Source organism: Nuphar pumila, chromosome 11, assembly GCF_984573655.1.
Source record: "Nuphar pumila chromosome 11, dmNupPumi1.hap1.1, whole genome shotgun sequence".
In the NCBI taxonomy this organism is placed as follows: Eukaryota; Viridiplantae; Streptophyta; class Magnoliopsida; order Nymphaeales; family Nymphaeaceae; genus Nuphar; species Nuphar pumila.
The window spans coordinates 33,614,634-33,675,753 of record NC_143259.1 but is presented as its reverse complement, the minus strand read 5'-3'; the positions used below and the strand labels follow the sequence as shown (position 1 = coordinate 33,675,753).

The 61,120-nt window shown below is 37.3% G+C and overlaps 1 protein-coding gene across 2 annotated transcripts; it reads right to left on the bottom strand.

The window, feature by feature from the left end:
• Window positions 1–2,503: 2,503 nt before the first annotated feature.
• LOC149822237 (uncharacterized) lies at window positions 2,504–46,425 on the bottom strand. Of its 2 annotated transcripts, none has more exons than XM_089980580.1 (5): window positions 46,210–46,425; window positions 36,447–36,714; window positions 35,734–35,933; window positions 35,355–35,542; window positions 2,504–3,408 (listed from the first exon to the last, which is right to left on the bottom strand). In XM_089980580.1, the coding sequence occupies exons 1-5, from the start codon at window positions 46,311–46,313 to the stop codon at window positions 3,095–3,097; spliced, it is 1,074 nt and encodes a 357-aa protein (XP_089836706.1). In that variant the 5' UTR covers window positions 46,314–46,425; the 3' UTR covers window positions 2,504–3,094. The 2 variants fall into 2 exon arrangements, with proteins under 2 accessions (XP_089836706.1, XP_089836707.1); XM_089980581.1 differs by having other exon boundaries at window positions 46,232–46,389.
• Window positions 46,426–61,120: the final 14,695 nt, after the last annotated feature.

Below are 61,120 nucleotides of genomic sequence, written 5' to 3'. Positions count from 1 at the left end.
ATGATTTTACTCCATTATTTGCAAAGTTATGATTAAAGGAGGTTCCCATAAGTTATATTTGCATGCTTAGTATTTGCAATTTGGTATAAAATATGCAATTTTACTAGGATATTTGCAAAGTTATATTTATCATTAATCATCACTTAAATATATATTCACACCTAGTTTTTTGCAGTCTTCATTAAGTACACAAAAATAAGTTTTGCAAACCTCCTAGAAATTGTTCTATAAATATACTTTAAATTATTTTTACAGTTTTAATGTTCTGTATATATTATATGTTTAATTTCATACCGTGAAAGATGTGCAACTATTGCATTTTAATGCTAGTATGGACATTCGCAAAAATATGTTATGCTCATACATTGCATTCATTTCATTCATTAAAAAATAAACCTACTCATACAATTGCATTCATTCTATTCATTCAAAAAATGATATTGCTCATACATTGCATTCATTAAAAAATTGAACCTACTCATACATTGCATTCATTACACAATGAACATGCTCATCAATTGCATTTATTTCATTTATTAAAAAATGAATATGCTTATACATTACGTTCATTTCATTCATTAAAAAATGAACTTGCTCATACAATTACATGCATTTCATTCATTCAAAAAATGAGTCTGCTCATACATTGCATTCATTAAAAAATGAATATGCCCATACATTGCATTTATTTCATTCATTAAAAAATGAATCTGCTCATATATTGCATTCATTAAAAAATTAAACTTGCTCATACATTTTATTCATTCCAAAATATATCTTGTTCATACATTGCATTCATTTTATTCATTCAAATAATTAACCTGTTCATACATTACATTCATTTTGTTCATTAAAAAATATGTTTTTCTCATACATTACATTCATTTTATCTATTCATTAAAAAATAAATATGTTAATCCAATTATTTATTTATTCAAAATACATTACATTCATTTCATTTATTCAAAAAATGAATCTGCTCGTATAATTGCAATTGTTAACTTATCAACTACAATTGCTAACTGTCCATTGTTTTTCTATCCCACCCATACCATATAATCAAATTCTGACTTAACAGAAGTCTTGTTAACCCTTCACTACTTGTTTAACTTCACAACCAGCAATTTCTTCATTAGCTTTAAAGCAAACAATTAAGTATATTCTACCATTAAATAACATCAATTTTACATCATCATCATCCAAAACATCTATCCAACTATCTATGTTTGAAGAATAGCCATACTGAAGGCTCAATAATTCTTTCGCATAACCGATTTTATGAAATATCAAAGTCATAAATTTGTTAAAGCTAATACTTTTGAAGACCAATATGGATCTCCAATTAGTGTGATATGTATGGTAGTGTACTTTAACCCTCTTAGAGACCATCATTAACTGTCGTCAGAAAATAGTTGCATAAACAAGGCCAAAAATTTTGACCACAAATTATAAAAAATGTTGCATAGTATAAGATACACAACATATAATCACATAAAACTCACACACAAATGATTTAATCAAAGAAAAAAATAGATTAGGCTATTGAACATGCAAGGTTAACTTGAAAATCATGCAATTCTTTTACAAAATAAGTAACTCATGCCAATGTTTCAAAAAAAAAAAACTGATTCATGCCGTTGTTTAAACCACAAAAAACTCTAGTTTGTGCAAAAATTGCCTTGGGGTACAAAAAAACCTTAGTTTTATACAATAAATGTCACATTTAATGCTTATTAAAAAATCTGCTAATAAAAATTTTTTTGTTGCATTCATCTCCAATATTTACGATTGTCAAGAAATCCACGTATAAAAAAAGCATATTCACAATTACATAATATACAAAGTTAATACATAGTTTGCAGGCTTATTTTTAATGCGAACTTCCCAAAAAGTGAAGGTTACACAAATGACAAAGGATGTTCACACGATATCCAACAATTTATTTCGTTATTTGAGAAGTTATGATAAAAGTGGTTCACATAAGCTATATTTATGCACCCCGTGAAAACTAAAAAAAAGCGTGAACATACATTTATGCACCCCGTGAAAACTAAAAAAAAAGCGTGAACATACATTTAAGTAATTAAAAAAGGAGAAAAGTTCTCACAGTTTCCCATGATTGGTATGAAATATATAATTTTACTAAAGTATTTACGATTTTACGATTTACATATAAGGCAGCATAAATAAAATAATTTTTTGCATGCTTCTTGGGAACCACAAAAAACACGTGTGAATACACATTTTAAGTGAGGTTTTGATTTAACTGACAGGTTAAAAAGTTTTTTATTTACGCTTTTAGACAGCTGACGGATTTCAGAAATGTTAGGATACTTGCAAAAACTATATTTATCATACAGTTTAAACAGGTTTGTTATTTTTTAGGTGAACTAAGCACCTTTAACATGCTTTTCTTTGTACAAAAGAAACAAGTCCGTCTCTTTCGGTGCCTTAACATATCTCGTGGTAACAGCAACAAACCCCCAACCAACGATGACAATAGCCTATTTGTCAGACGGCACACATATTACAGGCTAGTAGCAGATAAATTTGTAACCTAAAAAAACATTATAGTTTTCCCTTACAACACAGTGAAAATATTACCTTGACCCGGAATTGAGTTTGAAAAACAAGTCCTAACAACTTACTGCTGCCAACAATAAAAAGTTGTCACAATTTTCTTCCCAAAATCTCTGGCAACCACTTTGCTAGCTACAAATACATTCTTAACTTCGCCCGATTGGTAACAAGACGTGATGGGGACTTTAGCTCTCTGTCCTTATCACGGTCAAGGTATCACCATTACAGCATAAAATAGGCACGCTTCACAACATATCTCTTTGCACGCACTAATGCAGTAGTAGAGACCCACGCTTCATTCATATTTCTTTCCAGGACACAAAGTGGTACTCTCTCTCTCTCTCTCTCTCTCTCTCTCTCTCTCTCTCTCTCTCTCTCTGAAGACACATAACAAGACAAGAAGTTTCAAAACTTTGGTAAGAAGGTTGAACAAAAGATCATTCAGCAGAACGGTGGATCTGAGACACTTTTTTTAATTCCTTGCTCCTTTGATAGGACTGAAACAACCCCTGAGCTACTCCACCTTCTTCGCGACACCCTTCTCTGCTTGTTTACTGAGGAGCTTTAAGGTAGAGAACTCGGCATCATCCTTGATAAAACTCCACCAAAGATACGTGAGCGGGATAGTTGTTGCATGCCAAAGTGCATGGGCATCAACATATCCTTTGTATGGGGGGAAATCGTAAATCTCCAGAAGCATAGCTAGGCCACCACCAAAAACCACTGTCCACAATTTGAGACGCGAAAGATGGCAGGTTATACCAGCCCACACAGCCCACAGCAGCAGCTGTGCAATGGCAATGACGACACATACCTTCATATTCAGGCCTACAAAAGTTGATGAATTAAACATGTATAGTAAAATTAGGAGAACATATGTTGCAGATGCAATAAAAGCTAAGGAGGTCATTGACTAAAAGGAAATATATAAAAGGAAGCTAAGTTTGAAGTGAGTTTCAAAAACCATTTCTATCTTAATTGGTATGTCCATCTAAAACTGGTTGAATAAAGAGAAGAATCTAGACAACTCGCACAATTCAGTAGGGTTCCTAACTGCATAATTATGTTTGATGGGCTCAACGAAGTTCCACACCAATGGATGTTGGGATTCCCAAGTTCCGCTGAGACTCAATGGCTCAAGTAGCAGTCAGAATTGCTTCAGTTCCTAATAACCAGAAGCTACATGAACCAATGGACCCGCCAATGCAAACAAATTTCCCTCAAGAATCTGTGTTCAATAACTTACGTGTCTCTGTGTGTGTGTGTGCATGCGAAAATATCCCCTGCTTCTGGTGTAGACTAAAAAGTTTACTATTCTGACCCTAATTCATAAAAGTTCTAAGTTGGTATCCCTTATCGGTTGGCATTTTACAAGCATTACAAACAAAATATGCAAAATGCAGATCTGTTCCAAACAATGCACAGATACACAAATACAAAAATGAAAAGGAAATGCATTTTTTATAAACATTGAATATCATTAGTAATACCCACCAATGCAGTGAGCCGCTATGGCACTTTTTGAGTTGTTAAGGTTGCAAAGCATGATAAACTTGTTAATGTCCAGTCGGTGATCTCTCTCTCTCTCCAGACATGACAAACCTTTTATGATGTACATGTGCAAGTGAACGTGTACATACATGGAAGCTTACAAGTACATCAACATAGGAAAGCATGCATGATACACTACTAGCACATGACCTACTTATAAAGATGCCTATGCATAAAAGCAATAAAATACAAATCCACGTGCAAATCAGATGGAAAAAAAATCACTAACAATTGTCGCTATTAAAAAAAGGAAGAAAGTCATGTAAATACAACTGAAAGGGAAAGAAGCTACATACAAAAACCGAAAAGGAAAAAAAATAGGTGGATGTGTAGCGGAATTTGCACCTATGTTTAGACTTGTTAGATTCTTTTGCACGACTCTCTTCATTCTTTTAAGAAGATGATGCAGACCGCCTTTCCTGCTGCTTCATATTGTCTGATACAACTCCATGTGCTTAAGTTATGTTGAACTTCCTTGGAGTTAATTTTAGTGGGCGCTGATGTTTCATCCATCATAACTATGGATGTTAAGTAGAACTAGTATTACTGAAGGCCAATTTAAGTTTGATAACACCTCCAAGAACCTTCCATGGCCTTACCCGTGAAATGGGGCTTCTGGTGTGCTACATTGTTTTCAAATTATGCATCCCACTGAAATTTAGGTGGTCTACTGTCCCCCTATCAGTACTCTGATAAATCAGCATTTTGATGGATGCCACTTCATATGCCCTGGTCTCAGAAGTTAATATTGCATGACTATAAAATGAGCATCATCTACATTATATACTAGTAAAATTGTCCTTTCGGAAGGACCCTAAGGCCTCCCGTTGATCAAAACTTGGCATGGAGTTTGGGAGATCTAGTTTATGATCGGTATAACACTGCAAAAGTTGGGTAACCAAGTGGTCTAGTTGGGCTATTTCGGCTTTAGTTTGTTCGGTGACTTTTGCATTTATGTTTGAGGATGTGTGACTAGCATTTTTGTCCAGGAATGTGGCACTGTTTGTATGGGGTGTTTTTTATATTAAAAAAAAAAGGAAAAAAACCCATGTTTCACATTGTGTGTTATGTAGTATAAAACTAGTAATATTAGCATTTGTGTGTGGTCATTGTGAAAAAATCACGGTTGAGAAATTTAGGAGTGGTTTAGATAGTAGCTAACTTACTGTTATTTAGAACAAATTTCTATTTTTATAACATTTACTGGACATGTTTGAAGTTGACGTGCTGTCCGCGAATTAGGTTACTAATGGGTACGTGGATTTAATAATTGTTTACGTTGCTTGCTTTTTTAATTTATTGAACAATGAATTTATGGCTCAACTGGTTTGAAAACCTTTTTCATCTTCATTACTGAAGTGGATATTGAAGCTCCATCATTTTTCAGTAGTCATTCCCAAGGAAACTTTGTGTTATTTCTTGTCTCTCTTGGGCATCAAGTTTTTTGTGGATTTAGAAATCCACTTTAAAGGGCACATCTTTTCCATTTTATGCTCTCAAAAGGTATGCACACTGTTTAGCTTGTATAATTTCTCAGGATTACATATTTCTATTTCTTGAGGTATAGAAACAGGAAGATAGAAAATATAACTGGAACATGGTTTAGTATCAAGAAACTCATTCTGCCTCTTAAAGGCAAAGGTTGGAAGAGGGACAACAACAGGTTTGCGCTAAACTCTTGTAAAGCAAAACCCTCTTTGCCCTGGATGCACACAATACTTAAGAATGTGGTGCCCTTTAAGAGATGACGTCAAAAATTTGAGTCATACCACATGGCCTTTTTCCTTTTTTGAAATTCATGAACGGAGACGGAGCCAAGGGGAGGCAGACAGGGACTTTGGCACCCTCAAGAATTTTGAAAAAAAAACTCTTAAAGCTTATGTAGGCTCGATCCCACATAACTTATATGGCTTCAAGCCTCCACAAAATACTAAAATACCCTTGAAAATCCTTTTTTTCCTACTTTCCTTGTTTCCCACCCATAACTCACGGCTATTCAACTTCTAGCAGTTGCCTAGTAGGGACTCCACCTCTTTCCATCTCCCATCTGTACATCCGCAGCTACCATATTGGCTAGAAGTAGCAGGGATGCCTCAACCCTTTCTATCCCTCATCCGTACTTGCCAAGAAAGATTTCTCTCTCTCATATGATAGTTGGGATTTACATTTTTCTTTTCTTCTTTGTCAAATTCACATATTCTTTAGCAATTTTAAACCCTATAGAATGAGCTACAATCTCAAACTTTTTTTTTAATGCTTAATGGATCTTATGCAAGCGTAGGCCGAGGGTTCGGACACGGGAAGGAACTAGTCTAAAATGAGTCAACTTGGGTAGACAGGGTGGCTGGGTTCAGATAGGGTCTGGGAGAAAATTTGGTTCTCCCTAATGGCACAACAGAAAAATCTGAAATTTGGTGAGTTGTTCCAGACACCCTAAGGTAGGTACAATCCAATTTTAAGGGCCAGAGGACATGGGAATAAGGAGTTACAGATTTTTGAAGTGACCGGATTATTCGAGTCAGGACAAGGGCAAACAAGCTAAGGTTTAGGCAGACCGGATTGTAAAAATTGGTTTTCTGCACTGGAGACTCAATTGACTCTGAAATTTGAAGGGTTGGCTAAGGACACTCAGAAGTACCTTAGTTCCAAAAATTAGGACCAGTCGCTTTATGATTTGGGATAGGGGAATTTTGGAAGTCTTATGGGTTTTATAAGGACTGCAGGATTAAGGTAAACCTAACTGGGTCACAAGAGGTTCAATCAAGGTTGGATAATGAGGGAAGGGTATTCAAACCTACTACTCATACAAGGACCAAGTGAGGGACGTCCCAAGAAGGTTGAACTCGCTGGATGAGGTCAACTTTACCGGAAAAGGCTGGGGACGACTGGATCACACCGACACTACAAGCTTGGCTGCACGTAGACTTGGCTGGACCTTGGGCAGCACCCGAAGACCTGACCAAAGCTTCACACGACCTACAAGACGTCGAGTAACCCGAGAGGAAAAGAGAGAAGAGGGCAAAATTTAGAGATGAGAGAAAAATAGAGGTAGAGAGAGATGTGAGAATTAGAGGGAGAGGAACTTGTGAGATAGAGAGAACTTCAAATTTTCATTTATTCTCAACAAGGAAAATACAAGGCCTTTATATAGGCATAGGAGGCCCTCATAAGTTCTTTACACAAGTTTTATAAAATATTAAAATTCTCTTAATTTTGGTTAAGCCTCCTTGGACTCCAAGTTGATGTTACGAATCAACCCAAATCTTGTTCCTTTCCTTTAGAATCGATCAGATCTACATCTTTGTGTTTGAGACTTGAGTCCTTGAGTATCTGAGCTAAGTATTTGGTTGTATTTTGGACTTATTTGGTTTGGTTTGGTTTGTTTGTGTGAGATCGTATCCATGTTGAACTGATCTGTATTTGCTTTGGTTTGGATCTATTTGTATTGGATCAGATCCACACGACATGATTTGCCTCAAGACTATATATTGGGAACTTAGCCCCATAATGAAGCATCTTGAACGTTTTTTGAGAAATTCCCTCCTCTGAGATCACCCTTCCCTTTTCTGTTTTCTGAGGATATAATCATCGGGATTGAGGATCTCTCTTTGGTTGAACCCACCACCTCCGATCGTCAGGAACATGTCCCTCCCTTCGATCATGACATTTGTGATTTCTCAAGCTTCACGATCACATCAATGAGTGCCCAAGCCCTTCACGATTTATGAGAAATCTGATAGGGCACCAATCCCAAGATCAAAGCCCTATCAATGATATCAAAACCATCGGCAACCACCAAGGAGAGAGAAAGAGAACCCCGTTGGAGATCGAGCCACTGCGCTCTCCTTCTCCTGTTCACTTCTCTCTATCTTCGCATGATCCACGTTGCAGAGGTTGCTGTCGGATTTAACATCTTCCTCTCGACCCCGCCGCCCGACCCTGCAGGGGATGTCTCACCTCCTTGGACACATCCGAATATTGGAGGACAAGGATCGGATGCCGAAGGACAACATCACCTTGGCGCGCGCTGGAAGGACGCTGCTTGAGACAAGCCCCGTTGGAGATCTTTCTCCCGCTCTGCCGCATCTCTCTCATCTCAGATCATCATCGGGGATTGGGTCCCGTTCTGGAAGGAGGATGGTGCGATGCTCCTGTTCACCCGGATCCCTTTCGACCACCACTATTTCCAGCCTCTCTCTCTCTCTCTCTTATCTTCTCCCTGCACACCACATGCTCTCCCTCTCGGCACTCTCGTTTACCCCGCTCCTTTGGTCGGTCGACTTCAAACTTCCATCCCATCAGCATGACCTCTCCAGGATCGAACAAGTCCAGATGCCTCCAGTTCTTGGATTTTCTTGTTTTAAGTAGTATGAGCAACTTAATTGCATAGATAGATATATTTTTTGTCATTCTGGACACATCGTCAGTCCAGGTGTCTCCATGTCTGCCATTGTGGGTATATCAAAGCGCGGTTGGCGAGAGGAATTCACACGAACTTCCACTAATTTTCTCGCGTGCAGGGACTGTCAGTTGTGGTGGGTGTTATTGGCCTTGTAGTTTGGTGATTGTTTATTTTTTTTTACAGGTGTTAGTTGGATCAGGTAGTGTTAGCATAGTAGAGCAGACTGGCCAAGTTCGGCCCTTCACCAATGAGAGAGCGTACTGAGAGGACCATGACCTGAGCACTGGAAATGGTCACAGAGCTCAGGACAGACATGGAGGAGTGCATGTCCTGTATCGAGCAAACCCTTAGCGAGTTTGCAAACCTCAAAGATTTGATAGTAGATATGAACCATAGGATGGTGGCCATCGATACATGACTGGTGACTGGTGATGAGCGAATAGAGGGGCTGAATGCCAAGACTGACGAGAGGCATAAACAATTCCTGCAAGGGATGAACCAGCTGAAGAGGGCGTCACACCAAGACATAACTAGATTAGAGATGGTAGGGTATAATCAGGACAATGGGCTCTACCAGACTCGTTACTTGAGGTTGGAGTTCCCAAAATTTAAAAAAAAACGACCTGATGAGTTGATTGTTTCGTGCAAAGCAGTACTTTCGAGTGGTTTAGACCCCAGAGGACAAAGTATAGGTGGCCTCTATTCACAAGAGGAGGCGATACGCTGGTACCAATGGCTTGAGAGGACGCACGAGACACTAGACTGGAGGATGTTCTCGAGGCCCTTGACAATGCGCTTTGGACCATCCACCTTCGTGAACCATGACGTGACCCTCTCGAAGCTGAGGTAGACAAGGACAATAGTACAAAATCAGGCAGAGTTTGATAGGCTCAGTTCGTTGGTGATGGACTGGCCGAAAACTCCACTGATAGGTACTTTCATAGGTAGCCTAAAGTGGGAGATTCAAACCAAGGTGCAGGCAGGAGGGTCGGTTAGCCTACAACTGGTATTCGAGTTGTCTTGTTTGGCAGAGGAGAAGCTAGAGGATGGTATCCGGACTAGTCGTCATGCCTTGATATCAACTCCTTAGCTTCTTTATAACATCTAATCTGCATTCTTCAAGCCCATTTTTCCACATTGAAACCGATGCTATAGACTGATCCAAAAATCATTGGATTTCCGATTCACACTCTGAAATTGTTCCCAACGATTCAGAAGGGGATAGGGTAAAAAAAGAATCTATTTTCGCAAGTAGCAAATGGTCACAACCAACCACAACGGAAGGCAATCAGATAGAGGGTAGGCTGTGCTGGACAGATAGACGAGACAAGTCGGTAGGACTCACATCGACAACCGAGTCAGGGAAGGCTTCTGCGAGGTTGGAGCAAAAGAAGCGATGGGAGACTCACACGATCTCCCGTGAGCATGGCAGAGAGTAGGGATGCACATGAGTCGGGTTCGAGTCAAGCTTAGGCCGACTCGAGAAGAAAAAATGGTTATTCAAGCTCGATTTGAGCTCGAGCTGAGCTTGAACGGCCTATGCCCGGGATCGGCTTGAGTCGAGCTCGAGCAAAGCATTCAGAAGGGGATAGGGTAAAAAAAGAATCTATTTTCGCAAGTAGCAAATGGTCACAACCAACCACAACGGAAGGCAATCAGATAGAGGGTAGGCTATGCTGGACAGATAGACGAGACAAGTCGGTAGGACTCACATCGACAACCGAGTCAGGGAAGGCTTCTGCGAGGTTGGAGCAAAAGAAGCGATGGGAGACTCACACGATCTCTCGGGAGCATGGCAGAGAGTAGGGATGCACATGAGCCGGGTTCGAGTCAAGCTTAGGCCGACTCGAGAAGAAAAAATGGTTATTCAAGCTCGATTTGAGCTCGAGCTGAGCTTGAACGGCCTATGCCCGGGATCGGCTTGAGTCGAGCTCGAGCAAAGCTCAGCTTGAGCTGAACACATTTATAAAAAAAATTCAAAGTTTTTTTTTAAAATGTGTCAAAAGCACTTTTTGAAAGAAACGTAAGTGGTGGGATTTGAACACAGACCACTTTCAAAAGAGTCCAAAGACTTACCCACTAAGGTAACACCTCTTTTTGTGTTTATGTAAAGAAAAATAATATAGATATATAAAATCTAATTTTTTTTATATAACTATGTGAACTAAGATTAATCGGGTTTATCGAGCCTAACCGAGCTGGACTACCTATTCAAGCACGGCTCATTTATGTGTACCGAGCCTAAACCTTTGTAATGTGCTAAGTCTGCTCATGAAACTCTGGATTATTTGCAATATGAATAGCACTCATATTGTCACAATATAGTTAAGTTTTTTTTTCACTGAAATTCTCAATTCCCTTAATAGCCATCAAATCCAAATAATCTCAGCCACAACTTAAGCCATTGCTCTATATTCAGCTTCTGCAGTGGATACAACAACCCTTTGTTGTTTGTTGCTCTTCCACAAGATAAGGGAGTTTTCAAGAAAAATACAAAACCTTGTAGTGGAAAGTCGATTCCTAGTGGAGCCTCCAAAATCAGCATCACAGAAAGCTCTCAACTCTTTGCCCGACGAAGACGAGAAAAACATGTCATACTGCATAAAATATTTGACATAACTAATGATCTTGAGTATTGCTGCCAAGTGAACTGATCGGAGTTCACTCATAAATTGACTTACTACATGAACTGCATGAGTTATATCTGGTCTGATTATAATCAAATATATACGGCTCCCAACTAACTGCCTGTATACTACAAGATCCTCTAGATCAACACCATCAGTCGTTCTCATCTTCAAGGGTTGAGCCCGAGCTAGCTCGGCTTGTTGTGCATCCCTAGCAGAGAGGCAGAAGAAGGGCCTCTGCTATAGTTGGTGTGGTGTCCAGGGCATAAGTGCATGTTAAAGTATATATATATATATATATATATATATATATATATATATATATATATATTTCTTTTGATGTAATAGAAAATACCCATTAGGAGTATTTTACTCATTTCATTTATTGTAATAGGTTGTCAGTCTTTTTTCTTTATTTAACATAATGCCCTTTAGCTAAAAGCTAAGGACATTATGTCTAGATCCCATAGAGTCGTTGAGACCTCCTCAATGGCTCTATTTCTAGCCATTGGGGGTGGTCCCAATGGCATCTATGCATGAATGTGGTGTATATATAGGGGGGCAAACCCCTCTTGTATTTTAAGCTTGTTCTTGGGCACTCTAAAAAATGTATATATTTTTAATGCTTTCTTTTTCATAAGTGGCACTGTGATTGTGTTTGTATCTTGACCCATGAGTAGTCTTTGTTTGTGTGTTGTACTTGCCCATAAGAGGCATTTGTTTGTGTTATTTATATTCCATTACATGGTATCAAAGCAATAAGTGAAGGAGCATTCATTCAAGAGTACGTGAAGGACGAACAAGTGATCGTGAACTTTATTACCTCAAAGAGCTCATCATCAACTTCTACCTTCTCTATGTATTTTCTCTACCTCTTCTCTCTTCTCTTGGTGTGATGGCCGAAAAACAAGTTGTTATGGTTGTTCCCATCAAATTTGATGGCAAAAACTATAATATGTGGGCTACCGCCATTAGAAGGATTTTGATTGGCAAGGATTTGTGGGAATATGTTGATGGTTCCTTATCGGAACCTCAACCTATTCTCACCAAATCTACTTGTGGTGAAGATGGAGTAATCAAAGAAGAAACTCTCAAGGGCAACGAGAGAGAAAAGACTCTTTTTAATATAAAAAAGCTTTTAAATCATGGAAAGTTGGACATGCCAGGGTTTTATCCTTTTTTATGAGAAATATGTGTGAAGAACCTTGTGAGAATATTTTAGAGTTTGAAAGGGCCGACAAAGCATGGGTTTTTATTAAACAAACCTACACTCAAAATGATGTCGCCCATAAATGGGAGTTGCAAGGTAAGATACACAATTGTAAACAAGGAGAAAAAAGCGTGAGAGAGTATTATGGTATTCTCAACAGACTATGGGACTAAATGGCTAAAATAGAGCCAATTTGGGATACTCCTAATGATCCTCGCCAAAGGAAAAACAAAATACTTGGAGAGTAATTTTTTCAATTCATGAGAGGGCTTAAGCCCGAGTTTCAACATGTTCGGGGATCTATTATCCACTGCAATAAAGAGGAGTTTCTCCCTTTACATGAGATTTTAGCTCAAGTTTGCATGAAAGAAACTAGGCTAAAATCTATAACCAAATCTAAGAAGCCTAAAGACAACGTATTGGCGGTTTCTAGACCCGGTGCCAACACTTATTCCTACAAGTCTCCTCACTTTTTCAGAAATAACTTTGGGAGGCAATGCAACAATGATGGAAGAAATGATGAGAGAAGGGAAAATTATTTATCATAAGTGTGGAGATCTGGGGCACATCAAGCCATATTGCCTAGAATTCAAAGTAAAGGATGAGAAAAGAGTGGCAACCCTGGAGGCTTCTCAAGAAAATAATAATGCAACTAATATAGATCCATGATCATTTGGAGGCATGTCATTGTCCCAATTTTCAGAAGTTCTATAATCGCACCTCAAAAACTCATCCTCTTTAATCGGTGTCATGGTATCTTCCTCCTCACCTCCCAGTAAGATTTTTTGGCTCCTAAATTATGGTGCTTCTTTTCATGTGGCACCTAATAATTTTCTGCTATCCAATTGTAATATTAATTCAAGTGGATCTAAGGTTTTTACCACCGATGGTTACTCTATTGATATTAAAGAGACTAGGGATTTTAAAAATTCTTCGAATTTTCTCATTCCAAAGGTCAGAATTGATCCAAAACTCAATTTAAATATTCTTTCGGTTTTCCAAATAACCAATCATGGTTGTAGTATCTCCTTCACACCTAACCATTGTTTAATATAGGATCTCTAGTTTGTGAAGCAGATTGGGGAAGGACATAGGAAAAGATATCTCTATTATATGGATCGGTTGATCATTTCCAAAGATAATTTTTGTCTAAATGTACAAAATTTGGATATTGTTTTGTGGCATCAAAGACTAGGAGATCCTAGCATTTCTAAGTTATCCAATTTATCTCATTTGAGAAAATTTTGTAATGAAAATTTTCAATGTATTAATTGTATTCTTGGAAAAATGAAAGTCATTCCTTATCAAGAGAGGACCTTTTTTGCTTTCAAACCAGTTGAACTAATACATTCAAATGTTTGGGGTTCTGCTCCTATTGCTTCTAAAAAAGAATTTACTTATTATGTGATTTTTTTGAATGATTATTCTCGTTTCACTTGGATTTACTTTCTTAGGCACAAATATGATATTTTTGAAACTTTCAAAACCTTTCGTAACCTTGTTAAAAAAACCCTTAAAACCAATATTTGTATATTTCATTTTGATTCAGGGGGAGAATATATGTCAAATTACTTCAAAAATTATTTGAAAAATCATGGCAGTTTGCATCAAAGATCTTGTGCGAACACGCTTCAACAAAATGGTTTGGACGAAAAGAAGCACAAGCATATAGTAGAAACATGTAATGTCACGTATTTTTCACACTTAGTTAAATTTGACACTCTCAAAAATTTGGCTAAGTTTGGGAGAAAAAAATCATTTGAGCCTCAATTTTAGATCGATGCTTCTGAGTCTGGGTTTGACCCAAGTCTAAACGCGTCAATCAAAACATGAGAAAAAGTTTTATTTTCAACCTTTAAATTCAAGCAAAATTTGGGTTATTTTCAAGCAAATTTTAGAAGCGAAATTCAAGTTATATATCGTTAGATGCGTCTCAAAATTTTGAGCGTAACGATATTTTATTTTCCTCGATTCGGGCTACGGTTGGCCCGAAAATCACATTTTGTCAAAAATTGAGCAGTTTGTCGGTTCAGATCCGGACTTGGATCAGACCGGATTTGATGGATTTGATCCAAATTAATATAGATTTGGACTCTATCCAAGTCCCATATTAATCTGGATTTGATCCAGTTCAAGACCATTTGTATTTTTGAGATGGATTTGGATCTTGGATCCGAATCCAAATCCAAACCCATGCCCAACAATTTTTTCACCTTTAAATTCGTCAAAGACCTTTAAATTAGGGTTTATTAATGTTTAGAAGCCTCCTAGGTTGATTTGGTAATTTTTGGAAGCTTATGGAAATTTATTTATTTTTTTATATTAAATAATTAATTGATTAATATAATGCAATTTCAAAATTTTATTGAGGTTTGTTTAGGACTCTTGAAAGAGCCCTTAAACATCTCTAGAAACATCTAAGAAGGTTTGAGAATCAAGGAGTTCCAAATAAAACAAAATGTTGAAAAAATCAAACTTTAAGAGTTCTAAAATTTTCGAAACTCTAGGAGAGAAGAGTTACAATTGGGGCTGCACTAGCTTCTCCAGCCCACCTAGAGCCCTATAAATAGATCAAAAAAAAGAGAAGAGAGAGAAAAAGAAAGGAAAGAAAGAAAAGAGAGAAAAAGGGAGAAAGAGGGAAAAGGAGAGGAAAAGAGAGGAAGAAGAGGAAGAGATCCGAGCTTCTCCAGCCATCCATCTACGTTCTACCATCGTTTTCTTCATTTTAGATTCATGGTACGGGTTTCTCTTTTGTTTTGAGTTAGAAAAAGAACATGGATTTGATTTCCATGCGGTATTTTGGTAGAAATCCATGTGAAAGAGTAAATCTAAATGTTTACCCTAAGATCCATGGTTAAGATTAATGTATTTGCATTATTTTCGAAGTTTATTTTGGGAAAAATACATATCTTGATGTTTGTATTGGTGGGTCCTTAAATCGGGGCAGATTTGCCATGTCTGTAACATGTGTAAATCTGGCCTAGATTTAGTGTATGAAAACCCTTGATAATGGGCTCTCAAAACAAGTAGATGCATGTGTTCTCTTAAATGAATATGTTTGTACATGCATGCCCAACTTAAGAGTTTGCATAGCGGTGGTTATTGTAGTTTGATTTATGAAAATATGAGTATGCTCATATTTCAAAATGTGGAAAGGCATATATACATGTTTGGTAGATTTCCATGCCTGCATACTTAAGCATATCTGCTCATAAGATAGCCTGTACATGCATGCTAATTTTTTTTTTCTGAACATGAATGTATTTCTTATCAAACAAAAAATAAAAATAAAAATAATAATATCTTTTTGTTGTGCTGGGCCTCAACCGACTGACCCCAGTCGGCTGAACCATGTGCAGACAGCCCCAGCCGACTCAGTCGGCTGGGCTGGGGTTTGGACTCAGCCAGCTGGGTGCTGGCTATGTAAAAAAAATATAGTATATTGAAGGCTGCAGTGTATGCCTGGCAGCCCAACCGAGCTGGGCTCGGCCCTGCTAGGTCGGCCTGTCGGCAGGCCTGGTGCGGGCCTGGCAGACCTGCCAGGCTAGCCAGTTCGGCTAGCAGGCCTGGCAGTCACTGCCAGGCCAGCTGCACAGCCTGGGTAGTTAAAAAAAATCTTTTTGTTTGGTACAGGTGTGCTGGCTGTCAGACCAGCATAACCCAGTTCGGCTGGCCCAAGGTTACCAAACTAGGAAGCGGAAGCGAGAAACGATACGGGAAGCGGAAGCGAGAAGCGAGAAGCGAGAAGCTGTGAACACCCCAAATTTTCCAAAAAAAATCTAAAAATTTCCCTTTTTTGCCCCTGGGTCCATCTTTGAATAATCAGATCAATTTTTGATAAAATTTTCATTCATTCCTCGGATTCGCTAGAATCCAGACTCAATTTCCCAATCTGACCCAGTCTTAGATCCAAATCTGATATCCGGATCCAATTCTGAAACCGAATCTCTTATTTTTCAAAAAAAACAAATTCTTTATATTTCTCAGAGGTTTTTCTCAGTTCAGGGTCCGATCTCAATTCAAAATCCGAATTTTAACAAATTCTCGGACCCACATCCATTTCTGAAACTCGATTTCCAAAATTAACTCTACTATTTGCCAAAAACCTCATTTTCAGAAAATCTTTAAACTTCAAAACAAATATTTTTTACAAGAAACTTTCAAAAGCCTTATTTGGATTCCGTTTCCCTAAAAATCCCTTGAGCTTTTAGAACTCCTCTCAGAAACATGGAAAAAGATTTCAGAAGAAAATAGCCTCTTTCATTATTTTGAAAAAACATTTAAACATAAAACCCTCTTTTGAAAATTTCATAAAAATATTGGACCTCCATTGAAAATAAGCCTAACGGCTTTCCGTTACAAAGAAGATCGCAGAGATCGCTCTCTCCCTCTCGCATGCCCTCCATCATCCTCTATCATCCTCTCCTCCCACTCATCTTCAACGACTCCCCCTCTTCCAGAATTTTCCTTTTTCTCTTTAAAAAGGCACACAAGAGAAGCCCTCCTCATCCGTTCTCACCTCAGCACCCTTCTCTCTCCTTCAGAACATCGCCTTCACCTCCCCATATTTGACACTTCCTTCCTCCTTTCTCTTCCTCCTCTCCTTCATTACTTCTTCTTCTTCTTATTTCCCTGGTCTTTTCCCCCATCGACGGAAAGAGTGCATCTCGCTGCAGGAGCTTCAAGCAAATCGATAAGAGCTTCTTTCATCTTCCCTTTGTGATCCTGATCTCATTATTCTTTTTCTTTTTTTTTAATTGCCCCAAACAAAGCACTCTTGGTGATCCTGATTTTGCTCATAGCAAGATCGGGCCATACATTGTGCGATAATGAATGGAATTCCATCAGATTCCGACATCCTTTTTTTTTGTAATTATAAATTTTTTTTTGGGTTTCCTATTTTCCGTTGTGTATCTCTCTATTTGCCTCTGTAATTTGTGGTATATTTCTTGCAATTTGCTTATGCAATTCACAATCTACGAGAAGGTATTGACCTTGTCGACAAATTGGGTTCATCAAACCATTTTTTTTTTACAATTCCTATCTTCTGGGATCACGCTGCTACGAGTGATGATTTAAAGGCATCATCCCTTTGGGTGATCTGGGCCTTTGGAGTGATATCACAGCAGCTTCATCGGAGGCATGCGCTCTGTCATAACATAAACACATGCCCTCTCCCCTTCTTGGTGGTGATCTCTGCACCACTCAAGACCGGTAGCACTATGGCTGGGGTCAAGCTTCAATAGGTGCCTCGGTTTTTGCTTAATTAGCAACGTCTTTTGGGGTTCTTCACTCAATCCTCACATCCTCTTCATTAACATTGCGTTAGTGGTTCATTTACTTTCTTTGCACAATATTCACAAACGCCATAGCAATGAGCCGTATCCATTAGGTTCCACTTCCATTATCGGTTAGATGGATTTCTGATCCTCTCTGTATTTTGATTTTCATATTTGGTATTTCTTTCCTTCCATTTTGTTTTGTTCCATTATCCGTCCTCCATAAGCTATTAAATTCCACCGCCTGCAGTCATATTTCCATCACTTTATGTCTGTTTCGTCAACTAACTTTGGTTATTAGTCTTGTTGTTATATTTCTTCCCATTTAGACACGATTCTTTCATTTTTGCTCGGTCCATCTCCTCATTCCTGTTGATTATTGGTCATAAGAGCATTCAGAATCTGTTTAATTCTGCTAGTGTTTCACCGTTTGTTGGCTATGTCCTCATAAAACGTAGCCCCTTTTGCCTCTTGTACCTTCAATACTGTCAGAACTCTCAATACCTGTTAGCGTCACTGCCTCTTGTGATACACTTGTAACCTATCAGTTGATATGCTAGCAGCATATCACCCAGTCTCCATTAGCAACACAAGATTCAATGGTCGTGTGTCACCAAGTGCTGGGGATAACCAGTTTCGCAGTTCTCCTTTTCACATAAAAAGTGGGTGGTGACTTGTCTCAGTGCAATAAAAAGAAAAGAAAAGAAGGGGAAAATTTTATCAGTATATCGTTGGAATGGGACAGTGGGTGAATCTTTTATTCACGGATCAAGATATAACCCCGAGGCCTCATTATTGGGGGACGTCCAGGAACCCTCAACCACTTTGATTGTGATGCAGTTATAACGATTGTCCTGAAAGTTCTTATTTGCAGGTATATTTTGGGTTCCTCAAAAGGGTTGTCGGTCTGGCCTAACGAGGAAAATCTTTCCTATGTCAATATTTTATGCATCTCTGGGTCTAATAGTTGGGAAAATATTTGTTATTCACAGCCTTCAGCATAATACTTACTGGTTTGAAAAGAGGCTCAACTCTCTGAAAAGATCTGAAGAGGTGAGAAGAACCTTGCTATTTGTTTATTTCATATGCATCAAATGACCATTGAAATAATTGCATTTCATTTTTTTTTTAGCATCTTCATATACATCCACCTCCTGCATTTCACCTGCTGGTTACCTGCGCAATCCTTGTTAGTAGCATTAATCACCTCTACTCATCCCTACTACGTCAGGACCCCTTTTGCAGAAATTTTCAATTGATTATGTTGATTCTCTTTATTATAACTGTTTTGTTGGCTTACTTCATGATTTGAATCCTTACATATGCGCCTATAGTCATCTCTGTAGTTATAATAAGTTTCCTGTTTATATCTACTTTCGTTGCTTTCTATTTTTCCTGCTATTAGTTGCCCCCTTCGCTTTATCATATATATGTCAGTTGTGAAGGATGTATCTGTTAACTAAATTTTGGATGTGTATGTTTGTGTTTGCATTGCAAAACCCCCATTAGCACCAGCTCCGCTCTTATAACAACACTGTTGTTACCATCTTTGATCACTATTCCCCTGTACATCTATATCGTTGCATCTACCGTAGCTCCTATGTGTCACTGTGTAACCCCAGATGCCATCATATCACTATTCCATTTTTTTTCATTACATTCCAACACCCTCCCAGCACATTGCCTAGCCATCCCCCATGCACACCATACCTTTTTTTTTCATACCCTCTGTGTCATTTCTAGAATTATGGATCTATCCTCACCGTCAGTATCAGTCTGCACAATTTTCATTACATCTCATGTGTGCACTTTGTTCCCTTTTTCATAACACCTACCATGGACTGTAGGTCATTTCTGCACTTTGTTCCCTTTTTCATCTATAGTTTGAAAAGTTTTTCCAGACAACCATTCTAAGTTATGTAAACTAAATCTTATGAACAGGTTGTATAGTGTGCCCTTAAGAATCATTTTCTTTGTATACAATGGATTGTCAAGAGCTGTTATGCAGACATCTTTGATATCAAAGGCACAGGAAGAGGGAGTTGTTCCCCAAAAGCTAAGAAAATTACTGTTGCGGTTGCAGCTGCTGTATTGATTCCAACATCTCCCCACTGTTGTGACACCACCACACACTTCCTACACTTTGCAGTCACTCCATTTTACTGTCCACCTATGCTCTAACACTTTTCCTTTCAACAAACACTGCTGAAGTAATATGCACTATCACCTTCCAGCACACATGTTCACTACAATCTCCTCACTGCAGCACCTACTTTGCCATTTTAGCATTATGTTGCACCAATTTGAGCATAAGTATAGTTTCACCATTTCCCATTGTTATTACTGAACTGCATACCCCTGTTTGCTGCCATGAAACAGTCTCCCACATCACTTGTCCCCTATCACCATCACTTCATCACTCCATCTATTTCAACATGTCCATTTACTATCTTTCATCTATATATATATATATATATATATATATATATATATATATATATATATATATATATTCTCTCAGGTAGACTTTCATTAGCTTAGGGGTTAGCATGTATATATATTTTCCCATTAATTTAGCATATTACACATGTTCTCAATTGGTTCTTAGATATACGCATGTTGGCTATCAATATGATATTCCTTTTTTTATACTATTCGCATTAATTCATCTTTTGCAGGAAAATATATGAAAAATGTCATTTTGTTTTCTTAGCTTAGAAATTGTGAATTCAATTCTATTTTCCAAGTTGCAATACTTAGATGATAAATAAATTTCCATTTTTTGCATTAGATTAGAATGTATGAGTGTGCATATTTTCTAGAAATGCTTGTTTTTATATCATTTTTTTTTATTACATAATTCCACCAATGGGAACACGAATGGCAAGTGCACCATTCTAATAAAAGGTGATTAAATCCTAAGTTGACGATTTGCATCAATGGCCATAGTCAAGGTGTGAACCAAAACTTAGGATTTTCATCTTTTATGGAATAACACTAGATCCACACTGGATCTTTTTCAAAAAATCATCATATTTTTCTAAATAATTTTCTTCCTTTATCAGAGTTTAACTCAAAATTGACTCAAGATATATATCAATAGCCATAGTCAGGATATATATTAAGAGTTAATTTCATTTTAAACTCTATAAAGGCACCATAATGTATTTTATTCTTCATGTGAATTTAAATACAGATTATCTTATAATACATTCAATGACCATAGTCAGGAATGTATTATATCTTTAATCTTATTTTAATTCACTTAAAGAATGAAATATGCTTTTCAAATATTCAATTTTCAAAATTCTTTAATTCATTCATCATTTAGGATAGAATTACATCATTCTTTTTCAAAATCCAAAGTGATAATTCTTCAAATATCTTCTTCACTTCTCAAATCAATTTTTAACTCTTGTAAATTCAAAATCTATTCTCATATTCTAACTTCAATTTCAAAGTTCAATTTAGCTTTAAAATTACTGATTCATCTTCTGATTTCAAAACTCAAGCTTTAAATCAAGTTTATTTTCCATTGAGTCTTGATTCTCAAAATTCAAAATCAAAGTTTTGAGATTGATTCTGAATCTCAAAATTCAATTTTTCCTAAGTTTTAAATTCAATCTGGGTTTTCAAAACCCAGAATCATCTTCAAAATCCCATCCTGGATTCTAAAATCCAATTCCATCTCAGATTCTGGATTTTAGATCCAATTTCATCGTAGATTCCAGTTTTCACACCCAAAGTCTAAATTCCAAATCCCATCTAGATTTCTTCCACCTTTCATTCTGATTTCAAATTTTAAATCTAGAGTTCCACTCTATGTTCAAAATTTCATCTTGACTCTCAATTCTAGATCCATTTTTGAAGTCCATATTCAACTTTCAATTCTTATTTCCTAAACTCCCTTCTTCAAATTCAGGTTCATCTCAGCTTTGATTATTTCAAGACTCAAGAAATCTAACTTCTCCAAGTCCGTCTTCAAACTTTCAAAAAGCATTTCTTTATCATATTCTTCATAAATTTCAAAATTACTTGGATAAAATTTTCAAATTCTTTTCAAAAGAGCATACATCTTTTCATTCACACAAGCATGATTCTTTCTGCATTTTCTAGACTCAGAATAAATTCTTAGACAATATTAAGGCAAAACAAAAAGACATAAATTCGATCCTTGACTCGATTACCCCTGGTAAAGACGACAGGAACGGTCGAACCTCGTACCGACGAGCGAACCCCGTCTCTCCGATTTTCCCGCAAATATTTCAAAACGGAGGCGAGTAATCTTTTCAAAATTAAGGTCAAGTGAGACCTTCGCGAAAGAGTTCTTCTCTCTCTTCTTTCTTTTCTCTTATCTCTTCTTTTCTGTCTTTTATTTTCCCTTTCAAAAAGGGGAAATTGAGGTTGGAAAGGAAAAGAGAAGGAAGAGAAGGAATACCAAAGAGAGGAAAAATTTTGCGATGATCACAGAAGCGAGGCATTTTAAAATTTATACGAAGCGGGAAGCAAAGTTTCAATTTAAAAGCGAAATATAACTAAAAAATGAAGCAATATGGAATCAAACAAGAAACAAATAAAAACTAAAATAAAATTGTCATTCTTATATTTCATGATTTTCTGTAAAAGAGTTAAAATTTTGTTAAAATCTAACAATGATGGTTGGCAATTTAAAGAAAGTACATGGAAAGTGAGTGAAAGCGTGGGAGAAAATACATGAAAAAGATGAAAAAAACGTAAGAAAAGTATATAGTATGCATAGACCATCTGTATGAGAATCATAGAAGAAGCGTGGGGAATCAAGCTTCCCATGAAGTTTCGGAAGCGAGGAATATCGCACTTCCGAAGCGAGCTTCCCACCTACCTAAGAAGCTTTTGGTAACTCTGGGCTGGCTTGACTTGCCAGGCCTTGTGGCAGCCAAGCCGAGTAGTCGGCGGGGCATGTTTCAAAAAAAAAAGGAGAAAAAAACTGTTTCTAAACTGCTTGAGCCCCACTAGAGCTGAGTCCCAGCCGACCGACAATCGGCTAAGTGTTGGATCAGTTTTCCTTTAAAAAAAAAGTATGCAGTTTGGTATGGACATGCCCAAATTTTTTATGCTTATGGAAATAAATTGGTTATGCTATGCATGCAAATAATTCAAAATATGCTAAGTGTATTAGACTTAATCATATGCATACAAAGGGGTGATGTTCCTGCTTAAACTTGCTCTGTGATACTTGTTCGAAATTATTGTTGCAAGCAGGTTTACTTGTGCATATACATATACGAAATTTAGATGCTTTTGCATGATCAAAATAGCATGAGTATTCACACGTTTTAATTGGAATGATTCATAAATGAAATCACGCATTTGTCAAGAACTGTACATTGAATGAAAGTATGCATTTAATGTGAGTGTGTGAACTCATATACATGCATATGAACATTATAGTTACTCGCACATCCTCTTTAAGATGGCATAAATGAATGTGCTTTGAGAGGCATTTAAAAGTAAATGCATATTGGCATATGATTCATGATTTTTGCATATGAATGCATTGATGATCAAATGAATCATCGGGGGTTGTGTGAGCCTTGAGCATGTTGCTCTTTGTTTAAGTTGTTCTATGCATTGCAAAAATCAAATGCGATATTATTGTTTTACTGCGTTGTTTCATGTTGCCACGGGTTGTACACCCGTGAAGAGCTTTACATGTTGATTTGCAAGCTTATGTTATTAATTTTGCATGTTGAATTGCAAATTAAAAGAGATGAATTAATAACAAGATAAAAGAAATTAAAGAACAATGTAATTTACATTTTCCTTGATGTCCTTTCTTTAGTGTGGAAATCTTGGATATTACGGTTTTGGAAAAACCGTGAGAATACTAAAACTCTATGTGCACGGTTTTAGGGAGAGTCGGTCACTTTGACTGAGGGTGGTGTGTAGACACATCTTTTGTTTTGGTATACCAAGAAAAGTGGCATTATGGTTGTTGATTTTCATAGTGTCCCGATATTGGTTGTTGATTTTCAATGTTTCGATGGATGGTGTTGATTCCTGATATCAGTCGAGAGCTAAGTTTGGAACCAGTAATAAAATACAACTTGTGTGCTAAGTTACCTTGGAGACCCTACTTGACCTCGAGAATTCTTACTCATTTTGAGTATCCGCAGGTAATGGTAATTAAAAAGAAGAACTTAAATTGTGTACATTTAATAGAGACATGCATATGAAAAGAAAACTCTGATAAAAGATAATAATAATTTATTCATGCATTGCACTGAAATCATCCATGTTCCTGTCATGCATTAGATCATGCATATTTACTTGTTCCCTTAACTGTGATATATTGGTGAATGCATGATGTTCCTTAATGCATGTTAAATGTCTTTAATGCTTATTATATGTTTCATGTTGTTATTAAATATTTTCTCGTACTCAATAATTGTTCCCTAGTACATGAATGATTAGTTGAATTATGAATGTGTTATATTTATGTTCCTCTAAAATATTGCATGAATCTTATTTATGTTCTTTTTACTTGTTTGATTCATTAAAGGGATTCGTACGCACAATTCTTTGGATTTTGACACCCTACTTTTTGTGTTTTTCGCAGCCTCAGATGCCTAGTAGGGAGGACTTGCTTTTGAGAAGAGTCACGAGGGGACTGCATGGCAGATTCTTTGGACGGTGTGGCTCTTTCTTTTCGCTTTATTTACTTATGTCACAAACCATAGGCATCTGAATAAATAAAGTTGGTTTGATTTTGGTTTGGTATGAAAGATGAGTATAAGATCCCTTGTGGTGGTGGTTGTGTTAACTAGGAGGTTTGAGATTGTTTCCGCACTTGTTTGAAAAAAAATCCGCACTTTTAAGAAGTATAAGTTAGGGTCGTTACAGGTTTGGTATCAGAGCCCACCACAAAATCTTATATTCTATCATCTTTTTTTACCAAAATTTCCTTTTTGGTAAGTGAATCATGTCCAAGAATGTCAGCCAAGTCGTGTCTCATGCTCTAGAGTAGTCTCCTTCACTGGTAAGGCTATGAGGTACTTTTATGAAAGTATGCAAATTTCTTATGCATTCATGATTTGATTCTTAATTTTGTGATATGAATTAAAAAGTGTTGGTGTACGTGTAATAATAATATTTATTGTAAATGTACGGGATCAATCCTAAGAGGGTAGGATCGATCAGGGATAACTTTTAAATTTTTGTAATAGGCGTATTACTGTACCCGCACTTCGACTTCTTCTGGTGCTCCTGCAGACTGGCAGGAGCGGATGGACTCCATGATGAATGCCCTCCACACCCTGACCGAGGCGATGACGGCATAGGCGACGCAGACGGCTCAGGCAACACATGCGGCACATGCGGCGCAGGCAGCCACCTACATCCATCTTGTCGAGGTTGTCCCGACCTTGGTGGGGTTTCCTACGAGAAATTTCTGAAGTTGGACCCTCCAACTTTCGCGAGAAAACCAACCTAGAGGCAACTGAGAGTTGGGTCGAGGAGACTGAGCAAGCATTCGATGTCCTACCTGTCCTCGAGGACAGAAAAACTGCTTTTGGCACATACCGTCTGAAGGGTGATGCTAAGAAGTGGTGGAACACCTTGCGAAGGGTGAAGTGCGATGGAGTGGACGAGATTTCCTGGGAGGTTTTCAGGGAAGAGTTTTTGGATGTGTACTTTCCCTCCTACGCGCGGGAGCGGATGCAGTAGAAATTCCTGGATCTGACCTGAGGCATGAGTTTGGTGGACTACACCACCAAATTCAGAAGCTTGGAGAGGTACTGCCCGAACCTGTTCAGCAGTGACAAGGCGAGGGCGGCCAAGTACGTTCGCAGATTGAAGGACGAACTTCGAGTCCGTGTGATCATGAGTCGACCTACCACTCTTAATGATGCAATAGAGTTTGCGACCGTCCTGAACGAGGAATGGGAGTGGTACAAGGATGGGTCGCAACGAAGAGGCGACAGGTGGTTCTGTGGGCGGAGTGAGGAAGAACCCACCTGCGGGCGCCAAGACGCAGGAGGGTAAGAGGCAGCAGACTCAACAGGAAACCCAGCAGGATTGACCCCAGCAGAGGCAGCAGCAGGGGAAGGCCCCAATTGTGTGCCGATGGTGCAACAAGAGCCATCTTCAGGGCTCTTGCCCTTTGTTCAAGGGACGTCAGTTTGTCCACGATCACCCAGATAACATTGTGCTGCCTTCGGGCTCTCGGCAATCCTACGATGAAATCCATCGAGATATCGTCCAACTTCCACTCTAGGATATCAAGAGGCTGCAAAAGTCCACCAGGTCTCTGGTACTCGATCTTCACCTGCTGACAGGTGAGACACCGGGACACGAACTCCGCGATGTCCTGCTTCATCCCATTCCACCAGTAAGTCCTCTGAAGATCTTTGAACATCTTGGTGGAACCAGGGTGAACGGAATATCTCTCATTAGCTCCTCCCGCAACGCCTTCGGGACCCACCATCTGTCTCCAAACACGATGGTCCCGTCCTCCTCTCGACGAAGTTGTGCCTCTGGCTTCTGGGCACTCACACACAACCGCTCGAAATCCGAATCAACTGACTGAAGCTCCTCGATCCGATTTAAAATCTTTGGCCACGCCTGCATCCCAGCACAAAGGATGCGCCCTGAGCCATCAAAAAAAAGGTTTCCATTTGATAAACTCCTCGACCAGATCTCAATTGTGCCATATCAGACTAGCTGTCGTGACCGACACTTTCCTGCTAAGCGCGTCTACCACCACATTCGTTTTACCCGGATGGTAAGCGATGGAGAAGTTGTAGTCCTTAAAAAACTCCAACCACCTCCGTTGCCTCAAATTTAGATCACGCTAAGTGAATATGCACTTGATGCTTTTGTGATCGAATAGGACCTCAAACTGCTTCCCATAAAGGTAGTGGAGCCAAATCTTCAACGGGAAGACCACGACTACCAACTTCAAGTCATGCGTGGGATAATTCTTCTCATTAACCTTCAGCTGCCGAGAAGCATATTCCATAACCTTTCTGTGCTGCATAAGAACACAGCCCAGTCTGGTTCTCGAAGCATCGCTGTACACAACGAATCCATCCGTCCCAGAAGGCAACATCAACACTGGGGCTCTAGTCAACCTCTTCTTCAGTTCCTGGAAGCTCTCCTCACACCGAGGTGACCACTCGAACTTCACTACCTTCTGCAATAATCGAGTCATCAGGGCAGCTATACGCGAGAAGTCCTGGATGAATCGACGGTAGTAGCCCACCAATCCCAAGAAACTTCTAATGTCAGACACCGTCTTTGGTTGCTCCCATGACAAAACGGCCTCCACCTTGGGTGGATCTATCTCTACGCCCTTTTCAGAAATCACATGGCCGAGAAACATCATTCTATCGAGCCAGAACTTGTACTTCGAGAACGCATAAAGCCGATGCTCTCTCAATGTTTGCAATACGATCCGAAGATGTTCTCGGTGCTCCTCCATGCTCTCCGAGTATATAAGAATATCATCGATAAACACGATGACAAAAGAATTCAGCCATAAACTAAAGACCTGATTTATAAGGTCCATAAACGTTGCAGGGGCATTGGTGAGTCCAAAAGACATCACCAAGAACTCATAATGCCCGTAACTGGACCTGAACGCGATCTTCAGAATATCTTCCGCCCTGATCCACAACTGATGGGACCCGAAACGAAGGTCGATCTTCGAGAACACCTTTGCCCTTCTTAGCTGGTCAAACAAATCATCGATCCTAGGCAAGGGGTACTTGTTCTTCACCGTCACTTGGTTTAGCATGCGGTAATCGATACAAAGTCGCATCGAACCATCCTTCTTAACAAAGATGACTGGTGCACTCCAGGGAGATACACTCAACCTGATAAAACCTTTGTCAAGAAGCTCCTGCAACTGCTTCTTCAGCTTCACAAGTTCAGCAGGTGCCATGCGATACAGAGCTTGATAAATGAGTGTCGTACAAGGCACTAACTCGATCGCGGATTCAATCTCTCTATGCGTTGACAATCCTGGCAAGACCTCAGGAAAGACATCCGAGAACTCACGAACATCTAACTGCTTCAAGGGTGTCGCTTGACTGTCCTGCGCAGACACACTGGCCAAGAACACCATGCAACCCTGCTTGTGGTACTTGGAGATCTTCAAAGCGGAAACCACCTTTACTTCACTCGTCGGTCTGGTCGAATAAAATAACAATGTAGACAAATTAGGATGCTCCAAAAGGACCTTCTTGCCCTGACACTGGAGGGTAGCATTATGTCTGGACAACCAGTCCATACCCAGAATGACATCATAAAACGTCATATCTAGTATGACCAAGTCGACAGACAATTCATGCCCCTCGATCACCACACAAACTGCAGGAAAGTACTTCCCGCAAGAAGAAGATGCACCCATAGGTGACATCACATCAAGAGCCTTATCAAGACTAGATGAAACTAAATCAAGTAAATTTGTAAACGACGAGGCTATAAAATTGTGAGTAGCGTCAGAGTCAAACATAACACACGCATAATGATCCGCAACTAGGAAGATACCTTCGATCAGATCAAGCTGATCGTCCTGTGTGGCTGTTGTAGCAGCGTAGACTCTTCCGTTCGTCCTTCGTTGTCCTTGTTGTTGCTGAGGCTTCATCTACTGCTGCGCCTATTGATGCTATCCTCCATGACCCGTCGGTCTATTCGGACAGTAAGTCACAATGTGCTGCTGGCACTGGTAGAGTGTCAATTTTCTTCCTATCGGGATCAGTCAGAGCCTAGAGAGCCTAGCAGATTTGTACATACGAGATCGTTAGACTTCACGGGGTGCCACGTTAGATAGTGTCAGATCGAGATCCTCGTTTCACGTCTCGGTTCTGGCATCAGCTTCAGAAGGCCCTTGACACTACTTTAAAGTTCAGTACAGCTTTCCATCCCCAGACGGACGGACAGACTGAGCGTACGATCCAGACGTTCGAGGACATGTTGAGAGCATGTGTTTTGGATTGGGCAGGAGATTGGGACAAACATGTGAAACTTGCAGAGTTCTCGTACAACTTTTTTACCCGTTTTGAGTATCCGCGGGCAATAGTAATTAAAAAGATAAACTTAAATTGTGGGCATTTAATAGGGACATGCATATGAAAAAAAAACTCAGATAAAAGATAATAATTTATTCATGCATTGCACTGAAATCATCAATATTTCTGTTATGCATTAGATCATGCATATTTACTTGTTCCCTTAATTGTGATATATTGGTGAATGCATGATGTTCCTTAATGCATGTTAAATGTCTTTAATGCTTAAAATGTGATTATTGTTGTTATTAAATTTTTCCTCATGCTTAATAATTATTCTCTAGTGCATGAATGATTAGTTAAATTATGAATGTGTTATATTTATGTTCCTCTAAAATATTGCATGAATCTTATTTATATTCTTTTTACTTATTTGATTCATTAAAGGGGTTCGTACGCAGAATTCTTTGGATTCTGACACCCTACTTTTTATGTTTTTTGCAACCTCAAATGCCTAGTGGGAAGGACTTGCTTTTGAAAAGAGTCACGAGGGGACTACACGACTGCATGGCAGATTCTTTGGACGGCGTGGCTCTTTCTTTTTGCTTTATTTACTTTTATTTACTTGTGTCGCAAACTATAGGCATTTGAATAAATAAAGTTGGTTTGATTTTGGTTTGGTATGAAAGATGAGTATAAGATCCCTTGTGGTGGTGGTTGTATTTAACTGTGAGGGCCCCGGGTCTTCGGGATTGTTTCCGCACTTGTTTAAAAAAAATCCGCACTTTTAAGGGGTATAAGTTAGGGTCGTTACAAAACCACTAGAACCTTGCTTATTTTTACACATGTTCCAAAACATTTTTGGGCTAAAGATGTACTTACTTCAATATACCTTATAAACAAACTTTTTTTAACCAAACTTCAAAATATTTCAACTTATGAGAAACTTTACAAAACCACCATTGATTATTTAAGGCTAAGGACCTTTGGATGTAAATGCTTTGTTCTTATAAATAAAAATGACAAACTTTCAACAAAAGTCATTCATTGTGTTTTTCTTAGTTACGGGGAAAGCCAAAAAAGTATTTAGATGTCATGATTTTAAACATGATAAACTCTATATATCAAGGAATGTTACTTTTATAGAGCAAGAAAGTTTCTTTGATTCAAATGTGCATATCAAAGAAAATGTTGATTACTCTTTTCTTGAATTATTTCTTAAATGTAATGATGAAGTGTTAAACAACAATGATGTTAACGATGAAGCTCAAAACAATATCCAAGTGAGTATCGTGACATTGATGGTGGACCTGTAGTTATCCATTATAGAAGAAGAATTAGTGATAGACATCCCAATACCCTAGAACAATATTATAGCATAGAAAATCAAGAACCAAATATCCTTAGGAAATCAGAAATAGCACATAGGCCTCCAGATATATTTGTATCCTACAAAAATTTTACTTCTCAATAGAGAGCTTGTCTAGCCAAGATATTTCTTAATTTGAACCCTCCTTATACAACCAGGCCAAAAATTATCCTGAATGGTTGAGTTCTATGAATGATGAAATAGAAGCCCTAGAAAAATTCAAAACCTGGGATATAAAAAATCTTCCTCATGGAAAGAAGACAGTAGGCAGTAGATGGGTTTTAAAATTAAAACCAACAATGATTGAACTTTAGAGAGGCATAAAGCTAGATTAATAGCCAAGGATTATTCTCAGGAGTATGGAATAAATTATGATGAAGCCTCTACTCCTATGGCTAGGATGACTTTTGTTAGAACTCTTATAGTTGTTGTTGTCATTAGATGTTGGCCTATTTATCAAATGGATGTCAGGAATGTCTTCCTAAATGGTGAATTGAAGGAAGAGGTTTTTATAGATCCACCACCTAGATATGAAGTTCTTGTTGGAAAGGTGCTTCACTTGAAGAAAGCCCTTTATAGTCTAAAACATGCACCTAAAGTTTGGTATGATCAGTTTAATTCTGTTATGATTAAACTTGGTTTTACTTCCTATTATATTGGCATTGCTATGTTTGTTAAGAAATCTAATACAAGTATTGTTATCCTTCTTCTATATGTTGACGACATAACCATTACTAAAGGAGACAAACAGGGAGTTAGTTTTATTAAGAACGTTTTAAAACAAAACTTTGAAATGATTGATTTAGGTTTTCTTAGATACTTTTTAGAGATTGAGGTTGCCTATTCTTCTCATGGCTATTTTCTAATTCAATCAAAGTTTGCTTCTGACATCATAGACAAGTTTGAAATTATCGATGAGAAAATGGTGGATACTCATAAAGTGATAAATGCAAAAATGAATATAGATGATGGCACACCTTTGGACGATCCTACTCCTTACAGCCAAATGAGTGAGGATCTCATATATTTGACCATCATCAAACCTGATATCTTACATGCAGTTCATACTGCTAGTCAATTCCAACATTCTCCTACCACTGTGCACATGAGTGTCGTTATGCATATCATTAGATATTTACAAAATTATGTTTTTAAAGGAATTGTTGTCTTCTTCCTCCCCACTCTAATTAATTGCTTATACTGACTTTGACTGTGGAGGAGATCCTAATGATACTCAACTACAGGTTTCTGTATCTTTGTAAGTGACTCATTGGTGTTCTAAAAATGCAAAAAACAGGAGAAGGTGTCATTATCATCAACCGAAGCTGAGTATTGGGCCATGGTCACCACAACATCTGAAGTTATGTGATTGAGAAGATTATTAAAAGACATGGGGGTGCATATGCAATCACCCTCTAACAAAAGTGTCATCTATATAGCAGGCAATCACATGTTTCATGGATGCACCAAACATATGGATGAACCAAACATATTGAAATTGATTGCCATTATATTTGTGAAGAGTACCTGAAGAAAGACCATTGTCCTGCCATATATAACATCAGAATTTCAGTTGGCAAACTTCTTTAGAAAAGCTCTTCCTTCTCCCGTATTTCACTTTTTGCTTGACAAACTTTCGGTGATTATCGTAAGTTTGAGGGAAATGTTAAAGTGTATATATATATATATATATATATATATATATATATATATATATATTTATTTTGATGTAATAGAAAATACCCATTATGGGTATTTTAGTCATTTTCCTTTATTGTAATAGGTTGTGCCCATTAGGGGCACATTAATCTTTTTCCTTTTTCTTTTTTTTTATTTATTTAACATAATGCCCTTTAGCTAAAAGCTAAGGGCATTATGGTCTAGATCCCATAGAGTCATTGGGACCTCCCCAACAACTATTTCTAGTGGTTGGGGTTGGTCCCAATGGCCTCTATGCATGTGTGGTGTATATATAGGGGGCAAACCCCTCTTGTATTTTAAGCTTGTTCTCAAGCACTCTAATCTATATATTTTTTATGCTTTTTCTCTTGCCCATAAGTGGCATTGTGATTGTGTTTGTATCTTGACCCATAAGCGGAGTTTGTTTGTGTGTGTTGTACTTGCCCATAAGAGACATTTGTTTGTGTTATATTTCATTACAGTGCAAGCTACTTTATTTGTACGAGTGTGACAGATAATGAGGACGATAAGGAAGAGGTTGTAGAGACTGAACCAGAGAAAGAGGATCACGCTGACAGGACTGCAGAGATCTCTTATCATGCCCTTGCAGGAGTAAAGGGTGTGATTGAAAAGTTGAGCATATCTATGTTGATAGACACGGGGTCGACACACAACTTTATTTGTACGAAAACAACTCGTAAAGCGAAGTATGTTATTGTTCAGCAGACACCTTTTAACGTGGTTGTGGGAGATGAGAGCAAGCTGAGGTGTGATGCTCACTGCCCGAAGGCACCGTTACAAATGCAGGGCCACTACTTTGCAGTCAACTTGTTTATGTTGCTCATGAAGGGGGCATATGTGGTATTGGGAATGCAGTGGTTTCAGTCGGTAGGTAGCGTAGAGTGGAATTCAAGAGACATGAAAATGGAGTTCCAACATGCGGGGAGAGGATCACTATAGCTACAACACTCTAAGCACCTGACTGAGACACGCCAGACGCCCGAGTCCTCAGGCAGGAAGATGCACATTTATATTTGATGGTGGCTAACAATACGACAGTAGAGGGCCAGATAGAGATGCGCCCACAGTTGGATCATCAACCAAAATGCAACCACCTTCCATCGTCAGCTTCACTGAATCAGTGTTCGATAGATCCACAACTATTGGAGATTGTGTCCGCTTTGTGTTTCTTAGAAGTCAAGTGAAACTGGAAGAAACGAAAGCGGACCAAACTCGAGGTTGAGCTGCACACCGGGTTTAAAGAGGAGCAACAAAGTCCAACCAATATGCATGCTTGGGAGGAGATGCAGACGAGTAGACAGATGACTCGTGATGAATGTATTGATAGAATAGACTAGGAGCGGAGTGGACGAGGCGACTGGGAGGTTGATGCAGAGTTGCCAGTGGGGGAAGCGGGAGCGAGAAGCGATGCAGGGAAGCGGAAGCGAGGCACTTCCAAAATTTTAGGAAGCGCGGAACGACTTAGAAGCAAACCAAGAATCAACTCGAAAGCTAATCAGAATCGACATAGGAAGCGAGGGAAAGCGAAAAAAGAGAAAAAAAGTAAGAAAAATAAAAAAACACAAAAAAATAAGGGAAAGTGAGATTCCCCTAAATTGGGAATCACGCTTCCCCTAAATGAGAAGCGTGCTTCCCAATTTTTTTTGGTGCTTCCCCGCACGTTTCGTGCTTCCGAAACACGCTTCGAAGAAGCGCACTTCCCCATATGGTATGGTGCTTCCGGTGATCCTGGGTTGATGACGAATTGCTGCAGCGTCACCGACTTTACGCCTTGAGGACAAGGTAATTTTTCAAGGGTGGGGAATTGATCTCGTTCCTTTCCTTTTGGATCGATCAGATCCACTTCATCGTGTTTGGGTCCTTAAGTATTTGGGTCAGGTATTTGGTTGTGTTTTGGACTTATTTGCTTTGCATTGGTTTGTTTGTATGAGATCGAATCCATCTTGGACCTATCTGTATTTGATTTGGTTTGGATCTATTTATCCTGGATCAGATCCACACTAGACCTGATTCACTATACAACTATATATTGGGGACTTAGCCCTATAATGAAGCATCTTGGACGTTTTTTGAGAAATTTCTTCCTCTAAGATCACCCTTCCCTCTTCTGTAACTTTTCTGTTTTCTAAGGGTACAATCATCGAGATTGAGGATCTCCCTTTGGTTAAACCCACCGCCTCCGATCGTCGGGAACATGCTCCTCCCTTCGACCGTGGCTCGAGCTTCATGATTGCATCAATGAGGGCCCAAGCCCTTCACGATTTTTGAGAAATCCGATAGGGCACCGATCCCAAGATCGAAGCCCTATCGGTTGACTAGGCTATTTATGGAATTTTGACCTCTAGAAATAACCCAACCTCTTCTCTCCTTTCTTTTCATTCTTAGCACCCTCATAATTCACCCCTTCACGCCCTTCTGGCCTGACAAGAAATAGGGGGACGCCTCTTGGGTGGGCCCCACCAGGCCCAACTTCCCTAGCCGACTGAGCTTTTGGATCAAGGTCTACCCGATCTATAATAGGACACAAACCCTTACTATTCTATCCTTTTGGTGACCCAACTGAAACTAGCCTATTATTGGTCTTCTTCAAAGTGGGTGTTAAGGATGACCTCATGATTAGCTTTTTGTTTGTATTTGCTTGTATTTTTCAGCATCAATACTATCTAAAATATTTATGAAAATAGCTTAGATTTTGTTTTCTGAGATGAAGCCACCATAAGCATTTGGTTGTCACATAATAACCCCAATAATGTTCATATTAACAATGTTGTGATTGGGTGCAAATTCGTGAACTGGCCCTACTCAAGGCTTACGATTCTTCACAGGTTATGCACATAGGATTCTTCATACTAAGTCATTAGTTTTGTGAAGCCGAGAACACAAAATGGCACTTAACCATTTAGGCAAATGACCATTGTGTCATCCATGGAATTCGTAGTTTAGTAACTAACCTGTTTCATAATTAATGTAATAGATATGCAGTAAGATTTATCATTCGATTGATTGATGTTCATTTAGGTGTTTTGCATAATATCACTAAAAAAGTTTGTGCTGCTCAAAATTTTTATGTGTCTAGCTGCATGATTTGCATTGGAGAAGTCATCAAACATAACTGCCATAGATGCTATAAGTCATTTGTTCTCTTTTTTGGCTTGTTTCAATTTTGATATTAGTTCCATGTATTTGGTGAACTAGTTGATTAGCTTAATATATCTATGAAGTCTGAATGGGAAGATGCTACTAGGTGGGTATAGGTGCTCCCGGAGCACTGTAGCATTACTATATATATATGTATGTATATGTATATATGGCTGGCCCCCCCATATAAATTTTCTGGTTCCGCCCCTGATGGAGAAGATTGTCTACATCCAAGATAACTTATGATCATTGAAATTCAAATGACAAAATGCTCTAAATGAAGACTAAACTGGGGATAACAAAAAAATAAAACAAATCCACAAGTTTGAAAATCACATCCAGCTTGTCTATCAAAGAAAAAACGTTGGGAAATCCCATAGAAGGGCAGTTAAAAACTTAAAACAGCTTCCAAGTTGCTCAAATGCAATAAGCCATGCATCTAACTCTGACAGATTAAGGTAAAGAGCTTCCATGTTCATTGCTAAAGAGATCTACAGAGAACTCACCATAATCAAGCTGGTAGAAATTGAGATACAATATGTGGGTCGTGACAAATGCCAAAAGTGGGGCAGCCACCATCACTCTCGCTGCCTCATCCTTCACATTAAAAGTTCGAAGGATGGCAATGATAAGGCTGTATCCTAATAAGGCCACAGCAGATGAGTAGTCCAACTTCTCTGTCAATTCTACATCCCTGAAGGAGTAAAACAAATCAGTCCATGAAAACTGCCTGATCTATGTGGAGAACCTTTTATAAGTGAAAAAAGGACCATCCTACTCCAGTTTTTGATGCCCAAGAACTGTTGGACAAATGGTGGAATTGATATCTTGCTTTAAACAGAAATTAATGGTTCTATGAAAAATATCAAATATCAATAGACTCACCTGCTATGAAAAACAGAACTCCAAAACCATGAGTTCATTGAAAGTATTCCATAGATAACCCACAATCCAGAAAATTCATAGTATGTCTTCTTACTTTGAGGCTTCAGAGGCAACTTGTAATAGAGAAGTATCATAAAGGACATCCAACCATGAAACTGCATTGCAAGGTTAAAGGCAGACAGCGCCACCGAAACAGGTTCCTGTATGGCATACCAGCAAAGAAAAGAAAATTGAAATCCAAAGCAAGATTAAAGAGCATCTGATAAATGGGATGTGAGTTTATACATATGAGAAAGGAAGCGAGACCACCTATCTATTGTATTTGCGTCAAATCCTGGATTTGGTAACTACGACCTGCTAGATGTGGTAGCTGCCAATTCCTGGATTTGGCAGCTGCCACTTTTCCAAATGCATAAAGCACCCTCCAACTGCCAGTTTTCAAATAGAGCCTAAATAAGAGTAATGATATGTTGTCTGTGAAAAATGTGCAAAGGCCATGATAAAACATAGTGGTTTTTTCATGTGTACACAGTTGAAAATTGACGAGAAAAGTTGAGGTGGCTTCAGGAAAAAGAAAATTGCAATTTCGCAGGTGGCAAGACAAAATCACAGCAACTTTTTTCCAACCTGACTTTGTGGTCAGGCAATTATTGTCCACTGCTCACTTGAACTCTACAAGCCTAAGTGGAGAAGCCACTAACTGTAAAACAGACCTGCAGGCCAAGAACACGCTTGAAGGGCCACTTCCCATGGTACTTAGCTGGCCCTAATCCTAGTGTATCCCTTTCTTTCTCCCTTTCCATCATACAATGGTAACGGCAGTCACTCCTGCAGTCCCATTGTTTCCATCGCAGGTAAAGGGGCTCTTGCATGTACCAAAGACTGTTGTCTGTGACATCATTAGATGAGAGACTGCAACCCTGGAAACAGGTATCTGTATCTCCAATGCATCCAGTCTTTTCACAAAGTTCCACGCAGTTCCTGACATTTCAAGAGGAATCAATGAATCATCAACAACACAAAATGCGACTTAGGCCATGCTCCCATTTGTAGAAGTTTATGTGAACTAACCAAGTCTTTCAAGCACTAAACATATAAATGCTATAAGCTAACAAGTTTCCTTCATCGATTCATAATTCAGATGCTAGGATGAAAACAAGAACAAGATTAAGGATGGAGAAGCATAACTTACAAATAAGAGAAATATAAATCAAAACACAATATTTGTTGACAATCATAGATTTTGAAAGGAATTTACTGAATATTTCAAATTAGAATTTTCATTTCAAGGCAACAGATTAATGTACTGTCATGCCATTAGTTTATCAATAATTAAAAAAATTTAGAAATATTACCAACAATTCAAGCAAGATACAATAGCACCATTAAAATAGACATAAGGAATATACTTCAAAATCATTTTTTTAAGAATTTCTCGTTTTGACAATCATAACCAATAAAAACCAAGGTTTTAAAACCCGTGACTCAGGACTCGACTCGTTCTTTATTGACTCGTGACTCGGCGGGTCAACTCAGTGACTCGGACCGGGTTTTGTTAACTTTTGATTTGACCTAATTACTAGTGACTAGTAAAAATATATAAAGGTTTGTCATTTAAATTGTCATTACTAGTGACAAACAACAAAAAATATGACCTAGACATTGAAAATTATAGGAATATGCCCCTAATAAATCGCCTCAACATGTTCCCTATGAAGGATTTCCAAAAGTATAAGTACATTAAAGCATGTAATACAAGTAGGAATATAGATTATTTTGCAATTTGCAAGTCAATTGAATGAATAGCACTAGTTAATACAGAACATGGACCATGAATTGAATTTGGCCTTTTATGGATCATAAATCCTGAATCTGTGGTCTTTATCATCGTCACAAACACCACAAAACAACATCGCCAAGCCTTATTGCATCTATATGAATTAGCCTTTAGAACATTGTCTTAACATAGATACCAGGCTGATGAAATTTGAAATCATGAATATAATTGATAGATTTTAAGAGCATAACTTTGGGTAAAAAACTAAAAAAAAAAAAGAAATTCAATCTTATATGTTTCCAATGAAGTTTTTTATTCATTCTAATGTTGTGTGCTTCTTAGCAAATATAATAAACATGTCTGATAATTTTCATATGCACTAAATGTGAGATAATTTTCATATGCACTAATAAACACATCTGAAAAAAGAAAAAAGTGCCCAAAACTCGCCCGAGTCAGGCCGAGTTTTTGCAAAACGAGTTTACCTTGCCGGGTTGACTCGTTGGAGGGTCGAGCCGAGCCGAGTCAGTCGAGTCACCGAGTTGACTCGGCGAGTTTTAAAACCTTGATAAAAACAACATATTTTCTTAAGGAAACATAAATTCTAAACATAGTAGAACTTTGATCACTAAAGTTCAAAAGACAAACACATATTAGACATAAAATATCAATAAGATACAAACAATTTTGCAATAATGTCCCAAAGACTTAGGTAAACGTTTCAAATAAAGATACAACTCATTAATTATACTAAACAAAACACAACGACATGTATATTAAATATAAGAGCTTAAAGGAGCTCACAAAAAGAGAAAGAATTAATTAAATTCATACAAAAAAAATGTAAGATAACCATCATGGAACAAATCCAAATGTCCTCAACATATATATCCAACATGCAATTAAAGCATATTTAATGCACATAATAATGCATGATAACCCAATAGGGTTCATGTACAAGAGGAAAAAGAGTCACTCACACAACCCAAATATGCATAAAAAATTCAAAAAACATAAAGCCTTATAATGAATGCAATGAGATGGTAATTCAAGAGGGAAATAGCCAATAGTGAAATAATCACAATGGCACTAAGGCAAGAACATACAATACTTAAAATATTAATTTTATTAATTCTCACAAATCCACATTCAAGGCCACTAAAGAAAACATAAGCCGCTAAGGGTGAGAAAGCACACTTTTTAAAAAAAAATATTATTTCATTAAGCTCACAATAATGCACAAAGAATGCATAAAGAAACACATTATAATATCCAAACTATGTCACACAGACTCGGCTAAAGGGTTGCCGCACCCGCGTCGACACGCACGGACTCGGGTGCGGACTCGGGTGCGGCTTTGGACTCGGCCCGGACTCGGTCAACGCCGAGTCGGACTCGGTCAACGAGTCCGGGCCGAGTCCGTCCACATTTTGGACTCGGTCAACTTTGACCGAGTCCAAAATTGTCCAGTTCGTGTTTTAAATTTTGTTTTGGATCCGGGTCGGGTCGGGTCCAAACCCGACCCAGATCCAATTTTTTTTGGCAGCCGAACCCTAAAAGGGGTTTATCGACAGGGAGAGGGGCTTACCCTCTCGATTTTGCCTCTCCCCCCTCAGCCCCTGCAGCTTTCTCCTGCAACCACGCCGGCGATCCGAACTCCGGCGACAGGCAGCCACCGTCTCCCCCTCCGTCAGGTATGTCGACCCTCCTGCACCCTCTGCTCGTAGCTTCCCTCCTTGCACCCTTTGCACGCATAAGAGGGGCTCGTCCCCCTCCCTGCACCCTCTGCTCGTAGGGGAGGGGCTCGGCCCCCCTCCCTGCACCCTTTGCTCGCAGGGGAGGGGCTCGGCCCCTCCCTGCACCCTCTGCTCGCAGAGGAGGGGCTCGGCGAGCAGAGGGTGTTAATTTATTGTTATATATATAATTATAATATTTAAAATATATATATTTATAATATATATTTTTTAATATATATATAGCCGAGTCCCCGTGTCCAAATTTTTTGGAATTGCGCCGCACCCGTGTCGCACCCGCACCCGCACCCGCACCCATGTGACATAGTATCCAAAGAACAATATGATCCTATAAATTTAATGCATGTGAAGAATCAAGGAGCTTTCAATCATAAGCAAAAGTCCACTTAAAACCAAAAGTGGACAAGCACAAAAGTGGTCACTATGGACACACCCACAAGTCCCACAAAGGAGATACACACAAAGAAGGCTCAAATAAAATAATATTTTATTGATCACTCAAATCATGCAAGAAACATTATGCTTAAATTCCCATGTGATGAAAAAACAAGATAATGTTTACTAAAGAGCCATAAAACCAAGAAATAGCACAATTACAAGGCATAAATGCCACTAAGGTCTCCAAAGAGAACCCTCACAAAAACCTTTACAATAAATATTTTTATTAATGATTATGATGCACTAAGCATGTAAGGCACAATTCATTCAAGTGCAATGAGTGCACTTCCAATAAACACCTCCCAAGAGGCAAGAACACAAGCCATAAATGGGCACAACAAAAGAGCACACAATAACATAAATATTTTTGATAAATTTTAAAATAAATCCAACAATAAATTTGAAAAGCATTTAAAAGTTTAGCTTTAAAAAATAACAAATAGTTTTTCAAAGATAAGAAAAATAAGTATTTTCTCATGTGTAATACATGAGATAGACAACTCAAAAAATAATAATATATACAAAGATTTAAGATACATACTAGGTCAAGATCTCCTTTGAATCCAAGTCATGCATCGATCACGATTCCTTTACGAAACACAAACTCAAACCAAGAAGGCTTAACTATTTTTAGGAGCATCTGAAGTATTTCATGTGCTTGTGTCAAGAACTTATGAGGGTCTCTTATGCCTATAAAAGGTCTTGTATTCCTCTTTGTGAAGGAAGAAAATCATATGACATGAATCAGAATTCTCTTTCTCTAATTTTCGCCCCCTCTCTATCTCTATCTCTATCCCTATCTCACGTCTCTCTCTCATTCAAGGGCTCTCCCTTCTCTTCCTCTCTCTGGTTACTTGACCATCCATAGGTCGCTCAAGCCTAACTTGATTGGTCTTCGGGTGCTGACCAAGGTCCAGCCAAGTCGGTGCGTCCGAAGCTTTTTGTGCTGGTGTGCTCCAGCCTGCCCCGGGTGTGTTAACCTCATTCCAGTGAGTTCAACCTTCTTGCAATGACCCTCACGTGCTCCCTGAGGTCTGTGTAGGCCTGAGTCCCTTTCCCCAGTCACCAAAACCAAGTGTGAACCCGTTGTAACCAAGTTCAACCTTACCTAAACCTTGCTGACTCTGTAAAACCTGTCAGACTTAGAAAAAACCCCTAGACCAAATTGTAGGGAGTCTGGTCCTGATTTTTGGACCCAAGGTACTTAGTGTGTCCTTGGTCAACCCTCCAAATTTCATAACCAACTAAGTCCCTATTGCCCATAATCGAATTTTACAACCCGGATTGCCTAACTTTAAAGCAGCTTGTCTCTGCCCTGACCTGATTTTTTCAGCAACTTTAAAAATCAGTATCTCCTTGTTCCCATGTCGTCTAACCTTGAAATTTGAACCGAAACCAAAGTTACCAGTCGAGGAAGCGGGAGCGGGAAGCGATACGGGAAGCGGGAGCGGGAAGCGAGGCACTTTCAAAAATTTAGGAAGCGGGGAAGCGTGGGACCACTTAGAAGAAAATTCTGAACCGTCTCGGAAGTGACCTAGGAAGCGAACCGGAAGCGAGGGGGAAGCAAAAAAATGAAAAAAATGGGGAAGCGAGGGGGAAGCGTGCTTCCCATTTATGGAAGTGCGTTTCCCAAAAAAGGGGGACGCTTCCCCTCACGCTTCGGAAGCGCGACGTTTCGCGCTTCCGAAGCGTGCTTCCCCTTTTGCCTAGGCGCTTCCGGTAACTCTGACTGAAACTACCTTCAGGTGTTTGGAACCATCCCACCAAATTTGGGATTTTTCTGCTACACCAATTGGGAAAACTGATTTTACCCAACCACCTTGTTTACCCGAGTTGACACAGTTTAGTCTTAACCCTTCCCAACCCCTCGGCCCAAGCACGCATCATAAGTGCACAAAACTAATTAAGAAGCAACTGATAGAAAACCAAAGATACAATAAGTTCAAAACTTCAAACCATCATTCTTCAAACCATCATTCTCAGGTAGTATAGACATGACTGCTCTAATCTTCAATTCAAATATTATTAAAATGCAACTAAGAATGAAACTGAATCACCACAAGTTCCACTTCTAAAGAGAAGCTTATCATCAAGAAATTACAAGTGCCAGAGGGGACCATCCTCAACAATTTGCAATGAAGAAGACACAAGTCTTTATAACCAGAGGATCGGTTCAACAATCAGCCAACGAAGCTGGAGCTGTAAAACCCTCTATAAATGCCATACAAGAACCTGAAGTCTAGCCCTGATTTTTGTTTATGTTGATAGAGTGTCTCATACAAAAGGATCAACTGCAAATCCTCTTCATTTGCCGCAGAAAACTGATCAGCCCCATATAGGGGAAATCTAAATATACAATATGCTATTTAAGAACAGCCTTTAGTATACATGTAAGGGAAATGTTAAGGGCTTCAGAGAACAAGACCTTATCAACAACAATAACAATGTCTAGAATAGCATGTAATTGATCAGGAACAATTTGGATAGAGGTACGCAGCCAAATCCTAAACAACATGTTTTTGCTTTTGGGTTCAGATGTGTGTGCACCATAGAACAACTGATTGACCATCATTTAGCAGTTAGCACATTAAATAACATAAATATGGCAGACCAATGTTAGATTAATCAAAATAAACTACAAATTCCCAAACACATAGAAGTTCCTAAATCAAGTCTAACCTATTCCAAAATTGCCATGATTCAGAAGCCTAAGAATTATTTACACACATAGAAAACCACTGTAATATCCAAACGTATGCATGCACAACCACATGCATGCATGCAAGCACGCACACACGCATAGGTCATCTAAGCAATTTTTGTAAACTACCGGCAACTATGCCTATGCCAATCAGACCACGTGAACACAATAAAACCAAATCTTCATTCCACAGATATCCGTATCCTAGAACTGGTTTAATTTTGGAAACTTAAACAAGTTCACAAACAAAAAACATAAGTAGGCAAACCAAGCTACTCACCAACCACGTAAAGAATGGACTCAACATCACTGAGACATATCTTGGAGATCCATAACTGGGTATAACATACAACGTGTTTGCAAAACCAGATGGAAGAAGGCAGATAAAAAATAACCATGTGCTGACCATCTGCATAGACATTTAAAAGTTCTAACTGAAAACCTATGTCACATGTACATGGCTGTGGATATGGGGATTTGGTGATTTTTATGAAATTTTCAATATGACTAGTATATAAGGGGATACAAAACCGAAGTCAAAATGGAGTATATGTGTGAGAACATCATGGGAGTAGCCTTATAGAACTTCATAATTATGAAACAACACCAATAAGTCACATAATTGTTGTTATCAACCTTATCAAGATTTCTTCATACATTGTTCAATCCACAATAGTATATAGAGCCGCTAGTTTCATTTGATGATCAGCAAAAATATTAGTCCCAAGTCACCAGTAGCATCCTTCAATCCTCCTATAGATAAAGATCATGAGACTTTGAATTCTGTTGCTCGGCATGATGGTTAACATGAGATCCAAAAAAAGGAGCCGCCTAGAATTGGATGAGTTCAGAGTTCAAACAATCCTATCCATCTCATAAAAGATTGACTTTTGAACACATGTCTACAGGATCATAAACCATGGATCGCAGCTTGCCAGAGACCAGGATCTCCTTGTGTGCTTGTGTATGATCAGTTGCATTACAGCTACCCCACAAAGAACAGGATAAATCGGTCATGGCTTGCGAGCACAAAGACATTACTCATTAATATTGTCATTGTCACAACAAAACCGGAGCGCACCCCACTAATCAAACAAACCAATAGACTATGACAAACCACTCTTCCTACCCTCCCCATGAAGCCCCATTGACTTGTAGCAAAATGGTTCAACATCAACATATACCCAATAAATCAAAAACCATATGACGGTTCAACAAAAAAAAATCAACCATATGACTCGTTTTTCAATACCAACTACCCTAAAATGAAGAGATCACAATAAACCATCCAACACCCACACAAAATCAATGCATCACCAACATCACACGCCACCGAATATTAAGCATTCGCGTCCCAACACAATAAACAACAACAAACAACAAACAACAACAACAACTACGCCTTCATCCCAAAACAATTGGGGTCAGCGATATGAACCAAAAAAGAAATTCATTTTGGGTCTTCCACATGAATCCTTTTCCTCCAATCATTTCTATCCAACGCCATGTCCTCGATGAGGTTCAAAGCATTCATATCCTTTCCTATCATCTCCATCCAAGTCTTCCTAGGCCTACCCCGACCTCTTTTAACTAATATATTTTCCCATTTCTCCAACCTTCTAACTGGAGCATCATTAGGCCTTCGCCGAATATGTCCAAACCATCGTAAACGATTCTCTCGCATCTTATTTTCAATGGGTGCAACACCTACCTTCTTACGTATCTCTTCGTTCCGAATCTTATCTTTTATTGTATTTCCACACATCCATCTAAGCATCCGCATCTCAGCTACACTCATTTTTTGAATATGATGTCTCTTGGCAGCCCAACATTCCGTACCATATAGTAAAGCGGGTCTAATAGTCGTCCTATAAAACTTTCCCTTCAACCGCAATGGCATTCTACGATCACACAGCACTCCAGTAGCACTTTTCCATTTCATCCACCCAACCTTTATCCTATGATTTACATCTCCATCAATTTCTCCATACTTTTGAATGATGGATCCCAAATATTTGAAATAATCATTCACCGGTATATCTTGCTCACCAAGCTTCACTACACTCCCATCACTACTTCGTTGCTTACTAAACCGACATTCCATATATTCAGTCTTACTCTTACTCAACTTAAAACCTCTAGCTTCCAATGTCTGTCTCCATAATTCTAACTTAGCATTAACCCCAGCTCTAGACTCATCAATCAAAACAATATCATCAGCAAACAACATACACCACGGTACATTTTCTTGAATTGATCTCGTAAGCTCATCCATCACAATCGCAAATAGGAAAGGGCTTAAAGCAGATCCTTGATGTAACCCAACCGTTATCGGAAAATTGGTTGTCACCCCTCCACAAGTGCGGACATTGGTTACTACTCCTTCATACATATCTTTAATTATACTAATGTACTTGAGAGAAACACCTTTCTTCATCATTGTCCACCAGAGAACGTCCCTAGGTACTCTATCGTATGCCTTCTCTAAATCAATAAAAACCATATGCAAATCTTTGTTCCTCTCTCTATATCTTTCAATAAGTTGTCTAAGAAGATGTATAGCTTCCATAGTTGATCTTCCAGGCATAAAACCAAATTGATTCTCCGATATCATGACAACCTTCCTCAACCTAGACTCAATCACCCTCTCCCAAAGTTTCATAGTATGACTCATGAGTTTTATACCACGATAGTTTGTGCAATCTTGTATATCACCCTTATTCTTATATAAAGGCACCAAAGTACTCTTCCTCCACTCATTAGGCATCTTATTTGTTCGCCAAATCAAGTTAAAAAGATTTGTCAACCATTCTAAACCTTTCTCTCCCAAGCATTTCCAAGCCTCGATAGGTATACCATCTGGGCCAACTGCCCTTCTTGATTTCATTTTCTTCAAAGCCTCTGCAATTTCTTTCTTTTGAATCTTGCGCATGAAGTCACGATTTATCTCATGAAAAGGAATGGAGAAGTCTCCAAGATCTTGAGCATGACTATCATTAAATAGCTTATCAAAATAATCTTTCCATCTCTCCTTAATCTCCTCATCTTTGACTAAAACCCTTTGCGTTTCATCTTTGATACATCTAACCATACCCAAATCCTTCGATTTCCTATCTCTCATCTTTGCAAGCCTATAAATATCCTTCTCGCCTTCTTTGGTATCCAACTTGTCATAAACCTCCTTATATACCTTAGCCCTCGCGTTTCGAACAACTTTTTTAGCTTCCTTCTTTGCTATCATATACTTCTCCAAATTCTCATTATCACGACTCTTACTTAGATTTCTATAACACTCTCTTTTAACCTTAATAGCTAATTTGACATCCTCGTTCCACCATGATGTATCCTTACCTAGTGGTGCACCGCCTTTAGACTCACCCAATACCTCCTTAGCTACTTTTCTCATACCACCCGCTATCTTATTCCACATTGATTCTGAATCCTCCTCGAGACACCAATCAACTTCCTTAACTACCTGCTCTACAAACATTCCTTGTTTAACTCCTTTCAGTGCCCACCACTTAATTCTAGGATCTATCCTATGTCTATCCCTTTTGCGGCATTGTCTAATTCTAAGATCTAAAATTAAGACTCTATGTTGTGCAGCTACACTTTCTCCTGGTATAACCTTACAATCGATGCAACAACCCCTATCTCTCTTTCTAAGTAGGAAAAAATCTAGCTTCCTTCTTTGCTATCATATACAATAAACAAATGTGTACCCAATTTGGGGAGGGGAGGGACGAAAAGCAAGAAAGTACAATTAACCAATGTAAAAAAACAAAAGGCGCAACGAAGAAGCATACTTGTAGAGGGGATCGGCGTCACCTGCGCTAGCAAGAACACCCCCAAGAAGGCACGCAGAAAACACAAGAGCCCCCAAAAACGCCACTCGCTTCCAATCTCCCATCTCTCCAACTCTCTAGAGAGCAAAAACCAAACAGGAAATCCCCCACCCACAAAGATCTCGACACACAATTCGATTCACTAACGCCTTCTACCCGTCAAAAACGTTATATAACAAACTGGGCCCTCCACAAACTCCATTTAGAGAGAGAGAGAGAGAGAAACGGTGGGCTTTAGGTATGGATACCTCCCGATGTGAGAGACTTTCCCAATATGAAACAATCAGAAAATGTGGGTTTGGAGCTCGATTCCATAAAAATGCCTCTGATTTCCCCTTCGGAGCGTTTCATTGGAACAGGGAGCGAGGCACCGTAGGCAGGGAGGGCTGTCCTGTCCCTGTAGCGGTACAAACGGCTAGGGTTTGGTTTGACCTTCAGTATCCGAAAATACCAGATTTGGACCAATGCTGTATATCGGGTTTATGTCTGGATTTGAATAAAATTCGATCAGTTTGCATAAATGTAAAAACCTTGATTTATGTCTTTCTTCGGATCCACGGATCCAGTATCGCCATATATATTATTTAGATCTGTATATAATACTGCATCATCTGATCCTGATTGGGATTGGGATTGGGATTAGGATTCGGATTCAGATTCGGATTCGACAAGAAAAATTGATTTTGTATCAGTGAAGAACCAGCCCGTGCCCAATCCGTTTGTAGCCCTGGAGGACCCTGTCAACTGATTGCCTTCAGATTTGGACGAGGCACGGATTTAATATGATCCGAACAGTAGCATCGGAAGATTCAGAACTATCTGCTTGTTATGATGTTGAATTAATTGGATCGGTCCAGGATCCCACCAATCAATATGATTATAGGGCTGGTGAACAAGAGGAGCCGCTCGTGACACGACTCGGGTCCTTAGCATCTGCTTTTTGTGTCGAACAGCTAATGGTTTTAAAACTAGTTGACTCGTTAAAGGGATCGTCCTTGAGTGACCCGTGACTCGATCAGGTAAACTCGGTTTATATTTTATATATATATATATATATATATATATATATATATATATATATATATATATATATATATATATATATATATATATATATTATGTATATTTATAGTATTTTATCGATATATTATATATAATATGCATTATATGATCTTTTTGTAATATATTTAATATATGATTTTATCAATATATTTATAATTATATTTATATATATAATATACATATATTTATATTATATTTTATATAATATATATAATTATATATATATATATAATATATTATATATGTATATATATATATATGCATGACTCAGCTGACTCGTCCATGACTCAGTTGGGTAAACGCAATGACTCAGGCTGAGTTTTGTATAAAATGAGTCTATACTCATTTTTTGACAAAGTGATTGGGCTATCCGAGCCAAGTCAACCGAGTCATTGGATTGACCAGGCAAGTTTTTAAAGTATGAGTGAAACAGATTTTAAAGGCCCTAAAATGTGCAACTCAAGATTCCTTGGTAAACATGGTGGCCGTAACTGTAAAGCCTTCTTATTTGACCCATTCGATTCACTTATTTAGGAGTGCATGCAAACTGTCAGCACACACCCCAATTAACATTCTCTCTCTCTCTCTCTCTATATATATATATATATATATATATGAGAATGAGAACCTCGTCAATGGAAACCCTCTCAATTCTGAGAATTAAGATGTGTTTAACATGATTGATTTACTATAAATCGACACTTGGATTATAAATTTTGGATAGAAAAAATGGTATTTGGAGCCTGAAAATTTGTAAAAATTGTACATTGTTGATTTTGAAACTAATAAAAACCTATTCATTCATGGGAATCGAATGCTCCAACAAGTGATTCCTATAAAAACAAGCAGATCACATATGTATGGTCAGAATTTTGAAAAAAAAGAAATACCAAAAAATTTTCACTGGAGAAGTTCATGAGGGTTTTTCGTTGAGGTTTTCATTTCCCTATATATATATAGTAGATGCTCCAAGTTTTTTTCCTTGAAATTTACCATGGGGATGTGATTTACACAGATCATCTAATGCATAAACAGGATCGTGTATATATATATATATATATATATATAGAGAGAGAGAGAGAGAGGGGGGGGGGGGCACTAGAATATGTTAATTATAAATGAGAGAGAGAGGTGGTATTTCTGCTTTTATAAGCTACCCAGCTTTTGAAGTCTTTTTTTTCATGTTTTCCTTAAATCTGGCTACAGTGCATGATTAATTTTATAGGAATTGATTCTTGGATAGTCAAATTCTAACACATTGAGTTTTTATAAGATTTAAAAAATGATAATTGAAATTTTTATAAATATTTAACGCATAAAATTTCATGGTTTTTTTTATCAAAAATAATATTTCAAGTATGTTTTCTAACAAATTGATCATGCTAAACACATTTGCAGGTCAGTATATATAAGAAATTATTTGCTACCCTCATGAGTAAGAAACCCCTTAAAATTCATATGAAAAGGATCCAACACTATTGATGTATTCAACGTGATCAAAATAATAGGGGCGGACTTTGATGCAAAACTATGTTTTTTGAAGTTTGAAACTTTGATTCCTTTGTTTTTTTTTTCAACAGAAAAAGTTGGGTCCCCTACCAGTAATACAACTGTACCATTGGGACTCCAACCTGCAACGATCCCAAGGTGATGTGCACTGACTGTTCCTGCCAGACATGCGTCACATGAAGTCGCTGTGCAATGCGTCACATGAAGTCGTTTGTAGCCCTTTGGTTATAAATAGAAAAGAAAAAGACGCTGTTCACATGAAGTCATGCGTGCAAGTCCCATTCTAGAAATGAGCGCATGAAGTTGAGTTGAAACGTCTTAAATAGAACTGATGGCGTGTTTAACTTTAGCATCTCGTTTGGTAAAACGGACACATTGCACAGCTGTAAATAAAGGAAAAAAATAAAAAAAAAGAAGAGTCATGGACGAGGAAAGATACTAAGCTCCAAGTAGAATTACATTGCTTAAATAGACCAATCTCAAGTTGGCTTAAAAGACTAGGTCCAGAATTCAATCTGACCTGGCCCCCTTTTGATGGACGAAAGTCAAGGTGTTGATCTGTAATGAATGAGGTTGGATGAACCCCAAAGGATTAGCCTAGCCCCAAGGGGTTTGGTGTAGTGGGTTGAGGCTTAGGCCGCTAGGCGAGTGGTCTAGGTTCAAATCCTATGAGTGTCACCTCTTGTGCAAGCCAAAGCGTGATGACTCTCTAAGGGCAAGAGGTAAGCCCTTGGAGTTTTATGCTGCGATGACATCAACCATAGGTACCACAGACAAAGCCATGTCTTTGATCCTAAGGCGGTTTCTTCAAGTAAAAGAAAAAATTGGAAGCACATTTTTCTAAATTTTTTACAATTTTTTAAATTCGCATGATGTCCAAATTTTATAAATTTTTAACTATAAAAAAATATTTTTACCCTTCACACAAACGAATTTCTTTCATATATGCAAACTTCTTTTCAAATATCCAAATATGCAAATTTCATCTCAAATATGAGAATATGCAAATTTTCTCTTAAAGATGTGATTTTTTTCCCACACTTTTGCAAATGTCCTCGTACTTGTGTCTCTTATGAGATTTTATTAGAAGGCTCGCATATTTTAGGAACATTCACAACCGTGTGCACACCTTTTTTTTAAATAATTACCCTTTAAAAATTCTTGGAACCTCTACCTTACGAGCAAGGGGGCGCTACCCCTGGCAACCCCCCACTAATTTACCACGAAGTTGGATTTGTAGAAATTATGAATTTATATCAAAGTAAAAATCAGGTTCCACACTCTTTCAATAGTTCACACATTTTGAAAACCTTTGCAACTCATGGTTGCTAATGTCATTGTATTTGCAAATGTCTAAAAAGAGCTTGGTGCTTGGTATTTGCAAAAGTGTATTTAAAAGTAAAAAAAACCTTTAGCAGCCTTTTGAAGTACTGCTAAAACCTTTATCCGTGCTTCAAAAGTGCCACTAAATCTCTCTTATTTGAGAGAAAATTCTTATATCTAAGAGAAAATTACATATTTGAATATTTGGCAGGAACTTCACATTTGAAGAAAATTTGATCGTGTGAAAGGTTAAAGGGTCTTTTATGGCAAAAAATAAATAAATTTGGTCATCAGGCCGATTTTGAAATTTATAGGGCATTTTGAAAAACCCGTTATTTTCTACATACAATACCATCATTTCCCCCCCCAAAAAACCCCAAATAATTGCACCCCACAGTATTAAGCTATTGCAAGGCCAAGCAGCAGGCTCAATGAGGATTGAGGGTAGTGAGAGGATTGACGTTAGTGCCCATGGAGTTTTACTCCAATAGGATGGCAACTGCATGAAAGGCTAAGACTAACGTGGCCAGGTCTCTAATGATCTGAGGTGCAGTTTCTCTATATAATAAACAAAAAAGTAATGAGGTTGGATTCCAGTTGACGTTTAAATTTGATAAAAAATGGATTTAGGTTGTGCATCACATGTCAAACACCTCACTGAATGGGTTGGACCTGTCCAGGCTTTGATTGTACAAACTTGGATCTGGTACCGGTCCTGGTCCAAGTGGCAAGGAATTAAGGATCAGACGCTATACAATCAGCAAAAACTTCAATATTTAAAAGATTTACCCACAAAATTCTTGGATCTAATTGGATTTCAGACGGAATGCAGTTCTGGTTTATAAGCATCAAAACCCGACTAGTGTTATCACATATAACCATATGTAGATTACCTGCATTTGGACTGAAAGAAAAGAAAGCCTTTACCGAGCCCATATCCACATAACTATTTATCCTAATCAGATCTAAATTTACATGTAAAATAGAGTCAGGTCTGATCGGATCCAGAGTAAGATTCAGAATTGGACTCGAATTTGTTTTTCTATTTTCTTTTGTGTAGTACATCAGATTTGTTTTTCCAATTCACTGACTGCCTCCTAATGTTTTACACTTGGAAAACCACAACGTTCACATTGTCAACTTTTATGGTAGCAATTGAAATTTAGAGAGAGCCTTTTCAGATAAGGCCAGCTCTTGGTCGGACCTCTTCCAGCCAAGTCTAGTTTGGGTGTGTGTGTGTGTTAGGTGAGAGCGCCTGGAGCTTGTCTAGGGACATACTAAAGAAATGTTTGCACCTCACGCCTGCCTGAATTATTATTATGATAATCAAAGAGGAGTAAGTGGCCCTTTGACCGGTTAATAGGGAAGGCAGAAAACCTTGGTAACACGGCGCCAACCTGTTTTGGTTGAGAGAGAGAGAGAGAGATTTGTCCTTCCTAATCAGGCTAGGAATAAACCTATAAATGAAGCAATTACATTCAATTTTACAGTTTTTTTTTCAAAAAATGACCTAAGACAAATATGATGTGTTTTCTCAAATGCCTTGAAATTTTCAAAATTTGTCTGTTGTCCAAAAGCACAAACTTTTTAGGAGCTTTTTACCTTTGCACAAGTGAACCTCACGAAGTCCGCATGATATATCATTTTGCTCATTGGCTAAGGCAAAACCTCACTTAATTGTATAATTTCACATATTTTTTTGTGATCCTCAAGAAGCGTAAAAAAAATATGTTATTTATGCGGTCTTCTCAGATAATCATAAAATCACAAATACTATAGTAAAATCACATATTTCATACCAAAAGTTGAGGAAAACCATGCATACCTTTTTTCTCCTTTCTTTAACTGTCACTTAAATGTATGTTCGCATCTATTTTTTTGTGGTCTCCACGAAGCGCATAAAAACAAGTTTTGCAAATTTTCTTATGATCATAACTTTAAAAATACCTTAGTAAAATCACATATTTTATACCAAAATCCTTGTATATTGTGCGAACCTCTTTTTTTCTTTCCTTAGCCATCACTTAAATGTATGTTCGCACATATTTTTTTGCGGTCTTCACGAAGTGCACAAAAACAAATTTTGCAAACCTCCTTATGATTATAACTTCGCAAATATCTTAGTAAAATTGCATATTTTATACAAAAGTCATTGTATATTGTGCGAACCTCCTTTCTATAACCCTCATTTAAATGTATATTCAGATCTTTTTTTTGTGGTCCTCACGAAGCACACAAATATAACGATTGTGAACCTCCTCTAATTGTAACTTTGTAAATAACATAGTAAAATCTCATATTTTATAAGAAGATCACATATATAATTGTGAGGAGAGATGCAAATATGTTACTAATTACAATATAAAATCATATATTTTATAAGATTGCATATTTTTTATTATTTATTATAAAATTCTAATAATTTTTTGTTATTGTTTGCAATAATTATTTACAGAGTTTCCTACAATAGCAAAATCATCATTTTTTGTTATAATTCAACAAACATTTTACAATTCAACAAATATGTTTTGTTATAATTCAACAAACATTTTTCGTTATAATTCAACAAACATTTACAAAATATTTAAAAACTATATACAAGTCACTTGTAATATTTAAAACTACATACATTCATTCTCAACATACATTTAAACCGTTAAAGGTATTCAAAGTTAAACTGTGGAATATAAATTCAATTATAATTATATTTACAGATATTTATAAAACATTGTTTACTTAATTACAATGATTTATAATTATAAAACAATATTCACTTTTATAGATGCCTTAGGTGCACTCGTAGCTCCTCGTTGACCCTAACATAGTTATTGATAAGCTCAGCCTAATTTCGTATAATGGACTCCTTCGTAGCAAACATATCCTTCAGTACACAGATTTAATCCTGTGCAAAAGTCAAATCTGCATATGCTCTGCTTGTAGTCCTTATATACTTTTGACTGACCCACGTTCCTCCTCCTCCTTAATGGTCCTCTTTTTGGAGGGGCTGCTTGCAAAATGCTGGGATTGAGCATCTACATCTTTGTCATCGTTAGTAAGTACCATAGAGGACAAGTCGATGTTGTCGTCGCCATCGTGCCAGTCTTCAAGTTTAGAGAAGAATAGGATGGGGCAATCCTGTGTAATATCCTTTATTGTCAATGGGACAATTTTGCTAACTGCGTCAGGGAGACTGGTTGGTTGCTGAAGATAGCCAAATTGACAGACCACTCGACTAGCCATTTGGTGCTCAACTTTATTCATGTTGTGCAACCAAATGTCTATCATCGTGATGGCCTTTGCTTACACAACTACATCTCGATTCTTCTCCTCCTCTTTCACATATTTGTAAAGACACCACTTTATCTACATAATAAAGTTTTATTCATGGTTAGTCCTATATTGCATTACTTATAAATAAGTATGAAATATTATAAAAAATACTTATATTTCACTTGGTCAAACTACACAATAATTTTAAGTAATGAGCAATGTTGGGAATGCGATGACCAGACGCTCTTTGATCAGTCTCCTCTTTATTTCTTAACCGATTTCACACTATAATACGTGAAAATACAGAAAGAATATGACCTCTCAAGGGCCTTCCAATAAATATGTGCCCCCATATCCAAACCTGCAGGGATTGATACAAGGATTAACATATATTAATACACAGTATATTACATCATGCATATTAAATAATATTTTAGTTTAAATCAACAGTTTATGTACAAATGAAGGAATGGTTACCTTTAACAACACCAACATGCCGGTGATGTTTATTCTTTTAATTCTCATGCTATTTAGACTTGTATAAAGGTGTGCAAGTGTGGTTGCTCCCCATACGTATTGGTTGACACAATTGAAGTCTTTCACCAATTTAATATATGAATTATGGATCAACTTCCCATAACTGTCAATGAATATGCATGTGCCCAAAAAGTAGAGAAAAAATGCTCTTAGATCCTTATCTTAAATATTATCGATACCGACCTTTCCTTCAGCACACTAGTTTTTTCTTCATTTTGCTCGGCCTGCTGGGGTCAAAGTGATCCCTCAACCATGATAACTTCAATATTTTTTTTTAAAAACACATCATTCTTTACTTCCAAATAAATAACACACATGTGATTGAAATCTCTCCATCGATGTTCACTCACTGATTCTCCACGACACTTAAATCTGATGATTCGTGCCACATCCTCTAATATAATGGTCATCTCAATATTTTCGAATTAGAATGTGTTGATTGCCACATTTCAGAATTACACAACAACCTCCAAGAGGGGGGTGACTGATATTTCATGGTGTGTTCTCTAAGAATTTTTGAAAATGCACACGATCAAGTTTGTCTTTCGCATCGTTTGATAGAGATATAAATCACTGTCATACTTGAAATCAATATAACCGATGCATGTGGCTTGTTGGATCAGTCTTTTCATCTTATGGCTCCTATAATATATCTATGATAATTTTATAAATGATTGAATGTGAAATAAAAAATGATTGCAAACATCTTAGAAATACATATATACAAAATAACAATTGACCAAAGTACTTATCCAGGAGTACCATAACTTGTTCTCCGCTTCAATCTCGCCCTCGCAGCTTGCACTTTCTTCTATGCATCCTCCCTTTGTTGAGGTGCCTCCTCTGCCCTCTATCATCTACATTTTTTATGGTCACGTCTACAGCTTCATCTATCTGGTCATTGAGGTTAGCAACTTTAACGCCCCAAAATTTTAACCCTAAAATTTCAAAGAAAACTTTTTTTTTAAATAATAAAAACAACATTTTTCTTTGGGTTAAACATTCTAGGTGGGTTACAATACAATCAATCATCATAACTGAATTAAAATATGAATATTAAGATTTAATTCAGTTTCAATAATTCAAAATACATATCAGAGTATTTTGCTAATAATAATTATTTTTTTAAAACTATCCCCAAGAAAGAAAAAAATTGGCTCTTAATGTCGCTTACGCATTCTGCATCCGCTTAGCAGTTGCACATCATAATCTACCTGAAACCCCATAAAATGGATCAGACTCGTGAAAGCCTGGTAGAAAATAACATACTTACAATAAATGCACAATATCAAAATATATTAAAACATAACCTCATATATCAATCATGTAACACATACCTTAGTAGGCAATAAACATAAAATCATGCTAACAACAAAATAGCAGGTCAATTTAATGCACATCTATTCATGCTAAGATTTGCATCAATACAATAAATTAAGCACATGCATGAACATTTACAAAATGCATGAACATATACAAGATGCATGAACTTACCATTTTAGCATTGCGAGTCTTTAATGCATGAATAAGTTTTTTTCTTCAATTATTGTTTTCGTGCTTAAATGATGCATGCCATATTTTATCTATATGCAATTCACAATCTTGTTTTCACTTCCCAATATCTGACTGTGGATACAACATAGACTCTTCCAGATGGAGGTATGACTCAGGTTTATATTTTTAAACAATTGTATCTTATTAACCTGCATGGCGCCCCAACTATGCATACTCTAGAGAGGGAATAAAATTTTATAGAGAGAGTTCTCAACTCCTGTAATTGCGATATATCAGATTTTTCTCATGAGTCTTACCTACTACATTGTAAATAAATCATGGTAGTTCCCCTGGTTACTTGTTCTATGGATGGAGGATAAAAGTAACCTTCCATGCTAAGCCAATATTCTACAGAACCGTCAGCACCAAGCTTACTCTCTCATTAAGCCTCAAGAGAATTAATTTTATTTTGATTTCATAATTAACTCTCTTATTATCGTGCTAATGCAAACATGCAACCACATTCATGATTTATGTGCAAAAATATTCATGACACTCAATGTGTGCATTTGATTAGTCTCTACCATAAAAATCAATTCAATAATACAATTATTATGCATTTACACAGTCAAGATAGGGTAATCATTTATATTTAAGCATGACAAATTAAATCAATAAAGAAATGCATTCAGTCAACATGCATATTAATCCAATATCACATTTAAGCATCAATAAACATGTTGTACAAAGTAAAATACAACTAGGTATCAACACATGCCATACTGTGCAGTTCAGATCCCTGTTAACCCGATCTTGGAAAACTCACAAAAAATCACAAGAATCAAATTTAACTCTCAATATTTTACTGGAATTTCCCCAACATCTTAGGAACACCATCCAAGAAACAAAACTGCAAAATTCATCATAATAAAATCATTTTTTTTAGACTAAACCTTGTTTAGGAAAAAGATCAGACATCCTGTCAACTGCAGAAATTAATTTCAGTTTGAGAAATTTCTCAAGATTTACAAAAAAATATTTTGACAAAAATCTTTCTACAGAATCTTATTATACATGTTACCTTTCACACAGATGTTTCACAATTTATTTTGATCAGTTTTGATTAGGGTTTCAGAGCTTTCAAAATCTTTGGTTGGAACAGTCCTGCTGACAGGACAGAAAACATGTGTTTTGTTGCAATGGACATTTAAGCCTGAAAAATGAACCAAATGGAATGAAACAAAATTCTAAATTCAAGTCCTGAATCTGTAGAACACTTAAATAGTTTTTTATTTATTTATTAACCTCATTTTTATAGAGATATTAATTTGTTTCTAAAACTGATTGAAACAAAAAATGAGTAAAGAATAGCCAAGATTCAAATTCATGCAAGATTTACTAATCAAGAACAAGAATCATGGTGAAACACATACAATGACTATTTTTTATGCTTTCAGCACATTTATAACATTATACATACATCTTTGATCATATTTATGTTAATATTGCTAAAATATTAACATCCATCTGTCAAAAATCACAAAATCTTCATGGAATATTATAAATATAATTTTATCTATGCAAGAATCATAAGAAACATTAACACAATATTGAATCATAGTTTATTTATACAATAACATGTTGTTTAATCATGCTATATATGTACTAATCTACCACATATGATCAAATTAACATTCTTTAATATGAAACATCAAAACCCTAAAATATTTTTTGGCAAAACCTTCTTCAAAATGATTTTCGCATATTTTTAACCAAGATTTATGCAAGAGACAATTTTATAGCATCAAGATCTATAAAAAAATACTAAAAAACATCCTTATATATTTATTAAACATGCTAAATAATCCAATAAAATATATATTTAACTATTCACATAATTTTTTCTTTTTAGGGTTTCGAAACTAGTCTTTTTCAAATCGTTTTCTCAAAACTGATATTCCAAAACACCTTTTTGGGTTTTCAAAATTCTTTTTCATGTAGATCTAATAACCATAGATGTTCTAGGAATAGATCATATGTAGATCCAAGCCCTAGATAAAAAATAGGGTATGCTAATGAATCCCAAAATTGAAAACCATAAAAGTAAAGATTTTCTACCAAAAACGTGCTCTCCGCAATGGTACCATAATTGTTTCCTCCACTCGCACCTTGTTATGAGCTGGATTAGACCTTCACCAAGGTAGTTGCAAGTATCTAATGGAGGTCTAGACTATCTTAATGGTTAGGAGGGAGAAGAAGACGTGAGGAAGAAGAGAGAAATATATACACTTCAATAGGGAGAGGGAACTAACCTTGTTAATCCTTTTTATGAGGGCTTCTATTTATAGATGGGCTTAGACAAGAGTCTCATTTCTAATATAAGAGGTTAATATCTATTATTCTTTTTTATTAATAATAAAATAAATAAATTATGGGTCATAACTTATTAAATTTTAAAATTGATTAAGCTAGTGAAGAAATGTGAGGACTTCTTACCCTGGCTTAGGATCCAGTGACATGGTAACATTTCGGAAGACCTACAAACCCAAACACTCAACAAATTTTGATGTTTAAATAGTCGATTTGATAGCTCTCGAAACATAGATCATTGTGGTGGTCTTAGATTAATCATACACACATAGATCAACAAGAGAATTTAGTCGATGCTGAAAAAACATTGATTTTTGAGCTATAATTAGGCATAAACTTCAGTCGATGATAAAATCCTCAAATCAACACTAATTTGGGGGTGTAGATAGTCAATTTTGATGCCTTCTAAATGAGGAATGTCAACGTTGATTCTGATTTAATAGATGAGCCACTAATCAACCATAATTATTGTTAGATCAATAATGACATTGTTCAAAGCGTCCAACTCTATGGGTCCAATCCAATGAGATTAGATCCAAAATACAGTCCGATCAATTTTAAACAACCAAATTCTGAACTTTATCCAAGTTAAAAAAAAACCAAAATAGAGGTCAATCAATCTTAAAAATTACATTTTTTAAACCAACCCATAACCAAAATCATCAAATATGATCTCCTACAAGGTTTATGGCTCATAATAGACCTAACTAGAGTCCTAATTTAATTTAAACTCTTGAATTTTGCCTGACTTTAACTTGATTTTAACACAAAATTTTGCTTGAATTTTGCTTGAATTTAAAAGTTAAACTGAAATAAACTTCGCAAGTGTTACAACAACAACCTCAAAGTGAGTGCATAGATCAAACTTCTTGTTCGATAAGTCACCCTCCACCACCCCTCCTAGAATGCTTCCAGAATGAGAGACATGATTGTGGCAACAAACTCTTCATCCTTTTTTGCACATTCAGCTTCAGTTTTGCGCTAGACAAGAGTTGTTAACTGTAATTTGACCAATATTTTAGGTGTTTTCTACTACTCCTTTATGATTGATTGATAAGCCTGCAATTTTTATGATAAATGCCGGGCAACCAACATTTTGGCCATGAAGCAGGCTCCCTCTCTATCTATGTGTCAAGCTTCTTACATACATCATAGTATATAGAATGACCTAATACATATTTTTTCTTCTTTGGCAGTTTTTGCTATGCTCCAACACTAGCGAACGATGTGGGTGTAGGCCACTCAAACACAGACTACTCAGTCATCATATTGTATTAAACTCTATAAACTCTATCTGTAACAAAAGCCAAGTAACTCATAAAATATTTCTTGTAACAGATAGACATTAAGAACTTTAAAAAAGATATCTTATAACAAATATAAAATTACTATATTTGACATTAAAGTATAAACAACACTAAGAAGTACAAAATTTATTCATCAATGAGCAATGACACCATTGCGTACAAAACAATTTAAAGAAAATTAAGCATTTCAGAAAAGCTAACTAAAAAACATGCTTAAAAAGCATGAATTAATGTTTAATTGTATTAGATAAGATTTTTTTTTGCAATGTCTCTAGGCATTAAAAGATGAAAGTGCTTATAGCCATTACCAAGGTGTGGTTAACTCCTTGTCTCTGTAACACCCCAAAATTTCAACCCTAAAATTTCAGAGAACCTTTTTTTTTTAAATAGCGGAAACAACATTTTTCTTTCGGTTAAACATTTTGGGTGTGTTATAGTACAATCAATCTTCATAACTGAATTAAAATATAAATAACATTAAGATTTAATTCAGTCCTAATAATTTAAAATACATATCAGAGTGTTTTGATAACAATAATTATTTTTCCAAAACTGTCCTAAAAAAAGAAAGGATTGGCTCTTGATGCCGCCCAAGCATTCTGCATCCGCTCCACAGTTGCACATCATAATCTACCTGAAACCCCATAAAATGGGTCAGACTCGTGAAAGTTTGGTAGGAAATAACATACTTGTAATAAATGCATAATATCATAATACATTAAAATACAACCTTATATATCAGTTATATAACACATATCTCAGTAGACATAACATAAAAATCATGAAATCAACAAAATAACAATTCAATTTAATGCATATTTATTCATGCTAAGATTTGCATCAATACAATAATTTATGCACATACATGAACATATACAAGATGCATGAACTTACCATTTTAGTGTTGTGAGTCCTTTATGCATGAATAAGTTCTTATCTTCAATTATTATTTTCTTGCTTAAATGATGCATGCCATGTTCTATCTATATGCAATTCACAATCTTGTTTTTACTTGGCAATATCTGTCTATGGATACAACACAGACTCTTTCAGAAGGAGGTAGGACCCAGGTTTGTATTTTCAAATAATTATGTCTTATTAACCTACGTGACACTCCAACTGTGCATACTCTGGAGATGGAATATTATTGTATAGCGAGAGTTCTCAATTCTTGCAATCCTGATATATCAGTTTTTTCTCATGAGTCTTACCTACCTCATCATGGACAAATAATGGTAGTTCCCCCGGTTACTGGCCCTATCGATGGGGGACAAAAGTAACCTTTCGTGCTAAGCCAAATATCTCACAGAACTGTCATTACCATGCTTACTCTCTCAATAAGACCCAAGACAATTAATTTTATTTTGATTTCTTAATTAGCTCTCTTGTTAATCATGCCAATGTAAACATGCAACTACATTCAGGGTTCATATGCAACAATATTCATGACACTCTATGCATGCTTTCAACTACAAAAATTTAATCTGGTTTGAGGAATTTCTCAAGATTTACAAAAAAACTCTTTTGACAAAATCCTTTTTACGGAAGCTTGTTATACATATTACCTTTCACTCAGTTTTTTCATAATTTATTTTGATCAGTTTTAATTAGAGTTTTAGAGCTTTCAAAATCTTTGGTCAGAAGAGTCCTAGTGACAGGCCAAAAAACTTGTGCTATGTTGCAATAAACGTTTTGACCTCAAACATGAACCAAATGGAACACAACAAGATTCTAAATTCAAGCCATGGATGTGTAGAACACTCCAATATTTTGATTTGTATTTATTGACCTAATTTTCATAGCGATATTATTTTTTTTTTGGAATTGGTTGGTGATGATGCATGAAATGCACATCATGTAAACAAGTTTTTCATGCATTTTGTATCAATTTTAAGGTTTTAAACCCATGTTTAGATGTGTTTTGATAGTAAGGGGTTATGGTTCGAATTTCAGAAAAATCAGAGTTAAAATGAGAGAGTTATGGCTATTTCAGTGTTTGG

Bases quoted from the DNA above. Each gene is read 5' to 3' on its own strand.
- LOC149822237 (XM_089980580.1), bottom strand. From the start codon at position 46,313: ATGGGAGATTGGAAGCGAGTGGCGTTTTTGGGGGCTCTTGTGTTTTCT. The intron at 35,543-35,733 runs GTGAGTCTATTG...TTACTCCTTCAG, and splicing joins AGTTCTGTTTTTCATAGCAG to GGATGTAGAATTGACAGAGA. The intron at 3,409-35,354 runs GTGAGTTCTCTG...CAACTTTTGTAG, and splicing joins TTTCTACCAGCTTGATTATG to GCCTGAATATGAAGGTATGT.